The sequence below is a fragment of the Gadus morhua genome, chromosome 22 (genome assembly GCF_902167405.1).
Source record: "Gadus morhua chromosome 22, gadMor3.0, whole genome shotgun sequence".
In the NCBI taxonomy this organism is placed as follows: domain Eukaryota; kingdom Metazoa; phylum Chordata; class Actinopteri; order Gadiformes; family Gadidae; genus Gadus; species Gadus morhua.
The window spans coordinates 17,000,949-17,073,037 of record NC_044069.1 but is presented as its reverse complement, the minus strand read 5'-3'; the positions used below and the strand labels follow the sequence as shown (position 1 = coordinate 17,073,037).

General features: G+C 46.3%; 3 protein-coding genes across 9 annotated transcripts in view; 2 read left to right on the top strand and 1 right to left on the bottom strand.

Moving 5' to 3' along the window:
• Window positions 1-13,942, top strand: part of znf704 (zinc finger protein 704) — a 48,465-nt gene extending 34,523 nt beyond the window's left edge. For all 3 annotated transcript variants that reach the window (XM_030346903.1, XM_030346900.1, XM_030346901.1), the window contains 6 exons: window positions 1,177-1,454; window positions 4,525-4,625; window positions 6,775-7,150; window positions 7,691-7,819; window positions 8,257-8,348; window positions 10,045-13,942. In XM_030346903.1, the coding sequence (XP_030202763.1) occupies window positions 1,177-1,454; window positions 4,525-4,625; window positions 6,775-7,150; window positions 7,691-7,819; window positions 8,257-8,348; window positions 10,045-10,159 (1,091 nt within the window). In that variant the 3' untranslated portion in view covers window positions 10,160-13,942. The remainder of the gene's footprint in view (window positions 1-1,176; window positions 1,455-4,524; window positions 4,626-6,774; window positions 7,151-7,690; window positions 7,820-8,256; window positions 8,349-10,044) is intronic.
• Window positions 13,943-23,429: 9,487 nt separating this feature from the next.
• tpd52 (tumor protein D52) lies at window positions 23,430-40,060 on the bottom strand. 5 transcript variants are annotated; one of them, XM_030347423.1, is made up of 7 exons: window positions 39,927-40,060; window positions 30,156-30,289; window positions 29,292-29,440; window positions 27,075-27,176; window positions 26,071-26,112; window positions 25,337-25,385; window positions 23,430-25,064 (listed from the first exon to the last, which is right to left on the bottom strand). In XM_030347423.1, exons 1-7 carry the CDS (start codon window positions 39,943-39,945, stop codon window positions 24,939-24,941), a joined length of 621 nt encoding a protein of 206 aa, XP_030203283.1. In that variant the 5' UTR covers window positions 39,946-40,060; the 3' UTR covers window positions 23,430-24,938. The 5 variants fall into 5 exon arrangements, with proteins under 5 accessions (XP_030203283.1, XP_030203281.1, XP_030203284.1 ...); XM_030347421.1 differs by lacking the exon at window positions 39,927-40,060 and adding an exon at window positions 34,803-35,926; XM_030347424.1 differs by lacking the exon at window positions 26,071-26,112.
• A 1,730-nt stretch (window positions 40,061-41,790) lies between these two features.
• Window positions 41,791-62,817, top strand: zbtb10 (zinc finger and BTB domain containing 10). The gene is made up of 5 exons (XM_030347093.1): window positions 41,791-42,480; window positions 49,532-50,570; window positions 53,440-53,505; window positions 58,480-58,655; window positions 59,466-62,817. The coding sequence occupies exons 1-5, from the start codon at window positions 41,791-41,793 to the stop codon at window positions 59,751-59,753; spliced, it is 2,259 nt and encodes a 752-aa protein (XP_030202953.1). The 3' UTR covers window positions 59,754-62,817.
• The last annotated feature ends 9,272 nt before the right edge of the window (window positions 62,818-72,089 follow it).

The window sequence follows — 72,089 nt, the reverse complement described above, 5'->3', positions numbered from 1 at the left end:
CTCTGTGTGTCTCTGTCTGTGTGTGTCTGTGTGTGGGCGTCGCAGCCCACACACAGAAGAAGCGCTATATGTTCCCATTGCTTCATGCCCACATGATGCAATAATGTGTGTGGGACGTCATGCGCCGTATACTACATGCAACATGTACATGTTATCTGCTGGAAACGGCCCGCCACATGTTCCGTACAAAAATACGGATTTATTTTGAGTATGTTCCAATTGTCAACATAATCTGGATCATGCTGCGCCTCAACATGTTTATTTATATACCTGCAGCTTTGTTATATATATATGTTTTTACTGCACCAAGAAACCTGATTATTGTAGGTTTTTGAATCTGTATCATCTTCTGCTCTCGATACAAGCAACTTTGGTTTTGGCCTTTTTGTCTGGATGGAGATCAAAGCATAATGCTTGAAGGTTCAAACGGAAAGTTCACTTGTTTCTTTCAACAATTCTAACAAGAAAATTAAATGCAGTTTGAAGGCTCTCTGCAAATTCCTCCCTCAATTATTTATTCAACACAAAACGAACACACCTCACACACATTTAATTGTCTTTGTCGCTCTCATTTCTCATTATGTCTCTTTGGCGCGTGTGCCATTTGTGCAAACAAACACACACATGCACACACATACACAGACACATATCATGACAAATACAATCATACACAACAGCTCACATTCCTTTTCTCTACCTTTTAGAAAATCCATTTCTCTTTGCGTGGAGAAAGGAAACCTTTGATCCACATAGAAAACAGTACACTTTCAAAAACAACCCAATGGAATACAAGACTAGAAAGTGTCCTATTCTATTTTGTGTCACAGTCAGTGGTGTTGGCGGGTTTCCCTTTTGTGTGAAGTGTAAATAGAGCTGTCAGCCCTGAATAGTGTCTTGCTTTTCCATCAAACATGGATCAGCCTCCCAGGCCTTCAATAGCGCTGTGTTGTCTGCAAACATGAACATAGAAACTTTGTGCTTGGTCTAATAACTGTCTTTACTTTTTATTCTGTCATCTTTCACCCTTTCTTGCTCCTTCCTCCTCATTACTCCTTCTCTCCTCTCTCCTCTCCTCCACTCCTCATCTGCTCCTCTCTCCTCTATCCTTCTCCACCCTTCCCCTTTCCTCTCCCCTCTCCCCCTCCTCTGCTCCCCCCCCCCCCCCCCCTCCTCCAGAGGCCCTGGTGGGCTCCTGGAAGGACCCGGGCTCCGCGGGGCCCCTGGCCCCGTCCAGCTACAGCTCGTCGGGGGGCTACTGGAGCTGGTCGGCCCCCAGCGACCAGTCCAACCCCTCCACGCCGTCGCCGCCCCTCTCCGCCGACAGCTGCAAGCCCTTCAGGGTGCCCAGCCTGGGGAACGGCGGCGGGGGGGCCCCGGGGCCCGAGGACCCCAGTCTGGACGACCAGGACGGCAGCAGCCTGCTGTTTGACGAGCCCATCCCACGCAAGCGCAAGGTGAGAGAGAGAGAGAGAGAGAGAGAGGGAGAGGGAGAGGGAGAGGGAGAGGGGGAGAGAGAGAGGGGGAGAGAGAGAGAGAGAGAGAGAGATGGATACAGATAGATGGTTCTTTCAGGAAATTGCACTTTAAGCAGCAGCAGCAAACACCATGTTACAAATAGAATCAGAGTTTAAAACAAGTAATAAGGTGCCAAAAGTACAAAATGCTAAAAGCTAAAGATATATATGAAATAATAATATCCAAGAAGAATACTATACAAGGCGATATTTACCTGATCAAACAGTGAATAAAAAGAAAGGAAATTGGAGGAGACGTACGGCAGGGATTGGCCGCCTTCAGTTTGTTCCCCTTAGTGAGTCAGGGGGAGCTATGGGGGGCCTTTCGGAGAGATGAGTGGTTCGGAAGGACAACAGCAACTGTTTGAAGCAACAGGAAAACAAGCACGCCATGGTGTTTGGACCAAGAAAGGTTTCCACATCTTTTTGAACTGTTGTGGAGCTCCAGACCCTGTTATTCACTTATTGTGACGACCCATGCGGACGAGTCGCCTCTCTCCTCCAGTGACGGAGGCTCTGCCTGCGCTGTCCGCCGATAGAGGGGGTTGATTGATTCTACATTTGGGCAGCACGGTAACCCACGACGCACACTAACCCGTCCGTCTACAAACCACACCGCCAGCCTCGGGCTCCGTCCATCACTCCTCTCCAAGTCAGCCCCTGTCCTTACTGAAGGCTTAGTTATGCTGCCACGTTGACAAGGGGGTTGACAGACCCCTTCACGTCCTTGCGGGACCCTCCTTGTGTCCACCGCCATGGACGGACTTGTGCGTCCCGAAAATTGTAACCTTCCGCCGAGGCGACGCAGCAGCAGGGGTGATTGGTTCGCTAACTACAACCTGAGGCAGTTTCACGACTGCGTGGGAGCGTCTGCGTGGTCATCGCGTCGCCGTGGAACCCTAACTGAGCCCTGAGACTCTTCCCCCTCCTTACCTCCGTCTCGTTTTCCCTCGAGGTCCCTGCGCGTCTCGCTTCATTCTGCCCTTCGTATCCTCTTCGTTCACTCCTCTCCTCCGCCCTCCTACCTACCTTGACTCCTCTCCCCTTGCTCCCCACGTCCTCCCGTGACGCGTTTGGCCCTTCATAATTACTTTTCAGCCTGCGCTGATGTCCGCTGTGCATTGGCGCTTAATGATGTTAATACAGACGCCCGGCGGACCGACCAAACGGGGGAGGGAGGGGAGGGGAGGTAACTCTCCTTTATAGCCAGCAAGAGAATTAGGACCAACAAATGAGCTCTCTCTCTCTCTCTCTCTCTCTCTCTCTCTCTCGCTCTCTCTCGCTCTCTCTCTTGCCCTCTCTCATTTGCTCTCTCTCTCTCTTTTGCCCCCTCTCTCTCTCTCTCTCTCTCTCTCTCTCTCTCTCTCTCTCTCTCTCTCTCTCTCTCTTCTCCTGGGGAAATCGATAAAGACCCCCGCCTGGCGGGAGAGATGCATTAATTTGTGGCTTATCGCGGCTGTGTGAAGCATGGAGGAGCAGACAGAGAGGAGTGTGGGGGTGGGGGAGAGAGAGAGGAGCTAGGAGGTCGGGGAGATGGAATGGATCCAGGCAACAGGGAAGGGAGAGGAGGAGGAGGAGGGAATGAGCTGAAGGAGGGGTGGAGGGATGGTTGGGGGACAAAGCAAAGAGGAGCCTTCATGGGAAACAGGTTTTACACTTGCGGATATGAAATTACTGGCACGCACATGCACAGGTACACACACACACGCACACGCACACACACACACAGACACACAGACACACACACAGGCATAGTTACAGGCACAGGCATACACTGACACACTTGCACACAGGGACAAACACATAGAAACAAGCATGCACACACACACACACACATTCTCACACACACACACACACACACACACACACACACACACACACACAGCAGGTTTCAGATGGAAATGCTCCACAAACCCCCGTCTTGTGCGCCCGTCTTTTCTTGGTAAGACAAAGACGGGCCAGTGCTCCCCATTCAATTAATTGCACAATTCTTCTCCAAAGAGCGTAACACACACACACCCACACACACACACACAGACTTAACAATGCACGGGGGACAGAGAGATGATTGTTGTGTGTGCGCACAGGTCTGAGCAGAAGGGCTGGGGAGAGGGGGGGGCGGTGGATAAAAAAACATCCAAATTAAATAGCGAGCCTCCACAATAGCTTGACAGACAGGCTCATAACAGCAGTTTTCTAAAAGGCCCTCTGAGCCGAGGGCTTTGGAGCCGTCTTAGCACGGCCAAACCTCTGAGGAGGCCGGGACAGAATCACCCAAACAATGGCCGTCTCCTCCGCGGCCCGGAGAAACATCTAATTACAGTTGGCCGATGGAAGACACAAAAGTTGCACTCGCTGAAGACCACTGTCGAGTGAATGTATCTTGGCCCCATCCTCCTCCTCCTCCTCCTCCTCCTCCTCCTCCTCCTCTTCCTCCACCTCCTCCTCCTCCCTCGGTTCTGATGATAGATGACGAGGGAGAGAGGGATGCAACCTTCGTCAGGCTTCAACGGCTCTGAAAAATGGTTAAATGGCGGCTCGCTTTCACTGAGGGGGGAGTACTGTCGGGAGGAGGATTCTGAGAAATGACTGTTCGACACTCATTATGTTACGCGGGCTCACGAGCGAGAGTTAATAAGGGCTCCCGGTGAGTTCACTCCGAACCCCGAGGTACTTTGAGGAGTTTGACGAGGTGAATTTTAAGTGTGTTGCATTAGCGGATCAGAGGCGACATGAAACTTTTGGGTATTCTCTCAAATTGGTCTGCTCTCAAAGGGGTTTGTAGTTTCTGGTTGGTTTGAACCCGGATGGTGTGAATATGTTAAATGACCTCAAATATACTGTGAGACACAATCGGACTAGTGGCTCTAATCGCTCTACATCAAGGAATTATATATCGTTTCTCGAAACAAAATCTTTGATAAAATATCAATGATGAGCCTTGAATTCTAATGTATGAGGCATTTAAAGGAACATGGTGATGAACTCTGAACTCTGTTTTTCTTCGCAGAACTCCATGAAGGTCATGTTCAAGTGTCTCTGGAAGAACTGTGGAAAGGTGTTGAGCACTGCAGCGGGCATCCAGAGACACATACGCACTGTGCACCTGGGGTGAGAGACACACACATACACACAACAGCAACTCAGACAGACAGACAGGCAGTCAGACATAAACAGACGCACTGTCCAACTAGGTTAAGAGTTACACGCGCATGCATGCACCCACACACATACACACACACATACACACACACACACGCACACACACACATACACACTAATGCCTAGTTCCCCCCGAGCACTGCAGTGGGGTGTGGCTCGGTGCGGCTCGGAGCTGGGTCGCTCGGTTACGCTAAATCGGGCTTGCGTTTCGCGTAATGCGCACACACATACGCACTGTCCAAATGGGTTGAGAGATGCACGCACGTGCACACACACACACGTACACACAGATACTGTCCACCTTTGCTAAGAGATCAACGCACACATACACACACACACACACACACACACACACAGACCTACACACACACACAGACACATGCACATTAACAACACACACATACACACACAAACATTAACACAGACACACACACTGTCAACCTGGGGTAAGAGATGAAATTACAGACACGCACAAACACGCACACGCACACACTCAACCTGGGGGAAAAGATTAACTCACGCACACGCAGTACCCCCCCGCTGCCCCTTGCCCTCCCCATCAACCTGTCCCACTTCTAATCAGAGGCTGTCAAAACAAGGGATTAACGCAGGGAAAGATTATCGTCACGGCAACAATTGCTCTGGGCATGCGGGTGGGGCTGGAGGTTTGTGTGTGTGTGGGTGGTGTGTGTGTATATGGCCGGCTGGGGGCTGATGGGGCGACCCAAATGGATGAGTGAGCTGCACCAAGGCTATCGTAGCGCAAACGCCACGCATACTAGAGGCGCTCCCCCAGGTCTCCATGTCCGTCCAGCAGTGGTTGGATCCAAGGGGGTGTAGCACACGGGGATAACACAGCCTGGTACTATCTCATAGAGAAGGGGAGTCAGCCTGGACCCGATTGGCCGTAGACATGGACCCTCAACCCGCGCTGGTCCCGGGCCTCGGATCCCCCCGGCGTCAGGTCCTGAACCCGGTGGAGACCTGTAATTCATACTGACATTCAATTACAGCACGGCTGCTCCTCTCAGTGCACACACGCTCAGTCACACGCACGCACGCACGCACACATACACATGTTCACACACACACACACACACACACACACACACACACACACACACACACACACACACACCCCGCGGCGGTCTGATAAGCGGGCTGACAGTGATGTGGAGCAACACCGACACGAGGTGCCTTAAAAAACGGGCTTGACGTAATGGAGCAGATCCTGAGGCCCCGCCCCCTACCAAGTCCAGGTCCCCTCTGGGGCCCCTCCCCTTACCTAGACCAGGTCCTCTGAGGCCCCGCCCCCCACCTAGTCCAGGCCCTCTGAGGCCCCGCCCCCCACCTAGTCCAGTGCCGTGTTCCAATATCCATACTATCCGTACTTACTAGCCTAAGTTTGAGTAGGTAGGGCGTTCCGATTCAGATCGGGCGAATATAAGTGTACTGAAAGGACCCGGACGGTGTACTCAAAACGGTCAAATCGCGAAGTGTGTGGCGATGTACACTTTTCGTACTCAACGGCAGCCATCTTAGCTACGTAGAGGAAGAGGACCGAGCCGGGCTGAGCCAAAGTCGGCCCATTTTCCCCATAGCCTGCATTAATAGAGACATTTGGTCGTTTTTATAGCTTTTATGGCTTTTTATAGCAGCTAGGCGTAAAGAGTTCACCGTTCGAAGCGGGATGTTTATTGCGGGGGAGGAGCCGCGGAGGCAGTCGTGATCGTAATTTCCGGTTAGTGCACCGCGGAGTATTGGATTTGGAACAACACTGGCATCTGAAAATTAACGCACTTAAGAGTGCGGATAGTTTACTTTGTTTAAGTGTACTCATGGAAGCATGGATATCGGAACACAGCACAGGTCTCCTTAATCAATGTACAACAGCTTGTAGGGTCCAGGACACCCAGGATGACCCTAACCCTAACCTCCACTGCAGCCCCTCCTGTTATCCTGGGCTCCACGTTGGCCTTACTATATACCTGATTCCTATATCTGTATCTTTGATATCCCCTCCCACACGCACTGACCTTCATCCTCCCCCCCCCCCTCCCCCCCTCCTCCCCCCTCCCCCCCCTGCTCCTGTCGCCAGGCGGAACTGCGACTCGGACTGGAGCGACGGCGAGGAGGACTTCTACTACACGGAGATCAAGCTGAACACGGACGAGGGCCTGGGCGGCCCCTCCCCCGCCACGCCCTCCGTCCTCTCCCCTCCGCTGCCCCCTCACCCCCACCCTCCTCCCCTCTCCCACCTCCCCCCCGCCGCCGGCCCCGCCCAGCCCGGCGGCGGCGGCGGCGACGCCCACCGCTCCCCCGCGCAGAACAGCATCGGCATCTCCGTCGCCAAGGACAACCACGGCGGCGTCTGCAACGGCCGGCTCGGAGGGGGAGGGGGGGGCGGGGCCACGCCCCTGAGTCGCTCGGCGCCCAGCGCGCTCTACCTCATACACGCCGACCACGCCTACCAGGTGGGGGGGTGTGTGTGTGTGTGTGTGTGTGTGTGTGTGTGTTTGTGTTTCAATACTACTACTACTACCACTAATGCTACTGTTGAGGAAGATGATGATTCGAGGGATTTGTAATGCTCAGAGTTTGATGTATATCTTGAACACAAAGGCAAACAGGCGTCCTGTTATTGTTATTCTTAGTCTTTGTTCTTCTGCACCCAACGGTCATCATTTAGCCACTAACCCAACCCCACAGGAACTGAGCTAAAGTGACGCTCTTAAAACTCCTCTTTTAACTGCCCAGTCAGTCCTGCTTACCTTGTTTGTAACCGCCCCACACACACACACACACAGACACACACACACACACACACACACAGACACACACACACACACACACACACACACACACACACACACACACACACACACACACACACACGTCAGTAAGTAGTGATTTGAGTTCATCTATGTATTGAGTTGCTGGGGCCACTGAGCCTCCACTGTGGGTGATTGATCCAGAGTTGTCTGACTGGCTCCTCCCTCCCCCCCGGCCCCCAGGCCACCGCCCCGGTCTCCATCCCCTCGGCCGACAGCGGCGGTGGGGGTCCGGCCGTGGGCAGCTTCACCCCCACCAACAGCTTCAGCATCTCCTGGCAGTCCCCGCCCGTCACCTTCACCGGGAACTCGGTGAGCGCTCCGCCCGCTCAGCCCCGGGCGGGACCTTTGCATTTCTGTCCTTTACTTTGAATCAGACCCCCGTGTGTGAGTATAGCAAGGTAAAGGACTGAGTACGCCAGTGGGGACATGATATGTTGTACCCTTCAAACCGGCTCGCGCCTTAAGGAAATTAAATTAAATCTGAATATGTTTAAAAGCTTGCGCTAAATGAATAAGTAGTTGGCCTGAATAGTGAAAACGGTTTGTATAAATCTTTTAAGAGCTAAGGTACACTAAGGTAGAAGGCCTTCTTTAATCGCGAAACTGAAGTCCATAACAAATATACGGGAAGCCAAATTAATATCCAAGTTGAATGCACTACTGAACTCTTCGCTGTGCATCCTCCCAACCCGCCTCCCCTCCTCCCCCTCCTCTCTCCTGGCTCCTGGCCGCTGTTTACTCCTCAGGTGTCCCCCTGTAAGAGCCAGAGCTTCAGTGAGCAGCGGCCGCAGACCATCGCCGTGCTGTCCTCCCCGCCCAGAGCCACGACCGCCATCAGGTACTGAGGCCACGCCCCCACGCTAACCGTTAAGGCGCACCACTTGATGTTTTAGAGTATCTGGTTTAGGGCCCGACCGATATTGATTTTTGAGTGCCGATGCCGATGCCGATTATTTTCAGAGAAAAATTACGATTACGATTTAATCGGCCGATTAAAAACGAAACAAAAAAAAGCATATAAAACGTAGTTTTTGATACCTTAAATATACTTTAAACACTTTTGACGATGCAGAATGTTTGAGTGTTTTAGAATACATTTACAGTAAAAAATGAGTGCAATGTAAAATGTAAAATAAATAACTAACTCCCGATGTGCTGCGCTCGTGAGCAGTGACTAACACGTGCGTGCTGAGCAGTATGGTCTCACCGTTAGTCTACAGTGTAACAAATTAACATGGCCTGGGACCTAAAGAAAAACAGGCACAACATGCTCAAACAACACGCCTTGTGAGGTGAGCGCGCAGCTGCCTGAGCGAGCGTGCTTTCATGTTGTACGGTAAAATTCCATCTCCTCGTTTTTAATCCAGCTAAAGTTGTTAGTTAGCAAGGCGAGTAGGAGCGCAATCTGCAGGATACTAAGCGCAATATCATTTCAAAAAAAAAAAATTAAAAAAAAAAAAAACGGTTGTAATCTGCATCTTTTTGGCAGATGTTGATAATTTTCAAAAAGGCTATAATCGGCCGATTAAATCGGCAGGCCGATGAATCGGTCGGGCCCTAATCTGGTTAGCGATCCACAAGCCCCTCCTTAGCCCCCTTCGGCGCTAAAGCTAAAGTCAGGGGAGCGCACACTGCTTGCTGGGAAGAGCTTATCTTGTTAGCAAGGTGACATAGCCCCCTTCCAAATGGGCTTATGCTAAAGTCATGCTAGCTCACGCCACTTGTTTTGGTTTGACCTTGTGAGCACTGGTCCCGTGTAGCTCTGTCTATCCAGTATTCATTCAACGTAATGGGATCGCTTTGGAATATACATTTGTCTGAGTATTCTCCGGGTATTTGGTGAACAACATTGACCTTTTTGAAGGCTTCTATGAATTAATGATGAAATTCTGTTTATTACAAAAGCCTATTTTGTTAGAAAGTACCGTTTGAAATTGAGTCTTGAGACGTATTGTTTGTAATAGCCCCCTAGTTTCCATAAGCCTAGTAAGCCTTAAAAAGAAACATAGCTACTGTCATTGTTCAGTTTCCAATGTAGAGGACAAAGCCTGTGGTCCATGGTCTCACAATGGAGGAATACAACCCAGTGTTAGTGTTACTCTCTGTCGTAGTTTAGGGATTATATTTTGGATTTTACTACCTGCCTTGTTCTACCTGAACTCATTCTTGGAAAGCTAATCGGCACTCCAGTTGATATTTTTTCAAAAAACAGAAAAAAACATTGGGTTGGGTTCTTCATATGTCGCTCTGATGCTGGGCAAAATGTAAATGTGCAGCGATAGGCTTTGGTTGTCAGTCATGATGTCAATCAACATTTGCTGTGCTATTCTCTCTCTCTCCCTCCCTCTCTCCCCCCTGCCCTCCCTCCCCCCTGCCATCCTTCCCTCCCTCTCTCTCTCTCTCTCTCTCTCTCTCTCTCTCTCTCTCTCTCTCTCTCTCTCTCTCTCTCTCTCTCTCTCTCTCTCTCTCTCTCTCTCTCTCTCTCTCTCTCTCTCTCTCTCTCTCTCTCTCTCTCTCTCCCCCCTTCCCTCCAGCCGGAAGGTGCGTGGTGAGGGTAAGAAGTGCCGGAAGGTGTACGGGATGGAGAACCGAGACATGTGGTGCACAGCCTGCCGATGGAAAAAAGCCTGCCAGAGATTCACCGACTGAGGCTCCGCCGTGCCCACCACAGAACCAACTCACCCCGCCTCCACGACGCCCCCGACCCCCGGGGCTTTGGCCTCCTGGGAATGGGCTGGGGGGAAGAAGTGTGACGACCAACATTCTGCATGCTCATCATCCCTCGACATTTGTGTCAATATCTGGCTTCGCCCCCCTTAAGCTCCCGCCTACTGCTACTCTGCACCAATCCCGTGGTTGAAGAAACCAAAGGGGCAGCCGGGTCCACCAATAGCATTCCCCGTCCAGGTTGCCCCGGTGCTTTATGCCCGTCCTTCCTTCTTTCCTTCCTTCCTTTCTTCCTTCCTTCCTTCCTCCCTTCCTTCCTTCCGTCCTTCTTTCCTTCCCCGGACTTCGGGGAAAACCCACGTGCAGCTAAACAGGGGAAGAAAAAGAACCGAATTGACGCATATCTGCGGTTTTATATTGTTTTTGGAGTTTTGTGCTGTATCTTTCTATGTAACTCTCCCATCTGTTCTTCAATGGAAAGTATACAAAGTGAACTTCAGAAGTAGTTACGAAACCTTTTGGTCCATAGAACTCAAGAAGGCAAGTGAGGTCTTGGCTTGAGCTTTGTTTTGTCCGACGTGGTGGTGGTGATGGAGGAGAGGCTTCCCTCTTCTCGCCTCCACATGTCCCACTCTTTATAGTGGGCCATTTCTAACCCCCCTTTTGCAGCTTCTGTGGCCCAGCACAGGACGGTGTGGGTCACAGGATGGAGGGCCGGGGGTCAAGGTGTAGTCATAGACCCAGCCGGAGGCCACAGGACATACCATAATGAATGATCAACGCAAAAGACTCCATATACAAACACAAAATATTACATTTACAGTCAGGGAAGGCAGATGGTACAGACCGCAGCAGACTGCATGCGGACACAACCGGTACTATTTTATATCTCTCTCACTTTTCTAACTGAATTTGTTTGTCTTTTTTTTGTATCAGGAATGTGATTTTAAAAGACAGCAAAAAAAAGAATCTGCAAGAAAAACTGGTCAATACAGCACCACTCACAAATGAACCGTTTCTCACACGTCACACAAAAACAATATGTTACAACCAAAATGTACTCTCTGTTCTTGGTATCCTTTAATAAGTCTGTGTACCATGGTGTTCTATTGTTTTTTCTTTTGTTATTTCGGCTGTGTCCAATTAGTCAGCTCAACCGGAGGGGGCGGGGGGAAAGGCTCATAACCAAAAGTAAGGCACTTGCGCTGTCTGTGTGTTTGTGTTTGTGTGTGTGTGTGCGTGTGCCTGTGTGTGTGTGTGTGTGTGTGTGTGTGTGTGTGTGTGTGTGTGTGTGTGTGTGTGTGTGTGTGTGCCTGTGTGTGTGTGCCTGTGTGTGTGTGTGTGCGTGTGTGTGATGGAGCACTTCTAGAGAGTTGATAACCTCTTGTTACTCCCATCATGCCCTGGATATTGTGATCACCAAGCTAGTAGAGGAACTCAGACATTAAGGAAGCCTAACATAAAATGCACTCTGTTTTAAGAACAGTGGCTCTTTGACAAGCTCTAACTCACATTGTTAACAGACTTAAAGTGTCATGCAATGGTGAAATGGTCAAAACCAGCTTTTATCACTGGTCTCCATGTCGGCAAAAACATTTTTTCAAGGCAATCTCCATTGTGATTTCAAAATTGAGTGATCTTGACGAGCATCCACAGCACGTTCAGTACCGTAGGAATAAGCATAATGAATCATGCTGCTTCAAATATTGTCCAACCTTTCCCTGGGAATCTATGAAAAAACAGAATCATACCAAAATATGAACTGACCTTAGTGTATTTACTGACCTTAGATGATGTCCTTTTCTCCTCCGGCCTTTGATTTTGTGACATGCTCGTAATGTTGTGAAACGGTTGGAAATGTAGTATACAATACAAAGAGAAATCTTATCAACATCTGATAATGGTTATACTATATACTATACTGGTTATACATGGATTTGTTTATCCAACCTTTTCTCTCAAATTCATGATTTTTTGCACAATTTCTAGCACATCTAAATCAAAATAGGTCGCCCAAGAAGCCAACACCAGCCATTAAACTCGAGGGGCTTAGCCTCCTCAAACCATCGCTTCCCTCCTCACACCGACAACGCTTTCTGTGTTCACTGTTTATCTTTTATTTCAATAGAGATATGTCAAGCTAGTATTTTCTCAAAATCTCTTGTCTGCCACACATTGAACCGAGAACTTCTCGTACTTGAGAGTTCAGTGGAGGTTTACTCTCACAGCGGGAAATTGGAGAAACCTAAAAGTCCTCTCTTCATCCGTTATGTTGTGTTTTCTTCCATGTCGTTACTCTACTTTGAAATATTTCTGAATATTTCAAAATGATCTTGCCATTATGTGAACGTATTGTTGCTTAAGAAGATTAAGACAAATATATATATATACTTAGAGAAAGAAAAATAGTATAAAATACAACTTTGGACTTGAAGGTAAATCCGAAAAGAGGTATGTTTTTTTTCCGTTTTTTTTTTTTTAACCCTCGCATACCTACATGTATATATATATATATGTTTTGTTTAATTTTCATGTTCTCCTGAAAAGGAGATTTCCTGGCCAATTAACCCAGTTTCTATTTCCAACAGAGGAATGGTCACACACACATACACCCCTAAACACACACACACACAAACACACACACACACACACACACACACACACACACACACACACACACACAACCACATTGACATTCATGCAAAAAGACACGGATCTGAAACAATGTTTGGCCAAAACCTTAACCTTATTCCTCCCAAATCACTCCTCACCGAGCTACACAGTCCCATTAGCAATTGACTTGGCTGACAGCTCAGTGTGTGTGTGTCCATGTGCATTGTGTGTGTGCGCATCATGGAGCCCCAGGGCTGGCTGGCCGCCCCTCTCTCCCCCCCACGCAAGGCACCAGTGTTTCAGTGTGGGCCCTGCAGTCGTCGTCTCCCCGGGGATTCTCCGGCCGGTGGGATTGAACTGGTCGAGAGGCACCAGGGGGCTGTCCTAGAACGGTCTCCTGCTGCAGTCCAAACCGTTTGACCGGGGGACGTGAACATTCACCCACCATAAGCGATGTTTTGGGTGGATAATGCGGCATCCCTTTACGCTTTCGCCTCTCTGATTTCACCTTGGTTCAGTTCATTCCTTGTTGTTCCATTGCATCCAGCCGCGAGGCTCTTGTGTAACATTGCTGACGGTGCTTCATGGGTTGTGTTTATCAATGACTTGTCTTCCACCATACAGAACCTGTTGAGTCCAGTGTAAAGGCCCCGTGCCGGTAGGACAAGATATACGTATAAGGGCGTGGGTATTGTAAAAAACCAGACAGCGTATCGGTAGAATGAAGTTCTGAAATGTTTCTCTAGTCGGCTCTGTGTTTGATTTGACAACTCAAATGAATGATGAAGTGACGGTCAGCCTCAGTGGCCTCTCCCAGGTACCAGGCGGGGTCTATGCTTCTGGACAGGTGCCTGCTTCTGTATTGGTTCTGTTCCCTTTCCAATGAATCAATGACCTGAGCAATGAGGCATTTTCAAGGCTCTTTTATTTTTGTATTTTCAACCTATTCCATTTCATAATCGGCTTATAATGGTGCTTCTAAAAGTCTCTACGAAACATTGTGTTTCTGTTTTTTTTGTTTGTTTGTTTCACACAGAGTTCCACTTCTATGTCTCCCATGCGTGCTGGTGATCACACTTGCAGCATACTCCATTTTGTACCCGCTGTTACTCTGTAGAACATGAAAATAAAAACACCATACGCTTACGTCTACCCAGTGTCCAGACAACCACTTTAGTCGACCCTAAAACACAAAACTTATTTTTTTCACTTTCCTTTCACTGCAGCGATTCTTTAGCTTGATTTTTATTTTCTTGAGTTTATTTTCCAGATGAATAGCCCTCATCGTTCCTCCTCCTACTTAAATTTCAGGATTTATTGTTGGCTGCAAGAACAAAACAAAAGGCCAACATTTATATTTACACGTTCAGTTAAATATTGTTGTACCTTTTCTACTTAACTTATGTGCATGCTATGAATAAGAATGAAATATTCGAGGGGGACAAGTGAAATATCAAGCCTTCAATTATTCACATGCGGTGGATATAGCTGCAGGTGGGGGCCAACAATGAAATTAATTATGGAGGAACAGGAAAAAAAACGTTCCTGTTCTATTCAAACACAACTTGGATACCTGCCAACAGCAACTAGTCGATAACTAGAGAATAGTCAGAGCGTTAGTCATTGCCATATGCTGTAGACACTACAGCTGGCACAAACTCATCCAACCATACGTTCAAGGCATCCCCTGAATATTTTTAACTGTCAAAAAAATACATAAAGAATGAATTGATGAGGCTGGCACACCTACTGAACCATATGCTGACTATCATCCGAAGTCCCCATGAAGGCCTGACTTATTAAAGCCAGCCCACTAGGGAGGCCTTCGCTAGACTAACTCAACCCCAAACTACTCCAAACCATCGTTGTGTCTCGGGTGAGGGATGTGTCTCGGGTGAGTTTTAATACCCGTATATCGGCCCCTTTTAGGATGCTAAACCGTAGGCTCCAGATTTCTAATAAGATTAAAAATAAAAAACGTTTTTTGCTACTCAATAATAGAAGAGGTCAAATTCATCAATTGTGAGTACCGCACACGTGTGTGTGTGTGTGTGTGTGTGTGTGTGTGTGTGTGTGTGTGTGTGTGTGTGTGTGTGTGTGTGTGTGTGTGTGTGTGTGTGTGTGTGTGTGTGTGTGTGTGCATTGTGTGGCCTCACAGATAACGTCTTGCAGTGACTGCCCAAACACCAGTTGACAAGTTGACAGTTCTCATACCGCCATCTCCGCTCAGATTATTTTTCTTCTTCATATTTCATATCACCAGGGGTTGAGACTTCTGGGTATGTTCTGGCAGCACACAGTCCGAGTCTAACGCAATATAAGCTATAACCCAGAGACAATATCAGCGGATGTCACCATATTGTCATGATATGTCAGACATGTGTAAAAATTTAAAATGGGATAATAAAGGCTCCTTGTCCATCAAGATGGACTCCCGTGGCTCCGGAAGGGACTTAATAAGTTAGCCCTTCTGGTTTGGGAGGGGTGGTGATGTCTATGAGGATGGCTGGCTGCCCTTCGTCTGTGTTCACAGGACGCCTGAAGCAGGGGTCCTACGGGGGGTCCTTCTGGGTGAGCATGGCCCCCATTGGCCAACAGTGGCCCAGTTTCTTGGACCAGGCACGCATAACCTTGTGTGTTCTGCAGGATTGCAGGATAGCGTAGGTCAGCGTGGGCGGGTCGGCTCTGCGTCTCCTTCTCCCAGTGAATGTATCCCACCGTCTGTCATCGAGAAGCCTGTCATGCCTCACCCCAGTTTAACCTTGACTCCCCTCCCATACCTCCCAACACACACCCACACACCCTCGCAGCATGAGATCCAATTTCCCTACACACAGTTCACTTTAAATCATCTAGCAGACATTTTATGTAAACGTGGTTCGAGTAGACTTTCGGATATTTGAATGGCTTATCCGTCGCTTGAGAGCACTTGGGCGACTGTGAATAAAGCCCCAAAGCAGCATTGGCCAAGTTCATACTACCTAGTTGCCGATAGACATGTGGAAAGGTTTCCATGGCAACCGTGGTGACGGGCAGTTTATCCCCCCCCCCAGCCCCGGTCGTGTCCAGCAAGCATCATGATTGGACGGAATTGTACTCAATAGAATTTCAATGAATATTCAAGAGGCAGGACACACAAAAGCGATATCAAAGCGGCTTCCACACTTTTGGCCCTTGATCAGTTTATGAGGGATTTAGTTTTCCTTCCTCTTCCTTTTGACCTCGACCACGATGGAAGGTCGAGGACGAGCTCTGTGTACCCGGTAGCAGGACTGTAACATCTACCCGACGATGTGAGCGAACAGGAAGCCCTGAATGTGCCTTGGATTAGCGTTAGCATAGCGTCTTCATAGCCTTGGCCCGTAACATCACATGGATACCGATGGGTTGGTTGTGTCTAGCTGTTGTCGCTGTCTTGGCCTTGCTAGTGCTGTAAGACACACACACACACACAGACACACACACACACACACACAGACACACACACACACTCACACACACACTCACACTCACTCACACTCACACTCACACACACACACACACACACACACACACACACACACACACACACACACACACACACACAGACAGACATATACACACATACCAGGGCCAGGGGAATAGCATTTTGTCGGATTGTTAAATGTTAAGTTTGGACTACTTTTAAATGTTTCTGGAAAGCGGTTATAGAAAAGGGGTTTGTATCATCTTAAGTGGCTTTTGTACTCTCTGTAAACTTGTACACAAACTTGTCTCTAATCGCACTCTGTTTGTTGGTTCCAATCTGATAACAATACTGTGGATCTGTGATTTCCTTTGTGTTTGTTTCTCTTTGTTTTCCCAAACATTGCTCTTTTTTTTCCCTTTCCTTTTTTCAAAGGGCTTGTAGATAAGTATAGTTTGATGTTCTTTAAAAACGACTCTTTGTGGTGCAATCTTTCTAAATGTTTGGGAAATCAAGAAGAGTCTGTCTTTTCTCTGCCAACAGTTTGTAACAACCGGTCTGTGAGATGATCCATTCGGAGTACATTCCTGCTGGCTCATTTCCACAGGGGCCCTGAAAGTCACAACTTTCTGGGAGACACACCCTTCATGGAAATAAGACTATAACTATGGCTATAATGAAACTGAAGATGCGTTTCACTACTTCGAAACATGGGCGATGAAGTCCCCTAAATATGAATTATGTTAAAATGAATATGCAAAACTAAAGGGCAGACACCTTTCCACCTTTTCTGAGTAGATCTTCTCACAGTCTGCCAAACCTAGAACGTAACTACGACGACCGTGTAAACCTCAACAAGTCGACCGCTGTCGCACTTTATTTTCTAAAACTGGTGTTCCTGTGGTGTATTTTTTTATAACTGCATGTGCATGCCACTTAGGAAACAAACAGTATTTATGAAATGTATGACTTTGTATTCATGTGTTGTTTGTGCCGTGGGATCCTTGATTGAAGGATTGTAATAGGGTCTCTCTCTCCCCCTCTCTCTCTCTCTCTCTCTCTCTCTCTCTCTCTCTCTCTCTCTCTCTCTCTCTCTCTCTCTCTCTCTCTCTCTCTCTCTCTCTCACACTCTCTCTCCCTCCTGTTCTCTGTGACCGCTCGAAATGTACTCTTTATTACTTCTGGGACAACTTCTAGTTATGGCACAGATGTGCTGTAGCATCAGCTAGACCTATATCACGCTTTTAAATATAGATATATAACTATATATCTTAGATATATATAAATATATATCTAAGGGAAGGTTTAAAAGGGCTTGGGATTCCCCGTTGACCTGGTCCACTTTCTTTCAGCCACGGGTTCTCTCTCTCTCTCTCTCTCTCTCTCTCTCTCTCTCTCTCTCTCTCTCTCTCTCTCTCTCTCTACATGACAGTTAGTGGTGTGGTAGCTGGCCAGGTGCCAGTTTTATTTATGTGAAGGAGTGTCTCCCACTGCTAGTTTACTACCGGTGCTAGCAACACCAGCTGTCTACTCAAACAATCATATTTTCTACACGGCGATATTTAACCTTTGTGTAACCAGGTAAAGGTCTCATTCAGTGTTAACACCACTTTTTCAAGAGCAACCTGGTCAAGAAGCAGCAGTAATGGCCCGTTTATCGCCATGGTTTGGTTTAACACCAGAGAAATTAAAACCTTTGCATTGACGTGTGTTGAAAAACGGTGTCTTAACTTTTTAAAGCCCTAATGTTTGAAATACATTTATATATCTGTTTAAACAAAGCAAGTTACTGTTATTTGTATATAATCAACCACCTGTTCCCTTCTCTCACTTTAGTGATATACAGTATATAAGAATACAGTATATAAAACCTTTTTATACCTGTTCTGTACCCCATATCAATGTTTGTGTTATATTAAAGAGTAGACACACAAGGGTGTGAATGCCCCGTGCGGTCACATTGTGTGTGTTTGTGTGTCCAGGTGAGATGTGACCATGCTGTTGAACATATGTCTCCATGGTGAAGAGGTTGTGATGTCATGAACGCAGTGGGAGGAACCAATAGTGTCTGGCCGGGCACAGTCACATGGGCCCTGATGGGGGAAGCCTGGCCAAAGAGGGCATGGCCTTTGTGTGTGTGTGTGTGTGTGTGTGTGTGTGTGTGTGTGTGTGTGTGTGTGTGTGTGTGTGTGTGTGTGTGTGTGTGTGTGTGTGTGTGTGTGTGTGTGTGTGTGTGTGTGTGTGTGAGAGAGAGAGACAAAGATCCTGGCGAATGACCACCCGATGTACAGTCCATCTGCTCTCTGGTCACTTCACACCTCTTGTGTGTGTGTGTGTGTGTGTGTGTGTGTGTGTGTGTGTGTGTGTGTGTGTGTGTGTGTGTGTGTGTGTGTGTGTGTGTGTGTGTGTGTGTGTGTGTTGGTGTGTTGGTGTGTGTGTGTGCGTGAATTAAATCTACATGTGAGGTTGAGAAAGAGCCGCCATCTCCTTGTACGTTGATGATGAATGGTGTGAGACTCTGTCTATGTGTGTACATCCATGTGTGCATCCCTGTGTGTGTGCATGTGTGTGTCTGCGTATCCATGTCTGTGTCGTGTGTGTCTCCTGCTCCCGTTCCCTCCCTGCAGAGACAAATCAATCCATACCAGGAGGGGGGAGGGGGTGGGGGGCTACACACACACACACACACACACACACACACACACACACACACACACACACACACACACACACACACACACACACACACACACACACACACACACACACACACATCGAGGCAGAGGCTGTCCGAACCCCCAGTGCATTATAGGCCAGCATGTCCACCATACTCCATACAAATCCTTCCACATATGCTAAAGCTAACTGTATTAGCCTCCAACACTGCAACACCCCCACCCTCTGTCAGCTGAGCCCCCACAAAGACAGCAGTGACACCTCTTGAGCGTGGGTCAGGGGCTGCTGGGGTGGTGGTGGTGGAGGGGGAGCACGGTATATAAGACTAACGGCTTGGATGGTGTTGGTGGTGGTGTGTGTGGAGGTAATGGGTGATGTCAGTGGCAGCTGGATTTTGATTTGAGGCTTAAACACACATTAGTTTGTCAGTGAGGGAGCGTGTGTGTGTGTGTGTGTGTGTGTGTGTGTGTGTGTGTGTGTGTGTGTGTGTGTGTGTGTGGCACATTAAGAATCTCCAGAGAGTTCTATGGGGCTTATCCAGGCATGCCACATACCCACTGCCCGTATTGACCAAAACAAACACACAAACACACACACACACACACACACACACACACACACACACACACACACACACACACACACACACACACACACACAGAGTGCGGCTTGTTGTGGGAGTGGGAGCGCCCCTTCCATCAGATGATGCAGGCTCCTTTTGGAGCTAAGCTCAGCATCCATCAGGGGCTTTGTAGGTTCATTGGAGCAAAGGAGACGTGTGTGTGTGCGTGTGTGTGTGTGTGTGTGTGTGTGTGTGTGTGTGTGTGTGTGTGTGTGTGTGTGTGTGTGTGTGTGTGTGGGTGTGGCTGTGAATAATTGATAAGATGGGCAACATATAGATGCACATAAAAACATACACATAGATACTCATCCACACACAAACACACACACAGGTACACATACAAACACACACACACAAACACGCACACACACAGACACACACACACACACACACACCACACACACACAGATGCACATCCATACACATGCTCAAACCCTGACCTCGGTGGATAAGAATCACTGCTGTCCATAAAATCGATAGCTCTCACAATTTAATGGAGCGTTACTGTGTGTGCTGATATAGAGAGAGAGAGAGAGAGAGAGAGAGAGAGAGAGAGAGAGAGAGAGAGAGAGAGAGAGAGAGAGAGAGAGAGAGAGAGAGAGAGAGAGAGAGAGAGAGAGAGAGAGAGAGAGAGGGCCGTGTAGTGGCTTTAGTGTTCTCCCAGACACACAGATGCATAGATCTATGATATCTTACATCACTGCAAGTCATTTTGGATAACAGCATCACTGACTAAAATTAAATATGACTTTTGAACAGACCCATCGTCTGGGAAAACTTAATTATATTTATTATTCATTGTATTTTGGGGTTCTGACAGGGCGGGGAGCCCTGTCAGAACACGTGACAAGCTAGAGTCGTAGTTGTTGTTGTTGAGGCCTGTGTTTATAGGTCTGCCTATTTATCTTAAGCCTACTACCCCCTCCCCCCCCCCCAACCACCGTGTAGGCTATTAATTATAATGAAATACTATTTACGTTGGGGTTTTGAGTATTTATCGTCCTGGTAGTATTATGGGTTCATGGCGTCTACGGTGACCTGTCTCCGGAAGATTCAGGTAGGCTTTAATTTTTTTCTGTTATCTGCCATTATGTATTGGCCTATCTATTTTTCCTTGCCTCGATTTGATTGCGTGCCAGGTCATTACGACACAAAACTAATTAGGCTATCTTTAAAAAAAAAACATATCCCGCCTCATGTCTCTGCTTGCTCCCGCAGAGGTAAGACCTAAGATATTGGAGTAATGCAATGCGTGAAACCTGAATGACAGGTTATTTCAATTTGTTTAACCACGTAGGCCTATTTAAACCTGTTGCAATCGTATGCACTATGGATGGCTGTTGGCCATTTAAACCTACTTCAAATTATCTTAATAATAACCATAGCGTGAAGTCATACCCTGAGGCAATGTCATTCTTGGTGAGTGTAATAAAGACATCAACAGGACAGGTCGGGACTGCTCTTGGGCGCGCTCGTCTGGCTGGAATATATATTGCAGGTATAGAATGGGTGCTAAAACAAAATAGGTTGACAGGCATTAGGTGAGGGCAGGGAATCCTACATTATCCGTCCAGTATAATTGGCATATAACGTGTAGTGACTGAATATCAGAGATATTCATTAAATTAATGAAATTAATTGAACAAAAGCTCAAGTAAAAACGTACATTTGAACTAAATAACTATTTGTTGATCCAGAAAAAACGTCACCTCATCCAATCATTGTGACATAAACAGTTATCATAAAACTATTTCCAAGGTAACATCTTAAACCCAATTAAAGTTGTTGAACACAAGGTCTTTGATTATATTTAACATTTTATAGGATTGCTCTATAGAGTATATTAACTCATTGGTAATGTATATTTGTACAGTCGATTTGTAGGAAAGTAAAGTCTTCTTTTGTATAAACAGCTTTTCCTCACTATGCATTAAAAATCAGAAGAAATTAAATAAGGATAACTTCATATCTGAGACACTTGCAGGAAAGAAAAGTGTTAATCCTGTTAATCTAAATAGAATATCTGATGCTGTACAGATATGAGATGATCATCACACAAAACCAAAGCTGAGGCCCCATACATTATTTACAATGTGTTTATAGTCATGAAGCTAGGCCTTTATCATACCACAGTGACTGCAGATTCGGAAAGCTGTAGTCTCTTATCTATCTAGTAGTATCTACTGTAGAACTGTAGTTCGATTATTTGGCTAAATCACATTATGGATTAAAGTTCAAAGTAATCCAGTCAGACTATACTAGTATACTCCTGAAACAGTTTGTTGAGTAAATGGAAAGCAGTCAAAAGCCTGTACAGGCCCCATTGATTTAATCTCCTGGCCACATTAAAGACCACTGATCATAATAATAATACTACATGGTATTTGTAAAGGGCTCTTTTCACACTGAAATAGTCATAAGCCTTCTGTTTCTGTTTATTGTATTATTGGTATACCATCAGTGACCAATTTTTTAGTAAATACCATGTCTAGTTCTTAATCTTATGTAGGAATTAAAAAAATTGTGAGATGCTTTCATATCAAATAAAAGGATAGGGCTTCCTAGCAGATGGCAATGGGTAGAATAAATGCCACCTATTTCACCACCAGGTGTAAGTGGTGATAAGCCAATTCAAGCTTTCAAAATCGTCCCTGCCCTGTGACTAAGTGACATCACAAGTGGGAGTTTAGATAAGCCTACCAGTTGCTTCGGTCAACTGGCTAGGCTGATCACTAGGTAACACAATGGTGACTGTATGTATGTTATTTATGGCACCCATTGCACTCCTGACCAACCCTGGAAGGACGGATTCCCCACTCTGCATCCTCCTCAAGAATTCTACCTAATTCTACCTAATTAAGGGAGTTTTTTTAGGCTAGGGGGTTGTCATAAATATATGACCTGTTAAGCCCTTTGAGACTGTACCTGTGATTACGGGCTATACAAATGCAATTTAATTTAATTTAATTCTCGCCAAAGGTGTTGCCAAAAAGAACGAAATGGAGATCTTCGAGATCACCACTTTAAATAGTGCTCTTTGTTGTGCACATACATTTATATAAACGTTTTACACACGTGTGTTATTGTCATCCTGTGTGATCTCATGGGAATTGTTGCGCGTACTATAGAATAGGCTGACCCGATTCTGCAGGTCCTGCTCACAATACAATGTAAGATCCTGCATTTCTATACATTTCTGACTCGCACCAGACCTCATGGGACACATCGATTATTTTATTTAACAATGTTAAAGTTTCTAGTCAGGATAATGATATTAATGATACAACAATTGCTGAAACATGTTACAAGCAGTATTGAATGCAAAATTGGAAGATTGTTATGAAATTGTGCAATCATAATGTAGACTAGGTCTTTATGTGTTTGCATGCCCCTCAGAATTTGCCATAGGGTGCTATTAAACAGTGTACCCAATCAAGAGTTTGTCCGGTAACCAAAAAAGGACCGGACTTGGGTCCAATATGAGCTATGTTGTAAGAAAACAACTAAAAAACATGATATTCATCAATATCCAGCAATTGTCCATTTACAACTTCAGTGGTCCTTCAAATAACATACATGTTGTATGTTCGTGCGTAGAGTAGGAATTCCCCTATTGCCTATGGGAGAACTGGTAGAGAATCAAAGTAGCGGCTGATCATGTGACCATTTATCAGTAGAGTGGCTAAAAATATGGACCATATCCTCCAAATCTTGTGGGTACTAGCCTGAAGAAATTAAGCACACACACAAACACATTGACCCCGTGTGACACGTAGGCCCTCAGACACACAGGCATACATACATCCCTTTCCCTTGAATTCTGACTGTTAAAAATAATTTAAAAGCTTACTATATATTACTATATCCATACCCATACAAACAACGCATAAGCAATATTTAATTTTAACGGTTTTATTCGATTTAGTTGGCAAACAGCAAATAATCATTTGACAGCAACCTCGGCAGGGTTTGTGGTGGGGCCCCCGGTGCTGCGAACGGCCCCGTACACGGGAGGAACTCTGGGCAGGCCCTGAAACGCTGGGAAGTCAATGTCACTGATTTTGGTATACAGATCTGTGCAGGACGGACTCTCGGTGTGAAACATTTAAGTCACATCTCTGGATGACCACGAGTCGAAGTGAATGTAATCCAAATGTTCCTTTTTTCAGGGCCCCGTTTTTTTTGGTTTTTGAATGAGAAACGTGACATCAGTGGTACCTACAGCCAACCTTTTGGTGTCGTGTGTTCTGTTTTCAGCAGCGGTGAAGACTCCTCCAGTGATCGGAATGCATGCATAGTCGGTCGTGGGACTCATTTGCGCACATCATTTCGGATAATGTCCTATTATTACGATAATCAGAGTCCCAGGCGCCCACGGGCGGCGTGGCAGGGGGGGGATAGTTTCAGCACATGTGCCTGCCCAGACATGTGCTTCAGGACTTCAGAAACCACTGGAAAAGGTGACAAATACTCGCCTTGAATACTTGACAAAACAACAGGGGTCCCACTCCCAGAACCTGGATTTATCCCCTCTCACCTTTGGGAATACCACCTACAGCACCGTTCATTAGGTTTTAAAACGTGTTCACTCAATCAACAGTGAACATTTTGAGTTGTGATGTATATGATACTTCACACATAAACCGAATTTCGGTTTATGCGTTATTTGGGGAAGAAAAACACTTGCGATTTCAAAAAGACATCACTTTCATTAAACACCTTTGAGGGGGGCGGGCGTTTCATTATTTATTGGGTAGGTCCAAAGCTGCAAAGTTTTCATGGAAGAAAATAATTATTTTAACTCCTAAAATGTAGACAATTGTATCCAAAACATGAAAATGTAACAAATGCAATTCAGCCAATGTTGTGGCCATTGAACAACAATGTCATGTTGGGCTTTATGTTTCATTAGCTGGTTACTTGAGCCAATGCAGGAGTTATGTAGAGGGAAAGGGAAGAGAAAGAGAATAAAAAGAGGAAGCCATTCAGGCAACAACTCAGATCTTTATTCTCAACATATTCTGCAAAAGTGGGCGTGTGCTAGCCTTCAATCTGAAGTGTAATACATACGATTGGCTTGAGAGCGCATACCCCCCCCACCCCCCCGACAAACCTAACCCACCATCAAGCACGTGCCTTCAATCCCATGTCGGTTAAGTAACAAGCGCACGCTTCAGACAGGAAAGAAGAACATTAAGTCACCACAGAAACATGGAGGAGAGAAAAGTCACTTGTTTCCAATTACAAGCAGGGGTCTCGACACACAAAAGGACACGGGCATGGGGCCAGAACAGATTATATGAGGCGGGGGTTTGAAGGTCAGAGGTCAAGAGGCGTGGAGTGTGTGTGTGTGTGTGTGTGTGTGTTTGTGTGTGTGTGTCAGTGTGTGTGTGTGTGTGTGTGTGTCAGTGGGTGGGCGGTTCCTGGTTTGGCAGTTCGTTGGGTTGGCTGAACAAAGGCTCAGGGTCCAAACCAGCGCTGCCATCCTGGTTGTCATGGTTACTGAGGGTCCCGGACGGACTCATCTTGGTCTGAGGCCCAGAAAGGAGGGAAAAGGAGGTGAGGAAAACGTTGATAGAAATATATAGATTGGTGCACAATCTACAACGTCACCAACCAGCGGCAGACGAATAACTTTATTGATTTTATAAAAGACTATCTCATCTTCAAAGTCAAATGTAGACAGTGTGGACCGCCAGAAATTATACATTTCAACAATTAAAAAATTATAAATGAAAATATAAACACATGCTTGCGGTCATTTGTGAAGAGCATGGATTGTACACTTGATGCATAACGTTACCTTAAGAGTGCCCACTTTCTCTTCAAAAGACCTGAAGGTGGGCTTGTTCCTGTCAGAGGAAGAGAGATTTACTCTGAAGTCATTAAGCAGTACTGTCCAGTTTTATCCAAAGTGATTAACAGGCATTTTGCTCAAGGATACCAAGATGTGGTCTTGGGAAGTTGGAGTTTGAACCCAGAACTTTTGGGCTAGTGAGTGAAAATCCTGTTTTGGGAATATCTGAAAGTCACAGTCACATTCTCATTGAGTAATATGATATCCAGAGTGTAATGAGGTCCAGATCTCTGACACTGAGCATAGGTTGATTACAGTGAATCACAATGAAGGGTCTTCTAAAATGACCCGGTTCCATTCTGTTCTACCGGTGGGTGAGATATTAGTGTCCCTTCCGTACCCCTTCAGGCTTCTCTGGAAGAAGAAGCTCTTCAAGCTACCAAGCTATCACTTACACTTCCTCATTGCAAAACAAAAGCGCTTTTAGGGACATTGTATCACCAAAATAGACTGTGTTGCAATGCTCTCTATACTGCATATATCAGAATGATTGAAGGACATCTTTTGGTCCTACTACTGTTGGATATTTAGTAAAAAATAAACACACTGAATTCAAGAACATAAATAAATAAATGAACACTCAACATTTAAAAACCAAAGAACTGAAAAAACGCAAAAGATGAGAATTCTATTTAGCTGTGTAGTCTATTGCCAGCCAGCTAGCTTGTGTGTAGCCTTACCTCATCACAGGCATGCTAGCTGAATGCTGTAAAGAGCGAATACTATCCGACAGCATTAAAGACAAGAGAGAGCAGTTAGTCATAAGTCATTAGTTTGTGAGCAGTACACACACACACACACACACACACACACACACACACACACACACACACACACACACACACACACACACACACACACACACACACACACACACACACACACACACACACGCACACACACGCACAAACGACTTTGGGACCCCAACCCCCTCCCACCCCACTCTACGTTCCAGCTAATACGTGAGGGTGTGTGGGTGGGGGAGGGGGGGAGGGGTCTGATAATCTTATTTAGAGCCCCCCATAATCCCAGTGGACTGGGGGAGGAGAGAGATTAGAATCGGGAGAGGGAGAGAAGAGAGGGAGAGGGAGAGATCCACTGGAGATAGGCTTCAAGCGGAACAGTCAAGATGGTAGGACGCTGTTCAACCCCCTAGTTACTCGATCCAAGGGGTGGTTGAGTGTACTCTGTTGATTACAGCCCAGGCCTCTGGGGGGAGTTAAGATATAGTGTGTGTTATGCATGCGCTTGCACAATAAATGTGTCACGTGGAAAGCGGGGTTGTGCAACTCCTAGGGTAGGGTTTGAGCGCCAGCTGCCTTCCTCTAAAGCACTTCATCAGGACGTTCTTCTCCCATCATTCAACAGAAGGCTTACCCCTCTGATGGGCCATCTCTCTTTCAAGGGGGACTCAACATTGACCTGCTTCAGAATTGCACTCTACCCAGATTGTAGTAATCGTAAAAATGTATCAAAAATAAATATCTGTATAAGGCAGTACCATTTAATCTTAATATCAATCAGTATGAATCACACAGAGTACATAAAATAGCCTTCCTGTATTTTTATTTTTCCCTTTTCTAACGTGTCCTTCGGTTGGGCAGCGGTCAGTGGCGGACGCTAAGCCCCCGGGGGGTGGTGCGCTCTCTCTGGGCTGGGGGGTCTGGCTGCTGGAGACTCTTACTTGACGTCCTCCAGCTTGCGGCTGATGGCGGAGCCCACGGTGGAGAGGGCAGCGGAGGCCTTCAGACCGGCCAGCGAGAAGGACTCGGACGTCCGTCGGTAGCTGCGGGAGAAGGCAGAGGGGCAGGAGGTTGCTGTGGGGCTACGTGGCCGTTCATCACACGCTGAAGATACGGTGCATTATGGAGCAGATGGGGGGGGGGGGGGGGGGGGGGGGGGATTGGTGCTCAAGGAGGCGGATATTGGGGATCGAAGCCCAGTGCCCTTCAGCTTCTCCAGCCGAACGGTTGAGAAGGACAGGAAATTAATAGAGAATGTGTATGTGTGTGCGTGTGTGTGTGTGAGATTATATTGTCCACATAGGACAAAAAGATAAGAGAGATGGCCCTGGGGACCTGAAAGGCCGAACGCTGATCCTTCTTCTTCATATCCGCCAAACAATTTCTCTCTCAGGAGCCAGGTTGAATGCCAAACAAAAACCCTTTCCAGTAGAATGTCAGCCTTTAGAGGAGTAAAACCACAACAAAGCCTTCGCTGCCCTGAAGATTACATGGGCCAGGTATCTGCTGCTAAGATTACATCAGAAACGGATAATGTTCCCTACATTTTAAGTGCATGAAGAACTGAAGTGTCTTTATATAGAGATAGGTTAGCAGAACGATTGCAGGGGAGGCTATTTCACTTTGAAACAGTGTCGTTTCGGGGAGAAACTAAGTCAATGTTATTTCTTGTCATAAAATACATTTGTAGTATTATTGTCTCATGTTCTATCCGTTGGTCTATCCGTGACATCCATTGTTCTTGTGCTCACACTGTAATCAGGTCACAGTTAGTAGTAATCTATGTGCCAAGGACATCAACACTAAGGGCCCTATCTTGCATCCGGCGCAAGTGACTTAGTCACTGGCGCATGTGTCGTTGCTAGTTTACAACTGGCGCAGAGCGTTCTTTTCCCACCACCGCCACTCGCCGGTAAATTAGGGAATGATCTTGCGCCCCAAGGGGCGGTTCGGCGGAAGGAGGAGGCGTGTTCTGGCGCAAACGGTATTTTGGCCGTTTCTGAATACCATTGCGCTACTGACCAGGAAACACCTGGTTTAAAGTCAGTGGCGCGTTGTTCAGATGCTATTTTAAGGGGCGCAGGCATACATGCGCATGCGATGCATACGGATTGCTTGTGCACCTCGCGCATACACTTTGCTTCTCCCATCTACCTAGCCGCACATTCTTGGTAAATTATTTGGGAAAGAACAGCTGATGCAGCGGTAATAAGTTGTACTTTTAAATCAATGCATCTGCAAACACCGTACAGCAAACACATATTTTCTTGACAGAGACATCGTGTAGGCCTACATGCCCATAACTTTTAGGATTGATGAGTATTTGATCGTGAAAAACATTGTTTTACCACGAGTGAGTGTTAAAAAGAATGAATGAATGCGCGCGCGCGTGTGTGCTCTGTTTAAACACACGCAAACTAAACACGTAACGCATAATACAATCAATGGCAATGTCTATTACCGCGGGGACACATGTATATTAGGATAGCATACTGATAAGAAACAATGTTTATAATGTATTGCGTATATCATTAAATAGAACCACAGTTACCGCATATCATATGTTATATCATATACGTTTTCTTTGCCGAAATTTATTTGAGGACTCAGTATTTCAGAAGTTGTGGAAGAAAACCCCTTATTCCATGTGTGAATTAGGCCATATTATTTGGCAATAAACTGAGCCATTTGCAGTTTGAAATTCATGTGCATCTGTCTCATCGGAGACTGCAGACGCGCTGTCAAAATATCAACTCGTCCGATTCAAATGCGCTCATGGCTCATAAAGGGGATGGGAGCTGGCACTCTCATTGGTTTGTTGGACGTTACGCCCCAAACCACACCTACGGGTAACTAGGCTGCTTCAGACCAACCCTTTTGACACTTGCGCCGCGACGCAAGTGTCATTTATCCGCCTGTAAAATAGCGATAGCGCCGTAGAACCGCCCACAAAGCTACTTGCGCTTTGCGCTTCCCACTTGCGTTTCAGACCGTTAAAATAGGCCAATCCCATTTCTATCCCTTCCGCCTTCCCCTTACCCCTCCCCCTTGTTTTGAAGGGGTAAGGGTAAAGGGGGAGGGGTAAGGGGAAGGGGTAGGGGTAGAATTGGGATTGGGCCTAAGGCGTTGGGCCCAGTGCGACCAGTGAGGCTACGCACGCGTTGGAGGTGGTGACTTCCTGCCAGCTCCGCGAGAAGTTCTGCTTGAGCTCGTTGAGAGGCGTGATGCCCAGCTTCTTCTTGATCTCCGCCAGCTCCTTCTCTTTAGCCGTCAGGACCTGGGACAGAGTCAGGATCTCGTCCTCCACCTGGAAGCATGGGAGACATATGTTGGACGTGCCTGTGCTGAACCACGCCGGAGGAACGGTTCAAAGGTTTGTAGAGCCAGAACTCGGTACATGGTCACGCCCTTCACGACACCCTAGGCCTGATCAGCAGCTTGAACAAAGCCAACGTTGACTACCTTAGTGTCAGGGGGACAACGTACAAACCAAGGAACAGCAATGACCCTTCACATCCCGAGCATATGCATTACCATGGAGGACGACCGTAAAATGTCCGATACTGCAGACCCGCAAGAAGAATTGAGACCTGACCGCCTCAGTCCCCTCGCATCACTGCCACCCCTGACCCCTACCGCTCCTGACCCCTACCGCTACTGACCCCTACCGCTACTGACCCCTACCGCCCATGACCCCTACCACCCCTGACCCCTACCACCCCTGACCCCTACCACCCCTGACCCCTACCACTCCTGACCCCTACCGCTCATGACCCCTGACCCCTACCACCCCTGACCCCTACCACTCCTGACCCCTACCGCTACTGACCCCTGACCCCTACCACTCCTGACCCCTACCGCTACTGACCCCTGACCCCTACCGCTCCTGACCCCTACCGCTCCTGACCCCTACCGCTCATGACCCCTGACCCCTACCACTCCTACCGCTCATGACCCCTGACCCCTACCACCCCTGAACCCTACTGTTCCTGACCCCCCCCCCCCCACCCCGGGCCACCCACCTTGGCCAGCTCTCCTTGGAGCGCCTCTTGCTCCTCCGGGGACAGGCTGGGGACCAGGGCGGGGGGGGCGGGGCCCATGGAGGAGACGGCGTCCTCGCCCACCTCTGGCTGGGGGTCCGAGAGCATCTGCTGACCTGGAGGTCCACGGACCGGGGAGAGAACACAGGGACTCCATCATGGGAGCTAGACGGTGACAGAGAGGCCTAGCTGGCAGTGGGGGTATTTGGGTATAAGTAAGGCAGCAGTGGGGATGTCGATCCATATAGATAAATGCATATGCCCTGCTTATTTCATACCGTCACATTTCTACTGACTTGTATTTCACTTTAGGACCAGAGGCCCATGTGGGAGCCTCTATGCTGAATGGGAGGATGCAGGAGCAGGGAAAAGAAAGGGAAAAAGGCTGAGTTGTAGCGCTAAAGAAGACTCAGAGCTAGCAGGGATTGGGTTTGAAGTGTGCCACGAGTCCTAATAATATGCATTGTCCAAACTACACACACACACACTCAGACACACACTCAGACACACACACTCAGACACACACTCAGACACACACACACACACACACACACACACACACACACACACACACACACACACACACACACACACACACACACACACACACACACACACACACACAAGCACACACACAAACATCTTGAATGTGCAGAGCTGTAGCCCTAGGATGAAGCATGAGCATGACAACTACAGAGAACTCTCTGATGGAGAAATCCTGTGCTATGGCAGGAGAGAGACACAGAGAGAGAGACGTTTGACTCCTCGGCCTACAGGGCGGGGTCACAGAGTTAACCTAGAGGTTGATCATGTTTGCTCATAATGTTTGAACACAGGCATCCTTCAGCACACATGAAGAACTCAGCTCTGACCAGCTGTTCCAAGAGATACATGTTATTGGCTTACATTTAAAAATTGACTTACTGAAAAACAGTAAACGCCTCACCCGAGTTGAAAAGGTGCGTATGCAGAATTGGAAGCTGTTCAAAGTGACAGGCACCTCAGATATTGGGATGCATGGTATTGTCTGGCACAAAGGCGTCAAACCCAGTACCTTTTTGCTGGGAGTCGAACACCCTAGCCACTAAAACACCATCCTGCCCCCATAAGAACAAAAACAAAGCAAAACTAATACAATTAAACTACTAATGTTGATTGAAATCAAAAAGAAAAAACGATAATCCAGTTGTAAATATCTGCAAGAAAAACATCAAAGCAAGAAGCGGGACAGGTTATATGCAACTTAGTACCAAACTGAAGTTGCAAAAATTACTTTAACCATAGAAGAATCAGCTTCTACTTGGTTAGAAGAATCAGCTTCTACTGAGACACACAAACTTTAGATAATATAAATAACAAATAACACCACTCACACTTTAGATATCTACATATTTACTATGTGGAGTGAGGCACACAAGAAGACTGCCATAAGACATGTCGCTATAATTTACACCATGTGTACTAAATTTTTTTTATATTTGTAAAACATACTGGCAAATTGAGGCTTTCGACAGCTGTCCTACCCATCGAACCGGGACCAAAAATATGATTCAATAATTGCCTACAAAGATAGTTCTTTAACATTCTATTTGTAGTTCTCACAATTGAACAGCTTAAATGGATACTGAATAATAAATTATTATATTTATATTATTATAATTATATATTCATAAAAATCGTGAGGGCCAAATGACTAATCATATGTATTAACAAACAACATACAGGTTTGGACAACACGTTATTTTGCATAATTTCTAGCAACTACAACTTGTAGTCACACCTGCAAATGTAAATATTTACCCAGCAGGTTGTCTGGCAATCTTATTATCCTGTTATAGGTTCAATAACATTGAGTAACATGTGCTTTCAGCATATTGTGTGTGTTTGTAAGATCGCAAATTCAATTGTTGAGTTCTGAAACATTTCTAAAAAACGTTCCAACCAGTGGAAGTCAAATGTTTCTTTCAAGATTGTCTTTTACAATTCGATTGAGGCCGTGAGAGTGCGAAATACTTCTGCAGCATAGGCGTGCGCAATAAGAAAGAGCATCCAAATCTTTATTCTGTTAAAAACGCTTTTCTTCTATAACTTTAAACACGTTATTTATGTAAATGTACAGGGTTTCCCAGAGCTGGGAACCAGATGAATCTGTGACCTCGTGTTCATCTGCGTCTGACCCGGACCCCATTCACGCAGAGTTCCAACAAACCTGGCCTGGGTCGGGCCAACCACAACTGCTCATCTAATGTTAGCTGCTGTGTCACATGTCTGGTTGCTCTGATTGGTTGTCAGTCTATCCAATCCACGTCTGGTTGCTCTGATTGGTTATCGGTCTATCCAATTGCGTCCAGAAGCGTTTTGGTCTTCCACTGTTGATAACCACTTTTGAAATCAGAAATCCCGCAAAGTCAGGCTAGACAAAAACCCCTTTGACAAAGAGAATGTAGAAGCGATTTACTTTATTCCCTCACTCTCCACCTCATCCCTAACTCTCCACCTCAAGCTGGTGTGTAGTGAGCGTTCTGGCACCAATTGGCTGCCGTGCATCACCCAAGTGGGTGCTACATATTGGTGGTGGTTAGTGAGGTCCCCCCTTCACTGTAGGCGTCTTTGAGTGTTATTAATTATTATTACTCTTCATGTTTAACCTCTGTTTTTCTTCTATTCCTAGTCTGTTTTACATAGTTTTGAATGATGACTATATGCTCTGTAAGGTGACCTTGGGTGTCTTGAAAGGCGCCTCTAAATTAAATGTATTATTATTATTATTACTGATAACAAATTTAATTCCCTCCTTGTGAATGATGCGTTTTAGTTTATAGAACAAATGCAGTACCATTCAATTCAGAAGTACCGCGAAAATGAACTATGGAGAACCGAGTACAGAGAATAATTTTCGCCAGCGGGGGTAGCTGTGTGCGTAATCTCTGCCTGGTGTGATACGGGTTTATATAAACCTGCTACACTTATGTCCTTAAAGCCCACAAAGTCTGGAATAAGCGTTCCGCAATGAAGCAGGAAGCGAAAGGCAGACTCAGGACACGGCGGGAATAGCAATGTCAACGGCTGGAAACTGACCAGTGATCGCCCTTCAATTCAATTCAGTTACGCCCCTGGTTACGCCCCTGGTTACGCCCCTGGTTACGCCCCTCGTTATGCCCCTTGTTACGCCCGTTATGTCCCTCGTTACGTCCCTCGTTACGCCCCTGTTATGTCCCTCGTTACGTCCCTTGTTACGCCCCTGTTATGTCCCTCGTTACGTCCCTCGTTACGCCCCCGTTATGTCCCTCGTTACGTCCCTCGTTACGCCCCCGTTATGTCCCTCGTTACGTCCCTCGTTACGCCCCTCTTTATGCCCCCGTTTTGCCCCTCGTTACTACCCCGTTACGCCCCCGTTTTGCCCCTCGTTACGCCCCTGTTATGCCCCTTGTTACGCCCCTCGTTACGACCCTCTTTACGCCCCTCTTTACGCCCCTCGTTATGCCCCTTGTTACGCCCCTCGTTACGACCCTCTTTACGCCCCTCTTTACGCCCCTCGTTATGCCCCTTGCTGCGCTCCGCTTTACGTCAGGCGTTTCAGTTTTCAGATAACACAACTGGGCTGAGGATTGTACCATTCATTCCCAGCTTTATTGAGTGTATACATAAGTTTAAATATACACAGCTTTCTCTTGACGGCGTTTGGGCGAGATATGGCGACGTCTGGGTGTGGGACTAATATCACACAGTCCGTCTTCCCTCACAGGGCCACGCCCACCAAAAGGCAAGGACATACTCCAGAGAAAATCAGATCCCTTTAAAAAGTGAGCAATTAGTACAATAAGTAAATGCCTACACACATAATTATACATGGATATGATTTGTTTAAGTTTAGGTTTTTGCTGATTTGTTTATGCTTATTTACTTTACCAATTAATTAATTTTGATTGCAGCCCTTTACATGTGTTGAAATATGACAGTGTCATCATATAGTAAGTAGTGCTTGTGGTTGATAGCTGGTAGAATCACCAAATTGGACAAAGGACTTTTATATTGGTTATATTCATCTCAATGTTGCCCTATTCGAGTAGTACAATGATCAGAGTTACGTTAAGATCCGCTAGGCCACTTAATCACGGTGTGTATGCCAAAACCCCACCTAATGCCATCATTACATTCTGACTTTGTTGTGATTCAATAGTCAAATTAAATACAAGCAACGCATCCAATGTTTTGGATATTAGTGACATGGGGTAAATGATTGTATTATTGTAAAGGGAGGTATGAACAAAAGTTATATCATCATTTAAAATGATCTACGGCATACAAAATAAATAAGTAATTCACATAAAATCCCAGAACAAATGCAAAATCATATCACATTGACGCAAACACACTGAGTCTACATCAATCTTAAAACCCTTACTTCCTCCTCCTCCCATCACACACACACACACGCACACACACACACACGCACACACACACACAGACGCACACACACACACAGACGCGCACACACACACACACACACACACACACACACACAGACGCACACACACACACACACACACACACACACACACACACACACACACACACACACACACACCCACACACCCACACACACACACAGCACTCCTTGTTGAATACCTCTGGTGCGGCTGGCCGGGGAGCCGGGCGGCGTGTCTCCATACTCAGGAGACAGGTACATGTAGCTGGCGTTGACGCCCTGCTCAAAGTTGAACGGGGAGTGGTAGTCCTCCAGGGGCTCCATGTGCCCTCCGCTCCCCAGGTACAGAGACGTGCGCTGGAGAGACACGGCTGTAGCTCCTCGGACCGCTACCTACCCACCCCCGCTGCCGCTCCTTGCGCCGCAGAGAAAGCTACCGCGCTAAGTGCCCTCATGTGACAGTGCCTGAGAGCAGTCACTAGTGAGTGGTTGCATGCGTGTGCGCGCTTGTATGTGTGCGCATTTGATTGTGTTATGTGTAGGACTAGAATGTTAAGACGTTGTGTGTTTCTTAGTGAAGCCAAACGTGTCACGTGCGTTAAAAGGTGTTTCGATCGGTGTGTGTGAGCATGTCTGTGTGGGTTTCTGCAGTCCTCCGAGCCTCCTTCTGTGCGTCCGCCTACACAGCAGTAGGATACTCCATAAAAGCCCAGGCCAAGACGCATGTGAGAGTTTTCTCTCCTTTTCCGGGTGTGAATGAGTTACCTAATGCCGCCAGCTCCTGCTGTTACGCACACGCTCTCAAACACAAACACTCCAATGGTTGTAACACATACACACACACACACAAACACACACACACACATGAACCGCCTCTCCTCTCCGCTGTAATCCCAAAGGTTGGATCGGAACAATCGAGTTGCCCTTCACGGTACCAATCTGTACCAGTCCATCTCTATCGACCAGTAGCAACAGCAGTAGCAATATTCACTGTTAGCTCTACAACGTGGCAATCACCTGCTCCCAGTCACACTCCTGGGTGCATATCTCTTTTCAGTCACGCTCTCTCACTCTCCCAGCCTCTTGTCATACAATTGAATGGAGGAGGACAACAAATGAAAAGGTTCCATTAGTGAGAGCGGGTCACATGACACGTGGGTGGTGGGGTGGGTCGCAGATGAAAAGCGATGTAATCTGCAGTGTCCCAGATTACAGCAGTGGCGCTAATCCAGCGAGGCCTGTCCAGCCCAGAGCAGCAGAAATGCCTCAGTCCGATACATTGAAGAGGGAGTGAGAGTGTGTGATTGTGTGTGTGTGTGTGTGTGTGTGTGTGTGTGTGTGTGTGTGTGTGTGTGTGTGTGTGTGTGTGTGTGTGTGTGTGTGTGTGTGTGTGTGTGTGTGTTTGTGTGTAAGAGAGTGTGAGAGTGAGGATGTCTGAATGAATGAGTGAGTGAGTGAGAGAGTGAGAGAGAGAATGGGTGAGTGAGTGTGTTCAGCCAGGGCACACACATAAAAAGCACCCAATGCCTTTTTTCCATTCTGCCTGAAGTGCTCTTTGGATAATGTCCGACTAGGCTGCTGAAAAGCAAGGCTATCTGTGTGTATATGTGTGTGTGTGCTACACTGGGAAAACGCACTCACGTCCTGTTTTCTTCCATCTGTACATGAGGCAGCACCTCAAAACCGACATGTCATGATAAAGCAACTGGTGACAGTCTGGAATCTAAGATGAACTCGAATGGGAGAATAAGTAGCAGTGTTCCTGATTACCAGGGGGAGAAAAAAGGTCACCATTGAAAATGTTATTAGGGTTAGGCCTGCCGGTCCAGCCAGACCTGCTCCGTGGCACAGTAGTGCGTGGTGCTCTCCATTGTAGCGGCAGGACATAGGAAGTGACATGCACTCCCATCGCGGAGAGAACATATCAAAGCAACCAATGAGGGCACTCGAACGTAGACGTGAACTGTTATTAACACAGATCAGTCACACAGACACACACAGGTCTTTGATAGCAAGGAGGGGTGCAAGCCTGCAGTGTCCTGCAGGCGGTAGATTCAGCCTAAAGGTTTGGATTGCTTTTGCCATTGGTCTTTGCATGAATGCATTTATGGACAATAGATCTATTCCATATGAGTGGTCTATCAACCAACACAGGTGAAAAAGAAAGATGCCATTTGATTATCAAAAAGATCTATCTGACAAATTATTAATATCATGGATAGAAAAGGGGAGTTTAGGCCATTATTTCGGCACCATAAAGTCAAAATCAATTCAAAGATTCCCCTTTGAACTAATTTATTTTTGAAAATCCCAACAGATCAACCTCAGACCCCCTGGCCAATAAAGATTGCAAAATATATATATTTTGCTTGCCAATCGCAAAATCCAAGACAACCAACCCTCTCTGTCTGCACCCTATCCACCCAGACTGTAACAGGAAACAAACAAGACATGTTTTTCCCCTACTAAGTGGTTAACGAGGCACAGTATTGCATCAATTACTTCCTTATTAATGGCGCACCGCATCACATGATGGTTCTTGAAACGAGAATCATGGGACATGGGATGACCGTGTCTACCGCAGACTTGCAGAAATATTCTCCCTTCACATTCCCTGAGCATCACGGCTTTTAATGTTGAGCAGAAAGAAGAATGTTCAGGCAAAGGATGAGATGGGATCTGTAGACTCTGGACATGAAATAGCAGGAAATAACATAATGAAATACCAAAGCTGAACCTGCTACTACCTCGATTTTTCTCCACAACTTTCAAAGATGGCCTTTCTGCATCAACTTTCAGCAGATTCTCCCCCAGCCACTGTTAACTAGGCTAGGGTGTGTTTCATTGTATTGGCTGTATGACCCTGTTATTGTTAAGTGAATCTGAAATAACTCTGAAAAGATCAATAAAGAAATGCAACCAAAGTTGTCCTAAAGCCCAAGTTCTGGTCCAGGAGGTAAACAGTGAGACGGGGGCAGCATCCATTGGTAACAAAGGCCTCTGGGTTAAAACACACAACCCCCCATTCTGTCCACAGACTTGCCCAGAACGTCTGAATCACCTTTGGCCTCAGGCTGTATCCTGGCCTGCATTGGGACTTTAACTTGAACATCTTATGGTGTCATATTATATTACTATGCAATAGAATATCAACATCCATTCAGAATGTAGTCATTTGGCTGATGCTGTTATCGAACGCTTCATTACATTGTGTGACGGAGGATCAAACCATCACGTCTTCATAATACACCTCTACTTGAAATTTGTTTGTGGAATAGAAGCCATATAATGATATATAACGATGGGGGTAAATGAAAGAGCAGGAACTGGCATGACATTTATTTACATTCAGCTTCACGCTACTAATCCCATGTCCTTACAGACAACAGCACAAGTAACTTGACAACTTTGGCATTTAAAAAACACCCAATGCCCAACATCAACACCACACAAAAGTACAAATCTTCATACACTTTCACTACGCATGCCATACCTGCATGTATCCAGTTTCACATTCAACAGATGTGCTCTGGATGTTCCTCCAAGCTAAAAGCCAGGTATGGACCCATGGATCTTTCACCAGGCTCACGAGGGCCTCAGCATGTTGTTTGTGAGAAATGTGCCATCAATGCAACCTCAAAATCGAATAAGACAAACTCAGGCCATCCAGTAGCGTTGATCAGCATAATTTGATAAATCTCTGAAAATAACAGGATGACTTGTAAAGATCTGCCTGCCTCATGAGGAGCGGGCCTCGACCAAAGACTAATGAGGATGAGTGAATGAACGTGACCGCACGATGTATCACAGAAAAGGTATCAGCAAAATCTAAATGAGGTCAAATAAAACTAACAATGCCAATAATACCAATATGTTTGACTAAAGCTACGCAGACTAGTACTGCTAATGATAATATAAGGCCAAGTACTATTACTTCTGTTTGTTGACTCTAGTTTAGGACTCAAATAGCATTTGCTCAGCGCAAAGGTCTTTAAGGTAGTCTTTAGGTAACAACTGAACATGTGTTAATCTGAAAGCTGCAAGGATTTAAAACCTCTTCCTAGTAAAACATAACTGACATAGTACAATGTTGAAAGAAATATCTAGAGTGGAATGTGCCAGAAGTTGTGTTGTCTGTAGGCTCTATATTAGAAGTGGGTAACTGAAATGAATTCTTAATTAAAATAGTGATGAGAAAGGACGGTTGACACACACAGCATGCATTAGTTGTTTGTGGTCAAATGTGAACTTGATTGATATTGCTCTACAAACAAGTAATAACACAACATATCAGGTTTAACCTATTTGTCCAAACAAACTGCAAAGGTAAATGCAAAGGAAGGAAATGCTGAAAACAACTGATTATATTTCAGGAATTTAAATTGTTAATGTCACTTGTTCATTTCATGAACAACAAAAAGTTGTTGTTGTTGCAAATTAATAACTTTTGACTACTTCGTCAAATTCTCCCTCGTGTTTAACATAAAGCCTGCCTCACAGGATCGGTGCACAACTAGTTGAATGCAAGAGAAACACGCAAAAAAATGTTTTCTTGTAGACTAGAAGCCTAACTGTGGCACTAATGCTTTATAAAGCATTAGTTGATAAGGGGAAGGATTTGGGTGGGGTGGGGTGGGGGATGACAACCAGTAGAGATGGGGAGTGGGAAGCCAAGCAGGTGTAGAGGAGAATAGAGAACATATGGTAGGCTGGCGGGTGGCAAGTATATGCAAGTTCTATGGAAACTAAATCACGTTTGACTGCCATCTTGAAGTGACTGATTACACACCACATATCATTTTCGCCGAACCCATACCCAATGCTTAGCTCTCTCATGTATTCTCCCCCTTTGACTTGAAAGTTCCTCCTACTATCTATGACTATCTAAGAAAACATGAACTACAATGGGATAGCCCTAGCTAACCACGACACTCGTATTTTACCGTTAGTTAAAAGAACAATCATAGCATTTTCTTGTAACTTCTTGAAAATGACTTACTTTTAGCGGATGTAGGTTGTCGCATGCAGTTATGCTTACTCATCTGTAGTGATGAGCTATTATTTATTAATGACTATGCACTGTAACGTTGTTATTTCCGTGATACTTTAGCAAGCAATCTAATGCAAACGGATCTGTAGATATTAAAGGAATCTTTGAATGATGCCGTCGATCTCGTGAATTGACTTTGATGCTAGTACCATATGTTCGCCTAGTGAACAACAAAGTTAGCAAGCTTGCTACCTTAAAATATAATCCACTTAGCCATATGTTACATTTTTAAAGGCAGACCGCCATAGGCTTTACGCGTCGTTATATGAAATACCTTTATCAGCAATCTCCATTCTATTGGGATTTTGTTCTGCAATTGGTTAAGGTCCAGGGCTGGCAGTGTCCTTGCCCTTTAGCTGAAGCTGAGTCTGTACTCTGGTACATGCTGTCAGCCACACTCGCTTTGGGGTGGGGTTCTGCGTGACGTAGGCACGTCGGAGTGTAAACACAAGGGAGCACGTGGAAGGTTTTGGACCGTCAACAAAACTTGATCTTTTTAATTAAGAAAACAACAATGGCAGCCCTCGGTACTCAATCATGACCGATGTTTCCTTTGTTTTTCATTCAATCGAACATTGAACGAAGTTAACACTGAAGGGTTGAGAGGAATTGGGATGATCCAGAAGGATATATACTTTATGTAGACATGTATACATAGTTGTACATCAAGTAACTTAATACGATCTCCCATGTAACGCTATAATGCGCTAATTGTGGTGTACAGAGCCATTTTTATGCATTAAATTATTAAGTAACGACTATGGCCTTTTTTTAAAGACAACGTTGGCTTTTTAGAATTGTCATTTATATCCATTTGTTGATGCAAAGAGAGAGAGAGAGAGAGAGAGAGAGAGAGAGAGAGAGAGAGAGAGAGAGAGAGAGAGAGAGAGAGAGAGAGAGAGAGAGAGAGAGAGAGAGAGAGAGAGAGAGCTTTTTGGGGCTTAATTTTTTCACCTGCTTTGGCAATCTAAATATATGCTTCCCATGCCTATAAAACTTTTTTGGAATGAAATCGAAATTTAATTGAGATAGAGAGAGAGAGAGAGAGAGAGAGAGAGAGAGAGAGAGAGAGAGAAGGAGTGAAAGACTGAAAGAAGGGGGAGAGCGAGGTACTATCATGAAAGCCTGCCACCTGCTGGGATCGCATTGTGTTGTTGGAAGTCAAGGTAAGTGAGCTGCATTTGCGGAAACGTTTGACGTTTACAAACAAAAACACACACACACACACACACACACACACACACACACACACACACACACACACACACACACACACACACACACACACACATATACATTACTTAAAACATAAATACGCAAACATACATCACCACACATGTAGGCAGCGATACTTAATTAAATACATATTTTTATCTTCTATATATTTATATATATATAATTATTTATATATTATATAGAGAGCGAGGGCGAGAGCGAGAGAGAGAGAGAGAGGTAGAGATAACAACTTATTTGCAAAAAGTTTGAAATATATTCAGATTAAATGCCATTAACCTTACACCATACTAACGACGAGTAATAAACTCTGCACATTGAGTTTAATTACACCTGCTTTTACACCTTATTACGCTCCCGCTGGCCACTTGTTGTACTTTTTTCATTCACTCTGAAAGAAGCTCGTGACCAGCACGAATCGTCGTCTGTAGTTGATCCGCGGGAATAAAGGCAGTAACCCCTGTTTGCCATGAGGCTTTACACGCCGACAGGGGTTTATGGGTCGAGGACAAGCAAAACTAAAGATAAAAAGCACGCGGAAAATGGGTGCAGCCTGTAACACAAAGACCCCTTGGTGTTCGACAGCACCCCCATCTTCCTTTAACAGAGCGCGCCCCCCCTCCCCCTCCACCCCCTTTCTCTGGTCGTGGTGCATTATGGGGAAAGTCGTTGCCATTCGACCTCTGCAGGGCCTGCGCGGACGCAGCTAGAACCCTGAAATTCATTATGCCTTTAAAACCCTTATTTATTTCCGCATAACCTACACACTGTCACCGGGAGCCCGCCGCGGAGAACAACGACGACCGTCCACCTCATTCGAGATTTTAACCAATACAATTTATACATTTGAAATTTGACGGGGAGAATACAGTTGGAAGAAGTGAAGATTGCATTATATTAAGAAAATGTCCGGAGAGAGAAACCGCAGGACGCTTGCTTTCCGAGGAGGTGGATTGGCTGCAGCGGGTTCCAGCGGTAACGGTGGGGGTAAGACAAACAGCTGTGAGGCCTGGGCCTGTCAAGAACAACATTTGAACGGTAACAAGCCCGATCAAGAGGGGGACCGGGACCTGGAAGCGAAAGGACCATCGCAGGGAACAGTGGACGGCACCGGATCTGTCAGCGATAGCACTGAACCCGAGGTGGAGGAAGAAGAGGACCCGGAAGGGGGTAGCTGGGCAGCCGACGAGAGTGACGACCGCGTCGGCTCTGTGGAAGGGGAAAACGACTCGACGGAGCGAAGCAGCGGGTCCGCAGAGAACTGTCCGGGGAACAATTTAGACGGTGTGTCGGCGGGGAGCGGAGGGACGGGACCCGAGGATAACAGAGTCGAGGCAGGCTCCCGGAAATCCTGGCTAAAGATGAGACCTCAAAAGCAACTTCAGAAACATTCTCTATTTCACGCGTCGTGGTTGCAAGAGTTTCCATGGCTCAAATTTTGCCAAGAAAGGGGACTCATGTCTTGCTCTTGGTGTCACAACATTGCCACCAAGAACAGCGACGAGCTTGTGAAAGGCAGTCGGAACTATAAGCGGGCCTTGCTGCTGAGGCATCACCTGTCTTCTGAACACGGGAGGAACGACCCGACCAAGCAGGTAGCTACAGTCTTCAAGCTCGTCTATGTCTTTACCTACTATATGTCAAATCTGTGGTTACCCGATGTTCTTAACAATGCGTGTTTTGTATCCGTAGCCTTTATGTATCTAAAGCAATAACATTGGACGAGTATTGAAACTTTCGTGAATTACTTAAGACAGTCTTATTCCCAGGCTAATTGGCTAACCTTAGCCCAGCTTAACCTAGCTAACGACTGACATTAGCCTCGCGTTAGCTGGACGCTATCTGTATTACCAGAGTTGTTGGGCAGTGGCAATAGTGTCGAAAAGCCAATAGCTAAGCTATTGCCAGCTAACGTTGACCGGGTTTTGGATATCAACATACCGGAACCCTGTCCTTTGCGCTAACATGCTTTTGTCCGCGAATAAACAAATAAAAACTCGCTGTTTGACAGACCTGTCAAAGTACAACCACAGGCGAAATGTTGACACCTGCTACTGACTGACTCATCTCATGATTATTAGGGTTGCTTTACCACTTCAATCGCACGCTATACGACTTTTTATATTCATTTTTATTATAAATGGGTAAAATAAATGTCCTAATGTAAGTTATACCACAATGGCTTTACAATCATGGTTCACTGTTCAACGAACCCCTTTGTTTCTTCAGCAGCTGACTTGATTGCTAGCTTGCTAGAGGTCACACAATGGCAAGGGCTCGACCCTTAGCAGCCTTTGGGGGACCGCACCCCTAACCCACCCCCTCGTTTCTTCTTGTTCCCTAGCATGCAATCTCGCTGGCTCGCAGTCCGGTATGACCTCTGGCGCATTTCTTCCCCCTCCTATTGGGGAACTAAATTAGAGGCATTGTGCTAGAATGACTCCCCAAAATCCATAGATGGTGTCACTTGGCGTGCTGGACAAGGGGGGCAGGAGTAAATTATGTTCCCTGGAGCCTGACAGCTTGCCTGGTCCAAATACAAAAGGCTTGAATGAGTAAATTAGATGTCAGTAAGATATTTTCATGAGATCACCTTATGCTGTCCACATAAGCATACATAAATACAGCTACACCCTATATGCACAGTTCTGAAGCCTTATTAACCAATCTTGAGCTATTAACTTACACTTGTAAGGAAAGAATAGAATGTTCGACTACCGCTTAGCCCTAAAACTAGCAAATAAAACGCATCAACACAGTTGGCATTTACTTAAACTAAACATATTTGTTGAAACGTATCCTGCATTATTTTTTTCAGTGATGTTGTCATAAACCTAATATTTTATTCACTCTGCTATGCCAAATGCTACAGCAAAGATCTGTTGGTATATTATTCATTCTGTCCTGACTCTAGTTAGACACATGACCCCGCCCCACTATACACACCCTGGTTTTTATCAGAGCTGTCAGAGGAATTAAGAGCAGTACACCGTTTGACTCTAATTTGTAAGTGAAGAGGATTGTACTCCCACTTTTAGTTCTTACCCCCTCTACACGCAATCACTAATCAGAATGACTTAGAGTGAGCCTCTGACCTGTAAACATCTCTAATTGGTAAGGAGCCCAAGAGAAGAGGGTATTAGGGGCTTGGTCGTGTTTTACTCCCTAGCAACGAGGACCCCTGGCTGTAGATCTGGAGGTCAAGACAGCTCTTCTTATGGTGGAGCATGCTGGAAAGGGAGGAAAAGCCAGTGCCTCTTTATTGGAGATGATTAGATTGTGATAGTGCATGAATTTAATTTAAGGCGGTCGAGTGGGCTAAACTTTGACACCGCCCTTATGTCTTCCTTTATTCGCTTCAACGTTTGCCTTTTGTGTTGTTATACTCTGTGGTCAAAGTTCATCCAAATATGAACTCCAGTCCTGAATGTGGGATCATGCTACTTTTGTATTTTAAAGCCAAACATAAAAGGAGGAATTGGGGACACCAAGCCAATGTCTTGCGCTTTTCACCCATTCCTGACATTAGTCAGGCCCCAGCTGCATTGGTTAACAGTAACTCGATTAGGCCCAGCAGTCTGGGCACACTAGGGCAGCTGTGGTAAAGGAGGGTCTCCTTTGAGAAGGAGACTGTTGTCCTTAAGTCAGTTTTTGTTTATTTCTCCCCCTTTTTTGGTGACTACATTCTGGAAGGTTAAGAATATGGCAAAGTAGACTACGGAGATGGGTATCTGGGGTCGTAGGAGACCTTTTCTCCAATTAAATTCCCCTCGGAGGAGAAGAGGAGAGGGGATTCTATTATTTCATTATAATTATTGGTGAGTCTTGGTTAACATCACACACGGCTATTAAATGTCCGTCTCAAAGAGGTGGTAGAGGCTGTGGAGGCAGGGACCCCACCCGCCCAAGGCTGGTGTCTGTTAGATAGATGGGATGTTTATTGGGGGCCATGGGTCGCCAGGGTGTGTACGTCAGTTAGTGTGGGGGGGCCAGAGGGAGAATTCTTCTGTTTGAATCAGTCTCTGCAAGCTTGCCTCTCACTCTCTGTGGCGCACTGTGTTTCTTTCTCATTCCCTCCTTCCCTCATGTGTCTAAGCATTGTCAGGGGACCCGGGAGCCGATTCGGCAGGGCCCACCCACACCTTGGGCCGAACACACACTGCCGTATTGTTCCGGGATCTGGGGGGGAGATGGGTCTGTTGAGGGGAGAACCGAGAGAGTGGGCGAGAGAAGAGAGGGGGGGACAGAAGGATGAAGATGGCCTTGGGTGCGGGCTAGGACATGGGCGTGGACTAGGTGAATACGGGTGGGGAGGTGGGTAGATGTGTTTGTTTCTCTGTGTGTGTGTGTGTGTGTGTGTGTGTGTGTGTGCAATGCTAACCCAGTGCACATGGGTGTGGATGTGTGTAGTTAGTTTGCCCTAGGGCGGTGTATTTCGTTCAGGTCTGTTCCCGTTGTCTGTAGACTCCTCCTGTTCTCCAGGGTGCAGTCTGAAAGGGGGTTGGGGGTCCTGTGTGCTTCTAGTGCTCTTAACTTACAGGGCCACTTCACCTCCGTTTCTTTTTTATCTGTAAATCAGCGTCCATGGGCTGTTAATTTCAGAATTGGGGAGGGAGCATCCCCATTTGACCTAGATCAAAAGCATTCCTCGTTTCCAGCCTCGCTTTCATTCTTCTTTGCCCCCCCTCTCTCCTCTCCGTCTGAATTCTTCAACCCCCCCCCCCCGTTTTAAACATCTCTGGCTGGGATTAAACATGCAGGGGTTTGTCGCCATATTGTCTCTCCTGGCCCTGGTGTGTGGCGGCGGCCTGGTCTCTCAGCATCTGCCCCGCAGTTGGCCTGCCGGTGCTCTCTCTCTCCCCCTCTGCTCCCTGCCTTACACGTGGCACATCTGGACGAGGAGAACCGATGCTGATGATGGAGGCCAGAACGCAGCAAATTGATCCTGTACCAGGATGTCCTAGGCTGACTTCAGCACACTCATGCACGCACATAAAACAACCTGTCTCTGGCCAACACTCCCCTCTTAGTCTCCTAATGGACTCGGCAATATGTGATGGATTAATGCCGTTGGCTTTCCTGGTAGTTTGATAACCACCTGCAGGGCGTTCTTTTTATATTGGTAATAAATAAATAATTTGTTGTTTTTAATGTCGTCAAATAACACCGAACGTGTGTTAAGTATTAAGGGTGTAACGTTTACAATGATAGGCAAGATCTGCCCTGTTTTTGAATGTTTACGATGCGAGTGAATCGGATGTAACCTGTATCAGTCAGATAATCTATTAAAAAGTTACAAACATTTTATAGCTTTAATAGGCATCCCTTTCTAGTTTCTACCTTCCAAAATGCATCCCATGATTGATCTGTTAAAGACTGGTCAACTGCAACACAGAACATTATCTACAAATCCTCTGCACTTTCAAGCAAAGAGGCTGGCACTTCCATACTGTGTTCCAGAAGACATTTCTAAAAAGACAATTTAAAAAGGTCGCTCGGAGACGTCATGCAGTCGCCCCGGTTAGGCTTAGTTCAAAAGTTGACATGCCTTAACAGTCCCGGTTTTCTCACGCAACCATGAAGCTGGGTCTGAACGGCTGAGTGGACCATGTTTCAGCTCTGTATGGCTGGTGTCACTATAAGCAATGCCAGCAAAGTTATCCATGTTCATGCATGCTTGTTTATTGGGAAATGCTTTATACTGGGCCAACGCTGCTGTTTACAAGGACTGGTACATATTTATAACATATAAAACGTTTGATTTATTTGATACATCTTATTCAAATTGAATTACAATGAATTTATTCAAACGTAGTGATGTATGGATTCTGTTTCCTCTCGGAGCCAATGTATCGAGATGCATATCTAATCATGCCTGAAGGAGAGATTCGCATCCCTTTTAAGTATGTTTATTAACTTGTGGTAAGACATGTTTTGTTAACTTATTGCCACGCGACCATGTAGTGCATACAATCCGTCCAGAAAGAAAAACAAAAGCTACCAGGTCCGTTATCAAAACAGATCTACCAACCTCAAAACCCATTTTCCTGTACACCCATGTCCCATTATACCCATGTCCCATTACACCCATTTCCCATTATACCCAGGTCCCATTACTCGTATGTTGCCCCTTCATCCACCTCCACCTCCATTCTCGTGACTGGTGCTGAGGGCAACTGGGAGCCTGGGTGTAAAAGCAGGGGAGTGCAGAGCTCTTCACAAAAGGGCCCACAGTGAGTGGACAATGAGCCCGGGGCTGAGCGCGCCTTATGAAAGGCTGAAATGGGGTGACCCAACTCTCGCTGCCTCCTTCACGTCTCGCCTTCCATCGCTCTCTCCTCCTCAATGTGTCCTCCCTTCGTATTCTCAAGGCTCTTCTTCCCTTTCCTGTCGTAGTTCATCTTGTCGGTCGGCTCACTCTTTTTTCGTGTGTGCCAGCTATCATTTTACGACCCCATCTCTCCCACTCTTCGTTGCTGTGTTTTTCCATCACCCCCAATCACTGCTGCTCTTCAAGGCTTTCCAATTTCTACTTAAAGAGCAATTGAACCCCAAAACGTGTATTTATTTTAAACGTGGTAATGTGTCTTGTGTGATCGTCGTCGACATAGAAATCGATGCCATTTTATCAATGTTTCTGAAATAAGACCCTCAATTAGAGAACTGGAATAAAATCCCATGCCGTTAAATTTGATGCATGGGTCAGAGAGAGGTTTAGGCTTCCAGGACAGCTATATAGTATAACACTACTCCATCGCGCTATCCTCCTCTGTCTCCATCTATGGCTCTCTTACAGCCATCCCCATCTCTGCTGCTCCCCTCCCCTCGCTCTCCTCCAGCTGTGCCACATGATAACCACCCGCACGCCCCCACCCACCCCACTACTATCCTGGGCCGTCCCTGACCAGAGATACCCAGTGGAGTGGTGGGGGGGCGGGGGGGGGGGGTAGGTAGGGTGGGGACCTCAGAGAAATGGATTTAATCTGAATCACTCGAGTTGAAGCTCCAGCTGTGTGTGTGTGTGTGTGTGTGTGTGTGTGTGTGTGTGTGTGTGTGTGTGTGTGTGTGTGTGTGTGTGTGTGTGTGTGTGTGTGTGTGTGTGTGTGTGTGTGTGTGTGTGTGTGTGTGTGTGTGTGTGTGGAGATAAAGAGGGATGAAAGGAAGGGGTAAAAATGCAGGGCTCGAGCAATGTGAATTATTCTGGATTAGGACATCTGCTGCGCAATTCTAAAATGAGCCTGGGAGAGTTGTATGTCGGTCATTGAGACAGTGAGTGAGAGGATGTCAGTGAGTTTACGTGTTGGTTTTGGTCAAATCATATTGTCAAGCACTGTACCAAATTCATCTGCACGTCGGTTCTTTCGGACCAAATGTGTTGAGTTCTAATGCATCCATGCGTATTCATGTGGAACCAGTAAGTGATGTGCGTGGGGGTACACACACACACACACACACACACACACACACACACACACACACACACACACACACACACACACACACACACACACACACACACACACACACACTCCCTCTCTGTACCAGGCGGTCCCTTTGCCCTGCTGCAGGGGAATTTGGGAGGAATATGGTTGATGCAGGGAGAAAGCGTTTGTTGCCCAGTTGTCCTCCCTTTCTAGAGTCAGGTAGCTGGAACAGCCTCCTAGTTCTGATTAAGACCACCTGGCGTCTTACGCACTACTTCCAGCTAAAGTGTAAGCAAAGGAAAATCACAGGCTGAAAAATGTACTGACACACAGTCAGTATTAACTTGGACTGAAAACGCTCGGATGTATTGACTACCTTGACATGGAGGTGAGATTAAAGGAGTGGGGATGAACCCTGGTTCCTTAAACCTCTTTTCTCCTGCGTCCATCTGTCTTCTGTACCATGTGGTAGATGGGGTGGTAGGGGATGGACTTTGTTGGAGCTTATGCGATACGGTCTCCAAGGTTATGCTACACAACCAGACACTAGGGTTGTTGGCATTGTCGTTGGGAACCCTTATCCCTTCCCCAAACTTAAGCCTGTAAAACTTGTTTTACCCAAAAGGCAGGTGCACTGGTATCAGCATTTGCACACCATGGGCGTGAACCAGTGAGCAGGGGAAACAAATATCATGGGCTGGAAGACTGCGTTTGCATGTCCAGAAGAGTGTTTACATTCAAATGGTCCTGGGCCATGTTCCAACCTGTGTGATGTACAATGTTGGGCGTCTTTATCCTTTATTTTAGTTTCTGATTAAAGCTTGTCGTTTACTCTGAAAGGTAAACACTGTCATCATCTACTCCGCCCCATGTCATCCGAAACCTTATTCTAGTTCCTGTATGCTCATAATGCAAGGGTTAGCGGCGTCTCTCAAAGCAAAAGATCTGAACCGGCAAAGGCTCACCTAAAGACATCTTTTGGGCTAAATGTACCCTTCGGTTTGCTTAACAAAATTTGCAGGTTTCCCAGACATTTCATGTTTTCCAGCAACACTGAGCAATACAAATTTGTACAGAGGAAAGCAACCAGGACAACAATCCCAAAAAAGTATCAGTTGTGTGTTTATCGAAATACGCTGATGTACAATAACCGATCTCTCGAGCCCATCTGCCTGCTTAACTCTCAGCTCCACATTAACCAATCTCTCCATTTATTCCAAAGGACTCAGAAAGGACCTCCGAAAATTCCAGCCCCTGCAACATCCCCCCGGAGGAGGACTATCGCAACAAGCCCAACGAGAACTCCTACTGCTACCAGCTGCTGCAGGAGCTGGACAAGCAGCGCAGGGGCGGCGTCCTCTGTGACGTCAACATCGTGGTGTGCGGCCAGGTGTTCCGCGCGCACAAGAACATCCTGGTGGCCGGCAGCCGCTACTTCAAGACCCTCTACTGTCTGTCCAAGGGCGACGGCCAGGACCAAGGCACGGTCACGCACCTGGACGTCGCCGCCGTGCAGGGCTTCTCGGTCCTCCTCGACTTCCTCTACTCCGGGAACCTGCTGCTGACCAGCCAGAACGTCATCGAGGTGATGTCGGTGGCCAGCTACCTGCAGATGACGGAGGTGGTGCGGACGTGCCGCGCGTTCATCAAAGACGCCCTGAACATCAGCATCAAGCAGGAGGTCCCCGACGCCGTGGTGGTGGACTACAACAAGCGGCGGACGGTCACCACCGACGGCCACCCGCTGGACCGCAAGCCCAGCAACTTCTGGGCCACCAACATCCTGTCCAAGCTCTCCATCAAGGCCAGCTGCACAAGCGGCGGCGGCGGCGGCAGCAACGGCACCGGCGGCCCGGCCAAAGAGGCGTCCGAGGCGGTGAAGGAGGAGGTCAGCGACGTGGAGCTGTCGGCGGCCGGCGGCGAGGGCTGTGCCCTGGGGGCCTCCGGCGCGTCCGGGGGCTGGGGCCGCCACAACGACAGCTCCCCCTACTCTGCGGACGCCAGCGAGACGCAGGGCCACGACGGCCAGGGGCAGGTGTTCGTCTGGAACGAGCCGGCCACGGGCGGCGCTGCGGCCGCGCCCGCCGCAGCCATAAAGCGCGAGGCGGCGGGGAGCGGCCGCAGGAAAAAGCAGGCGACCACCCGGCGATTCGTGTACAACGTCCAGCCTGAGCCGGAGGAGGGCTTCGACGAGGGCATGTTCATCCAGCCCTCGGCCTCCTACCCCCGGGAGGACTTCTCCTACCTCTCGGAAAACGCAGGTATGACGCCCCTCGTCCGTCAGGTCCCTGAGTGTAGTTCTAGTAGCTCATTGAATGCATGCAAGCCTCATGCGTTCCTTTTTTTCCACGTGCATAAAGAAGACTCATGTTCATTATCATAGGTCATTCTAGTGTTTTATTGATTTATATCCGTCCACAGTGGTTTCCAGATAGCAGCATTACTCTATCCTAATGATAGGCTTCAGATGACCTTAATATCACTGCAGATCCCAACCACATAACAAATGGTTCTCATTAAACCAGAGCAAAATGTTGAAGATATGACCCTGGGCCGGGTTTGCAAACCAATTTCACCAGGCAATCAATAACACATTTATGTAAACAACAGAACAGATGAACATGGGCTCTGGGATATTAAGTGTCTTGAACAAATGGTCCATCCCCCAAAAAGTCAATATATATTAATGTTAACTAATATCAGTTATTAGTATTACCATGATCAGTATAGTAGTGAGCATTACCTAGTTAGGTGCCAATGTGTTCATAGACTCCTTATACCAGATCGGAATTAATGCACCCTCACAAAGAGGTCCATGCAGTTATTAATGCACTAATTCAACTACACAAATACACTTTGTCTATATACCTATTAATACTCCTCCTCTGCATCTATTTCATTGCAGTGCTATAGTATGAAAGTATTACATACAGTGCCTCTCATAATCTCCTCTGTTTCCACCCTCAGCTTCATGCTGCCCCCATTAAGTGTGTGTGTGTGTGTGTGTGTGTGTGTGTGTGTGTGTGTGTGTGTGTGTGTGTGTGTGTGTGTGTGTGTGTGTGTGTGTGTGTGTGTGTGTGTGTGTGTGTGTGTGTGTGTGAGGGCGAGCGAGCCTGTAATGTGACGAGAGAGAGAGACTAGCCCTATCTAATGCAGGATAATGAAGAAAGCGCAGGGGAAAACCCCCAAGCCCCCCCTGCCCCTCTTAATGCGCTTCAATGCTCTTAGTGCCTTGGACTCCTCCTGGGTCTCTGTTAATGTATGAGGGAGGTGTACAGGGGTGCTAAATCTGGCATTGCACTCTTTAGTATGTATACGTGTCTACATGTATGACTGCATGTGCGAGCCCCGGCCCGCTGTGCCTGTTTAGCTGTTGTTTAGCTTTGTGTCCGTATTAATTGATGCGTGTTCGGTTTTTTTCCATATATAGATACGGTGGACATTTCGTGTGGGTCGTTAGTCACAGTAAAAGGTTTCTGTGGGCAGGTGTTTACTGCGTTATTATAATTGTGTTTTTATATTGGAAATCCACAGCCTTGTGTGGCTTTAGCTTCCCCCGCTTTTTGCTTCAGCTTTATTCTATTTGTTGAGTGACGTTTTCTTTATAATGTTCATTGCGGACAAAAATAGTTATTTCAGGCGGATGCGTTAGCGAGTTCAGAACTTGACCTCACATACATGGACAAATATACAGTGTATACATAAATATATATCGAACTAACTAAAATTGATCTCTGAGCTTTTTTGACATATTCTGAGGTTTTTACTTTGTCTTTTCTACGTTGGGCTTACTGTTGGGCTGGTCAGTCCAGTGTGTGACTGGAAAATTAACAAACAACATACTTTCATTGTCTTTACCCCAACGTACCTAGTCCATTCTGACCCAAATCAATTTACACCAGGCTCCAAAATGGCCGTACTTTCTTTCCTACAGGGATGTTAGCCGGGTCTGTCTGGCTGCTGTTAAATTGTGGGCTCTGCTTAAAGACCAAGTGCAAGGCAAATGTTTTGGATTGTGTTTTGCAGTGAATTAGTTACTTTAATTGCATCTGCCTTTCCTCCCAATTCGATTCCCTTGTATCTATCCATTTTTGGACATGTGATCGTTTTCTGGGCTAGAAAAGAGGGAACTGGTTATGGTCCATGACGAGCGGTGGAACAGGACTGCTGTGTTCCCTGTGGGTTCTGGACCGGCGCTTCCTCAAGTTGACCCAAACGCCACGTTCATTTTTGGGCCCGCTCCAAACATGACGGTTGGATTGTTTCAATGGGCTATTTCACCCCCAAACACACTTATTGTATTATGAGGTGGGGAATTTGCATACACACGGTTGAAACAAACACACACACACACGCATGCACACAATGAACCGCGAGACCCTAATAGGTGCAAAGCTGCCAGAGGCTGCCGCGTCCCTCCCTAATCCACGCTAATGCAATGAGGCTGTCCGCACCATTCCAAATATTGACCCAGGGAGAACCGACACACACAGTGTGCGTGTTGATTCACACACACACACACACACACACACACGCACACACAGGGTGCTGACCAGCAAACACATGCGTACGCACACACATGGTGCAAACACGCACGCACGAAAACACACACACGCACACCCAGGATATAGACACACACACACACACAGGGTGCAGAAACGCACGAGGTGCTACAAAAGTGGAGTGTAAGCCGAGCCCATGTGAGGGCTTGACTCTGTCGTTCACTCATTAACCCCCTGCCCCCCCCCCGCTGCAGGAGGTCCGCTGGGAGGGCCAGGGGCCTGTTGTCTCACACAACAGTACACGCCGGCCCTGGGAACAAGCCACTTAGCATAGTGTGTGGGGGTGGTGCAGGTGGTCTAGGACAGGTTTTGTTTGTTCAACTCCCTTTGTTAACCAACAGTCTTCCATTGTGAAAAGTGTGAGAGGATGGGTTGGGGACGGGGGTTAGTTTGCGTGTGTGTGTGTGTGTGTACACAAGGTGTTTTGAGGTGTGTATGTAACCCACACCGGTTTTCCCCGCCACACACGCACACGCGCACACACACACTCCAAGGCCACACCTGCTGCTTCTTTCTCCCTTCCCCTTTCTCCTTGTGCTAATCTCTGGTCCCTCCTTCTTTTCCCCAGAGCTGGCCAATCAGATCCAGTACAGCGATCTCCAAGACTCGCAGCAGGGGGAGTCCTGGGAGAACGGTAGGTTGCTCTCTAGCCAAACATCCTCGAGCGATGCACAGCATAGCCCCGCCCCTTTCCAAGAAATACCCTATCAGGAGACTGGGAGCATGGCAGTCAGGTTTGGTTGCCATTGTTACAGTGAATCATCGATGGTATACAGTTATAGTTGATGGAAAATGGCAAATGGAATGAAATAATTGTCTAATATTCAGAGAGAGAAAATAAGAGAATTTTTTTTATTTCTAGTGCGTATCTTCCCTGCCTGTACCAGCCGGCGGAGAACTCTGCTGCAAATTGTGTTTTATCAACCGATGTTTCCTTTTTAATCTCTACATTTTATTTAATAACTAAAGATCACGTAGAATTGCCTCATTGATGTCTGTGGCTCTGGGATCCACTGACGGGCCCCGAGTCCCATTCGGTAGCTGCAGAGCAGCAAGGTTTCTGAGGACACACCGCTCCCATAGTATGAGAGTAGGCCTACTTGTAGTTATCACTGAACAAACAGGTTTGATGAAATGAAACTAGCGCTGTTCACCCGAAGTACAGTCAAACTGGTGCTGTTGGGGCTGACGGTTCGCCATAAAAGCACGAACCATCGCTACCTGTTCCACTTGTTTATCCAATGACCAACCTTTTCTTATTAGTAGGTAGATCTCTTTGGCAACGGACTAGTGGGGGAGCCACCCAGGAAAACAAGTTCCTAGGTAGAACCCGAGAACAGTTAATTACAACTAGAAAATGCATTTCCTGTAGAAAATGTGGTGAGCGCTGTAGTACAAAGTGCACTGCTGGTGCGTGCGTGCGTGCGTGTGTGTGTGTGTGTCTTTTTAAGAGAATAGCGAGCCGGTGTGTGATTAAAAATAGCCCAATAGAGCAGGATAAACAGCCCCATCTGGCAACACTGCCTGAACGTCCTCCAAAGGTAGCCCAATCCAGCGGGAAAAAACGCCCAATCTGGCAACACGGCTGAACGTCCTCACGCTCCAGCGTCAACGTAAATCAATGTGACCAACTGAAAACGAACCTGGTATGAAACAGAAACTGTTTAGCTGTCACTAAAATGGTGATTCTGAAGAAAGTTTAAATGATATTGAAGTTTAGATATTATTGAAGATACAAGTGTGTAGATTTGTTAAATGGTTCGAACGAAGATAAACGGTTGAAAATTGATGAAGTTAGGTCGTAAACAGTTGAAGTAATGGGAGGACGGCTCTGCCGTTCTCCCATTGACTCTCATGATAAAAAAAATATAGTATTTTAAAAGTAGAAAAGTATCTGAAAAGAAGCGTGCGATTCCAAGCTATTCTGACCATTTTTTTAATTGGAATGGAGTCTCTAGGTGAAAAAATAGGGAAGGAGATAGGTCCCAAAGTTTGTAGAGAATAAGGAAGAAAGAAACCTAAGAAGAACAATAGTTGAGCATGCAGCACTCACCTAAATAAATGTATTGTTACAACCAGTTAGTTAAACGCCTGTCTCGTCAGTCTATGCTAATTCTTTTACTGGACGGCAGGTATCCAAGTGCTACAGAAGTATTATAATATATATAATAATATAATTTTCTTTTATCCGAATGCAATATCAATGAGGATGATTCAGTCATACCTTGTTTGCCCTGGCCATCATCCCCTGGTACACATGAGGTTAACCTTACTGTCTACCTGCGGTTGGCAAATATGTATAGGAATTAAATTATCGAATTTGTGGCTTTATTTATAAAAAAAAATTGACAATCAAAGCATTCAATTAGTGAATTTAGATTTCAATACCTACCTCACAAATGAATATACGAATATTCGGGCTCAGCACTAGAAAGTACATATATATCCGCCTGTTTGCGGATACGGATACCATTTATAATTGGCAGTAGTATAATTATTTGTTGATTTATGAAGCTCATGCGTTTATTTTGGTAACCACTGGGTATTGGCCAGGATTGCATTTATAGACGTTTACAGGAAATGGCTCTAACAGCTCCTAGGCATGGGCTGAACAGGAACTTGGCACTCGCCGACACCTCATTCTTGATCTGGTCTTTCTGCTTTTCAGAGCGGGGTGAGCTCTGGGCTCCACTGGATCGTAACAGCTGTTTGCAACGTGCACAGCAACGATCCGCTGTAGCCGAGTAGAGGGAAAACGTAGTGTGTTGCGGCTAGTACGAGTATCCAAAACGCCAAACGAAAGTTACAAACACACACGGCAATTAAGCTGTTACTGATTCTGAAAAAAAAAAAGACTTAAAGTACGGTTGCTGGAGTCGATGGTGTGGTTTGTGAGCGTCTGTCGAGTGGAAGCTACGTGGCTGGTGGATGGGTGTGGAGGAGGGGCCTGTGCAGAGGGATTTAAGGGGGTCAGTGTCTGCTAGCCAGGCAGGATTAGGAGGCACAGGCGTGGCCGGTGGGAGGCAGGATCCAGCCGGTATAGAGGCTCCTCTGGGCTCCACTGTTCCTCACTTCTGTACCACCTTTCTCCAACGCACGCCCTAACCAACTCTTATTTAACACTGGAGAAGCTGGGATGCTAGCATGTGATCATGGCGTTGCCTTTGAAGAAAGGCCTCTTGTGTATGTCAGGGATGACCCCCACTTTTACACACACACACACACACACACACACACACACACACACACACACACACACACACACACACACACACACACACACACACACACACAGGGGAATACATGGGTGCCCTGCTTCTCATCAATTTCCTCACCCACTCTCCAACCCCCTAGCAACCTGCCCTGACGACGCTGCTGTTGTAGGTGCTGGGGCTCAAACAAAGGGCCAGGACAGGTTGTTCCCTCTCTCCAACGCTCCCCCCCATACTCTCTTGCTTCTCTTGCTCTATTTCTATCGTGTGTGTGTGTGTGTGTGTGTGAGAGAGAGATCTGTTCAGCAGCCTATAGCGGATCAATGGGTAACCAGGTTATTTGCCTGGCCAGCTGTCCCTGGCTAAATGTCAGCAGGGGCGCCCCTGGGGCGTCGTTTAGCATGGAGGCGGCGCCGAGGCCCACGTCGTCTCACCTCATTGTCACGCATGGAAATGGCTCCGTCACACCAGGCTGCCTTAGTCCTTTAAAGGGTTATCGATATGTGTGCGCGAGTCCTGATTTATGGCCGGTATTATTAGCTGGAGTGGGGTCCTAAGGCTATTGCTGTTCGGGGACACAGTACGTTGCAGGCATGCAGTCTGGTCACCTTTTGGAAGAATCTGCTGTTTTGAATCCAAAATAGGTCCCCCACATCATGGAGATTTAAAGTTAACATATTTGGGAATGAGGAGGCGTTAGGTGGGGGGGGGGGGTGTGGTGATCTAGGTTGTAAAAGTTGAATGGCGGTAAAGTAATCTGTGGGAAGACTTTCTGTTGGTCTGCTGCCCTGCAAACTATTCAATCCAATGAACACAAAGGTTTGAGTTGTTAGGCAGAGATACCTGGTGATTATCCGGTGGCTGATAAAAAGAATATATTTTCAATGCCATCGTTTGCTACAATGAATGAACTCAGGTCAAGAACTTTTGTCACTGATTTTGATTACTAATGCTGTAATGATAATGTGAACTCTGTTTAAGGCTGACATTACGAGTGCAACGTCTCAAAGTTAATTTCTTAAAATGTCTTGCTGTTTTGCACGCTATCTACCTTTTGCATCTTTACATTTTAGATTGCCTGCTGTATTTTAGATCTCCCCCTGAATCCCATTCCACTTGTTTTCTGAGTCAGCTGACTGTATTGTTTAGAAATAACAAGTACGGGAGAGTTTACAAATAATCTTTCATTAGTGAAATGTCCCTTAATGATCGAGGCTCCTGGTTAAAGACGAGATTTTTTCATTCAAACCTGTACCTCAGACCTAGCAACAATGATAGGCCTGCAAATTACTGCTTGTTCCAACATTAACAGGCAAGGTATGTGGCGTCATAAAGCTTTGGATTGGCTAGTTCCTATATTTACATTCAAGGTATGTAGCGTCATAAAGCTTTGGATTGGCTAGTTCCTATATTAGCAGTCAAGGTTTGTGGCGTCGTTAAGCCTTGGATTGGATGCCATAAAATTGATATTCCTTGCAATATGTTAAGTGGGTCATATTGCTTAAATCCAAAAATATATTTAAATAAGATATTACTATATTGCGACAGGGGAGAGAGTTAATTTATATTGTTATTAAGCCAACTTAGAAATGAACAACACGATGCATAGTGTGTTTAGTGATCAGGATGGAGACTCAGGATCCCTCTCCCTAATTCAAAAATTCTAGAATGCTAGAATTCTAAAATAAATAGTTTGAAGCAGAACTTATTCAATTCCCTGTGTACATTCTGTTTTCCAATAAATACGATAATATTGCTTATAAACAAAATATTTTATTAAGGAAAATGCATAATTGAATACATTTTCGGTGCGCCCCTAAAGTTCAATATGCACACATATTTTCCACTTGGGCGCTCCTTGGGGAAACTGGTCCATGTCAAGCCCTGCCCTGTTTGTTTGACATAAAGGCTGTGTTTATGCTGTTGACCACTCGGTTAACAGATGGATCCCTGACCTTGATCTGTACAAAGAGAGTATACACAACTTCCAAAGATATTGGAGGTGTCTTCTGTGACTGTGTCCTTCACAAGCATATGAAGACACTGTACCGGATGAATACCAACCGAAACCGCAGTCGGGTCATACTAATACATTTGAGAAACGGTCTGGAATGTCCTCTTACCAGATCGTTTTACCAGTATTTCCCTCAACACAAACACTTCCTCCAACACCTAGAGTTTATCAGTTAATAATCCAACAAGGAAGTCACAGATGTTTTTCTTTCATGCTTTCACCTCACCTCACCACTGGCAATGTTAGGAGCTGTCAAACGCAAACAATGCAACTCATCCCATCACAATGGGGAAGAAAAACAGTTGCCTTTTCAAATTAAAAGTGTTTTTGCAGCATCCTCATGCTAAGGGTTTGTGTGTCACCCCCCCCTCTCTGTTTGCAGGTGAGTCCTCGGACCTGGCCCTCAACAAGCTCAAGTGTCCTCACTGTAACTACATCGCCAAGCACCGGCGCACGCTCAAGAGGCACCTGATCATCCACTCCGGCGTGCGCTCCTTCAGCTGCGACATCTGCGGCAAGCTGTTCACACGGCGCGAGCACGTCAAGAGACATTCCCTGGTACACACGCACACACATACACTCACAGACACGGACACGCGCACACACAGACACGCGCACAGACACACACGCAGACAGACAGATACACACTCAGTCAGTCAGTCAGTCATGCTCCACGGCATTCGGCTGCCAACATGGCCCTACCTTATCGACATGTTTTTTTTATTTTTTTATCCTTTTTCAATATCTCCCTAAAAGCTACCAGACTGCTTTTTTTTCATTTATAATTTTTTTCGTTTTGGATGCCGTATGTTTTGCATGAGGAGAGAGAAGGATTTATTTGTTCCTCGTGTTAAGAAAGAGAGGGTACATGGGAGTGTCTTCGCTGCCAACCCACATCCTCCACCATATTGCATAATAAATAACCGCTGAAATCTGTGAATGTAGCAAGACATTTAGTAGAGCCATGGCCCTTGATTAAAAATGTAGTGGTGGCAGTATCCCATTATCTCATGAATGCTTAACAAGGCGTTGGGTTTATAGTTTTAGAACTTGTGAGATTGTCCCCTATATCGTTGCATTAGTGTGGTTCAACACTACCAGAATCAGCTGCAAGTAGGCTGGGTGGATTCTTGAGAGTGTTAATCATCAATATTAACCCTGTTCCACACTGTCTCACTGTGTCTCTTTTCACTCTGTTCCCTCTCTGTCTTCTTCCCCCCCAAACTCTCTACCTCATCCCCCCCCCCCAACTCTCTCTACTTCCTCCCCCCAATCTCTCTACCTCCTCCCCCCCTCTGTCTCTCTACCTCCCCCCCCCCTCTCTCTACCTCTTCTCCCCCCCACCCCCCCACCTCCCTCCCGCTACAGGTGCACAAGAAAGACAAGAAGTACAAGTGCATGGTGTGCAAGAAGATCTTCATGCTGGCGGCCAGTGTGGGCATCCGCCACGGCTCGCGGCGCTACGGCGTGTGCGTGGACTGCGCCGACTCCCACCAGGCCTCCCAGGGCGGCCTGGAGGGCCTGGACCCAATGGAGTTCGCCCGCGACGACGACGACTTTGACGGCGAGGAGGGCGAGGAGGGAGAAGAGGCGGACGACGCGGCCGACATCGACCAATCAAACTGGGGCGAGGCCGCCGCCCCCCCGGACGACTGAAGTTTGTGGTTCTTCCGACGTTTTTCTTTGTTTTAGTTTTTTGTTTTCGAAGCAAGCTTAAGAAATTAAATGAGAGTTTTAAGATAATTTTTATTTAATGTTTTAATATATATTAGAGGACGAGTAAATACAACTTAAAACTCTAGCTGGTAAACAATCAACTACTCCAAAGTGCTATCCAACCGCAAGGTTACGTAACGCGTTTATGACAAAGAAAAGGCGACTACAGAAGCTTTGGTTTAACAGAGGGTTCCTCAAAGATGTACACATTTTATAATCCTTTGAATATGTGCTCAGTAGAGTTTTTTTTAACGAGGCCCTAATACGAAAAATCAGGTTCTTTCTTGGTGATACGTGTTTTTTTTGTTTTTAGTCTTTTCCTGTTTTATCCGGGTTAGAGGGTGGGTGATAGGGTGTACATAGTGTTAAGTCATGATCGGCCAATCATTGCGAGCGAGAGAGAGAACGAGGGAAAGAAAAACTAGTTAATTATTTAATTTATGAAGAGGTTGTAATGGTCTTATTTGAAATGCTCGAATTGTGAGTCGTGTCGTCTGCTTCTGCTAGCAGAGAGGCGGTCGTCTGTGTTCTGTTCAGCATGTGCGCGCATCGCTAGCCGCGAGTGTTTAGCGCACGCCGGCGCCTGAAATAATTAGCAGACAGGAAGATTTATTAACTTTGCTATGTAGATTGACTCGTTTTAGACGCGCTAAGGTTGTCGTCAACGTCGTTGTTGTTGTTATTATTATTAATATTGTTATTTTTCTTTCTTTCTTACCTGCACAATCTTGGAACCAAATATCTGTTTTGTGACGCTAATGTATCACAGCCATATTTATGATTAATTTAAGAGGGCTGTGCTATTGTGCCAAGCAGACCGCACACCAAGATATCGCAGGAAACCTAGAACTACTGAAACACGCTTAAAAAAGAGAAGAGGATGGTGCAAGACTGTTTTTTTAAGCTGAGGGGGGGGTGGGGGTGGGGGGGGTTGGGGCGTGAGAAGAGATGCAAAAAGAAAATGAAAGTACAAGGGGAAAATGTTATTGCTAGCTTTATACAAATCACAGCGTCACAGTAACACTTTATTATATTTAAAAAAAATAAAGCATTTTGACTTTCACTTAAAGCTTGAATTTTGCCAAATGACGAAAAAAACGTTTGGTGCTGTAACGCTTTGTCGCAAAATACTGGACCTACAGGCTGTATATGATAATAATCATAACGCTTAAACTGACTCAGTTATATATATATATATATAGATCTACGTGTAATCAGCTTAAACTATAGAACACTGTTTTGCTACGGCGACTATCAGGTATGCTTTGCCATCGATTCTTTTTCTACAAAAAAAAGCTTTCATTTAATGCACACGCATACCATTTTGTAAAACCTCGGGCAGTAAGTTGTCATGGACCTAAGCGGACCGCTCTACCTGATACATGGTTGTCTATTGGGTACTGAGCTATGGTTAAAACGTTCCCCAACACTTAACGGATCGGACCAACAAGCCGTTCACAAAACCAAGTTCAAATCCTTTTTTCTTTTTTTTCGTTCGTTATGTTTATTTTTTAACTTTTTATCAATTGTTGAATTGAATTGGGCTAGAAATGTTTTTCGTTTTCTTTTTCGTTTTTGTTTAGCTCTGCCAGGCAGAAAAACACTTTGTTCCGCATAAAGTGAAGCTCTATGGCCCCTCATAGACATGCACTTAACTTTTTTGCGTTCATGAAAATCATTTGTTTTTATGTTCTTGAGTCTCTTTTGCTTTCGCTGAAGCAGGTCTGAATGGAACTATATATATTTAAATGGATATATATATACAAACTGTTGCGCTCTTCCTCCAATGCGCAACTTTAGTTTTTTTATTACACTTTTTGTTTTGTTATTTAATATTATATATATATATATAAATGTGTTGACTCCAAAATGCAATCAAGACTGTTAATTTCTATTTGTCCAACCAAAATTGTTTTTTTTTTGTAATTATTGTTGAAATGTATGAGAAAAGCCAGCTGACAACTTTTATAGCGTAGAGGACCCTTGCTTGTGTCTGTAATTGTTGAGATTTGTTTTCCTGTTTTTATGCTACAGAATCATTCACTTTACCCTCGATGCGTATATCGCTTTTTGTCCTTTCTACAGATGTGTTCTGTCTCTTTTTATTCATTAAGCACATATTTTCTAAAGAACACACAGATTGTTTGCGGGTTGAGACCTCGGATGGCCATTTATGTCTGTTTCTGCAGTGGATTATATGTGATGAAGTGCTACTGACGCACGGTGTGTGGCTTCACTCGATTGCTCTATTGAAAGATGTATTTTATTAAAGCATAGAGATCGCTTCCTCTAGTACATTGACCCCTAAAGAAATCACAGGGTGGAGTTATATAATGGATATATATAAATGAATATATATATGTATACATATAAAGAGAGATTATAAAAGCAGAAGGTATATATAAATAAGATATTTAACTAGTGTGTTTCCTCTATGGGACAGGTTCACAGTTAGCTCTCCACACCCCTGAGGTGGTTGTTCCGTGATCTTTGACCTTTCCGCTTTGTTGTCACTTGTGTGCTTGTCATACCATACCATGCCATCCGGTTATCCAAATTTTGTTTTTGTTTTTATATATAAATATATATACACACACCATCCTACTGATTTTACTGTAACGGATGAAAGCTAAGAAAAGACCCTTGATGTTATTGTTTTTAGACTTTTTATGCTGTATTTGTTAAAAGGACACAAAACACAAAATACAAACAAACACTACAGATATAAAGAGGTTTTTTTCCCGGCTGTATTTTTTTACGCTGTCGCAAAAAACAAAGGTTGTATTTTTCAATTTCTCGCGAACTTTCGCGGTGATGCAAGACCCCGGGCCACACCTCAGTCCCTTCCGAACACAAAGCAACAATTCAGGTTACTCTTTTTACGTTTTTATCAAAGGTTTTCGAAGATATGGAACTAGCCTACATTCTCCTTTTTTCTGTCTCAATTGTACTACTGTTCCTCTCTATACTACATTTTAAGAATAAAACTTTGATATTGCTTTAAGTCCCTTTTCTTTATTTATCGTAGTACAAAGTATTTCTCTATTCTCCATATTGTGTCTGTATGGTATTGAGTTACACAATGACTCCATACATATCCAAATGATAAACAATTCCAGCAAATCAGTATCAGAAAGGTGTATCGCCAGGTTAGCTTCACAAGGAGTGTGAAATGGTGTATTGGTGCTAAACATAATGGTAAATATAAAATAAATGCACACATACATATGTTAACTTAAGCGGTAGATTTCACTGTCAAGCTAAAGTACAGATCATCTTGTAAAGAATAGTCATTGTTGTCCTTGAATCATTGTTAGACAAACATACCTGTAATCATAAGCCATCTTTTGGATCCAACTCCTGATAATTCTAATTATCATAAAATATGGAGGGGGGGGGGGGGGGGGGCTGTCATGCATGCTTTTAAGAGCTGTTGACGTGTGCTGCTTTTTCCAGCATTTAATGCTGTTACGTTGCCCTCTGCTGGTAGGGAAATAACTCCGTTTTTATTTTGGGCAGAGTTGCGCTACTGTCCAGTGCCTCCAGAGAGCAGCATGGGGTTGTAATTTGTAAGGAAGAAAAAAAACGTTTAGATCCGCGGTATTTACTAGGAGCTCGTTGCCATCACACCACAATAATAACTAACACTAAACGTGGACTGCAGCCATTCATTTGAGATGAGAGGCGTCGACGAGATGTGATCACCATGGCAGCATTGTGTGGTTCGTTGTGCACGTCCAGAGGCTGAGAGAGTTTATATAATTTGACGGAAACACTGATGAGTCAATGAGGAAATGTCTAACATATCCAAGGTGTTTCTAGCATGTCGTGCTCGTTTTGTTTAGTCATCTGAACATCCGAAAATGCTGTCTTTATGTAATCAATAGTTTTTGTGCATTTTTATGTAATTGATAATCTTTCGACTCTCATAGCCGGGAAATAATACATTCAGGAGTCAGGACTGTAACTTTAGGCCGATCAAGAGAAACCGATCGGCCCCATCTGTCGGTAAATGGACTGCCGTTAGAGAGGGGGATCATTTGAATGTAGGCCCACTATGCTCACTACCACAGTAATCTGTCGCCCCACTTCCATTACGATAAATATTTATCCCTTCACGGTTTGGCGTTTCCAGGGAACTTCGCAAACTGCAAATTATTTTTAGCCGTGATGGTAAACCTTGTTTTGGTTACTTCACTTTGGATGTATTTTCAGAGTGCTGGGACAGGGTTTTCTTTCTTCAAATTTACACGGCAGCTTGTTTTTCACGCCGAGAATAGTCTGTTTGCATCTCCTCGGCCCTGTGTGCTTTCCCCCCTCTTTTGTACATAAGTGTTTGTGTACGCTGCTGTACCCGCTAACCAAAACACAGGCGGAAAACATCGTCCTTGTGGGCAACCGTACACACACTGGCCTATTCTTCACTGTGAGTGTGTGTGTGCGCTTGTTTGTGCGCATGCATGCGTGTGTGTGTGTGTGTGTGTGTGTGTTCCCTATTCACGGGTTCTTTGTGTGGGTGTCAGTCAGCGGGGTTGTCTGTGGGCAGGCCCCCATTGTGTTGAACCACTGCTCCTTATTGACACAGGGCCCCTGGCTCCACACGTTCCCATGGCCCCCCGGCCGCGGCGGATGGAAGGCTGAAACCAGAGCCCCGGACCTGGGGAGAGTTTGTTTGCTCTCCCCTGGCGCTCCCCTGGCGCTCCTGGAGCGGCTGTCAGTGGGGACATGGGCACAACGGAAGACGGCAGCCTGTGTGTGTGTGTGTGTGTGTGTGTGTGTGTGTGTGTGTGTGTGTGTGTGTGTGTGTGTGTGTGTGTGTGTGTGTGTGTGTGTGTGTGTGTGTGAGAGAGAGAGAGGGAGAGTGTGTGTGCTGGGATCTGTGTGTGTGTGTTTGAAGGGGAAAGTGTGTTTGTGTGTGTGTACACGGTGGGCTGGCTATTAAAGCACCAATAAGGAACCAGGTAATCCCGTGGTCACAGCTGCGGTTGTTGACAGCCTGGTCATGGCTAACTACCGCCGGGATCTCACATGCACACACACGTGCATGACTATAAACGTGTGCACGTGCACATCTGCTTGGTATCCAGCTGCTGTTCAGCCTGCATGTTGTTAGTGTACAACACTCGCACACAAACACTTCAAATCCTCGCACTGCTTCTCAATCACTTTGCGGTGCAAATCGACGCTACCAAACATCCCAGAGTCAGTGGGCGGGGGGGGGGGGGCTCACTCAGCACACCACCCACTCCTATCTGTTATCTCCACCCTGGCCTGCCTCTGTGCTGCACTCAGATCTGGTTCCCAGACTCAAAGTGTTCCCCAGGGCCCCAAACACGCACACACACACACCAACACACACCTGGGATTTTATTGTTGTTTAGAAATAAAAGGAGGAGTTCCCTCTAATAGGCTGGCTGGGAAAATGTCTTACCTGCATCTGGGTTTTCAAGATGTCATCCGTTGGGGTAGCGGTTTCCCTTGGGTGAGGGTCGGTGGACCTATGTTTAAAGGAAGCTTGGGTATTTTTGGGTCATTTTGGTGTATGACAAAATCTTTTGAGATTGGTCCAGTATTGAGCGAGACAACTCAGCTGTGAGCCGAAAAACTGGGCTTGAATGTCTACCTTTGGGGTCACAGCTGTCCTTCAATGTGCGGCCTCCCAAGGTGCTCGGTTTTGAATCCAAACAGAAAAATATAACTTGTTTTCTTTACCTTTTGTTCATGTCTGTTTGTTATTTTTTCCAACCAAGTCTTGCCTAAGGAGAAGTCTGGTTCTGAAATCTCATGGTTGCAGGATATTTCCCAATTGTCATTACCAACTCAACCCTCAATTGCCCAAATCTTTTAAATAACACCAAACTACGCTTTTCGTAGTCCATCACAGCAAACCCCCCGCTCTCTAGTTCCCACTGTTCACTTCCTGCAACAACGCAACTCAACCCCCGTTGAGGGAGACTTGGTCAGATACAGTAACAAACACACCGCGATCAAGAGAAATGGAAAGAAACACATTTCATGTCAAAGGCAGAAACCAGCACTTTTATCGGACGTCCATTGACTGCTGCTATTGCCCAAAATGATAACTTTGCAGACAGTTTTTTCGTGGATTACAGCTGCAGCATTCTCGCTAAATACCGGACCAATCCCATGAATATTTCTCCCAAAAATTATCGGAAAATAGGCCCCAGGTTGAAAAAATCATGAAATTGACCTTTATCTCATTGTGGGAACTTCTGAGATTAAAGGTTCTGTGTTCCAACCCAACTGCTTGTTAAGAGTCACACCATAACCTGCTTATTATTAATTGCATGAATCTCATGTATTCACTGTAAAATGCTTTGGACGATGTGTCTAATTGATAGGAGAGGAACTATTACGCAAGCTTTAGCCCCGAAACCCTGTCAGCCAGCTTGTGGTGAGCCACTTGTCTGAGGCTCTGTCACAAGTCGTGACAACCACCAAAACATCTTCCCCTTCGCACCCCGGGCAGATAGGAAGTTTTGCTTCCTTCAACACGAATGCTTTCAACACTTCATCCTTTTAACTGCAGACCGCTAGTTCCAGTTGAGCATCAAACACTGGAAAAATTGATTGGATGTCACTTGGTGGTGGAGTGTTTGTGTGTATTTTTGTAGTTAATATGGCTTGTTGTCGATTAACATTATTAGATTGATGTATGTTTCAGTTTCTCTCAGCCCCCACTTCTTAGACGCAGCTGATTAAAAATGTCTGCTAGATATCATAAATATTTGGCCTGTCAAGCCCTTTGAGACTGTAATGGTGATGGCTACACAAATAAAGTTGAATTGAATTGAATTGCTAAATGTAAATAAAATGTTTGGTCCTGTTACACAGATTCACAGAAGCAAACACAAGGCTTCCGTGTGTGGTTCATTATACCTGTTGATCCTATCTGTGTTTTGGCTTTCACTACATTTCATTGTTTTTTTAAGGCTTGAGTTTTTGTGTTTGTGTGTGTGTAAAAAAAAGGATTCCCCTTGCATGTGTGTGTTTATGAGCATCTGTCTGCGAGTGTGTGGGAGGGTGTGTGAGTGTGAGAATGTGTACCCGTATCCTCTAAGCGTGTGTCCCTAGTGTGTCTATGCATCAGGAAGTGACGAGAGGTTGTGTGTGTGCACACTATGTATTTATGTGTGCTGTGGGTGAGTGGTGTGTGTGTACGTGCAGCTGGCCTGTGCGCGCGCGCGTGTGTGTGTGTGTGTACACGTGCAGCTTGCCTGCGTGTTTGTGTTTGGGTGTGTAAGTGCGGCGTGTGTGGGTGTACGTGCTACAGGCCTGCTTGTGTGTTTGTGTGCATGTGTGTAAGTGCAGCATGCCTGCCTGCATGTGTGTGTGTGTATGCGTGCACGTGTGTGTCTCTAAGAAGGTGCTGGTTCCCACAGCTCAGATCTAATTCAGCGGTAACTCTATCTCCGTGTGAGCTCCTCCACCACTCTCCTCTCCCTCCGGAGTGTGTGTGTGTCTGAGTGTGTATACGTGTGTGTGTGTGTGTGTGTGTGTGTGTGAGAGAGACATTTCACCCTGACGACCGCCGCCCCCCCCCCCCCCCCCACTGGATCAGTTTACTGTGTCAACGCCGGGAGCCTGACGGCAGCGGCTGGCATACGCACACACACGCACACACGGACATGTGTGATACGTGTGTGTGTGTGTTTGGGGGGCGGGGGGGGGGGGGGGGGGGGGAGCAGGGCTTACCTGTCTGTCTGTGAGGAAATGGAAGCCGGAGAAAGGGACTTGTATAGCTATGGATTATATATGTCTGCTCCCGTATTTTATTGTTTGAATCATGGTTTGTTTTATAATAGTCTGTATTATTGTTGTGTATTTCTGCTTCTCATTTTGAATTCTTTGTTTTTCATTCCTTCATACGGATCCACGTATGTTCCCTTATGTTTTGTCATTACTTGTAGCCTGTAAGTATTCGTATTTTAAACGCTAAACAGAATGAAATGCAATCTGAAAATACAGTTACCATGGTAAGCCATTGGATGCTACCTAAAGTCTTCATTGGACCGACCGTGGTGCCATCCAGGTCCGAGAGCACTGTGCAATGCGTTGGCTGCTCGGACCTCGGTTCCACCTCCACCTTAAAGGTGTCCCTCACCTCAGCCATGTCCGCAGACTGTGTCTGGCGTCAGGCCGGACAGCTTCTGGGAGGCGTCTGTCAGGGACCGGACCTCTTTCTGCAAGAAGGTCCCCCCCTGTCGGCCAGCTTCTCCCGGCTCCTCCAGCCTCTCCTTGCTCAGGTGGAGGTGGTGGGGCTCACGGCAGATGATTATCTCCTGCGTGCAGGAGTTCTCTCTGTATCTCATAGACAGGGCTTCCCGTTGTCTCTCTCGTGAGCAGCTCCTGGACTAACTTGTAGTCCTGTCCATCCTGGACAAACACAGCTTCAGTCCTATAAGCATAAAAGATGAACGTCTGTTCAGGGTGTGTTCCTAGACTGCTTTTAACAACACATGTGCATGTGTTTCTTTCTTAAAGTGTTCCTTGGAGTTCTAGTTCTTTGGTTCTAGATTCCTTCAGGGTAACGCTAAAGTTGTAAAAAAACAAGTACCTTGTTTGCATGCCGGCACGGACGCATAATAAATAAATAGGTCAATATATGTATATCATATATATATATATAAATGTGTGTTTTTAAATAAAAAAAAAAAAACGATCACTGTCACTGTAAAAAACTAGCAGAGATATAGCATTGTTGAATGAGTATATTACTAAAATACATCTATATTTTTCTATATATGCATTTATATATTTCATATTAAATACAATATATGTATATATATATTTCTGGGCCACGAGACCTCCTTCTGCAAGAAGGTCCCCCCGTCGGCCGACTTCTCCTTCCCATATGTATATATATATAAATAAATACATATTTTATTCCTTCATTCATGGTATGTTTATAGACTGGAGCATACAATGCATCCTGACTACTTTACACACACACACACCCCAGTGCTGAGTGAAGTGTGTGTGTCAGCTCTAATTTCATCGTCTTGCCTGCTTTCGACAGTGGGAAGATGATTGTGTGTGTGTGTGTGTGTGTTTCGAGTGTGTGTGTGTGTGTAAGGGAAGAGGAGGGGGGGGGGGGGGGGGGGGGGGGGGGGGGGGGGGGTAATATTTGCAGCCGGGAAAACAAATCCAAACAGATGTGTAGGAGTGTGGGAGAGCTATGTGTGAGAGTGTGTCGGTGCTTGTGTGAGTAAGCGAAACAGAAAAAAACGACAAGAGGGATTGTGTGTGTGTGTGTGTGTGTGTGTGTGTGTGTGTGTGTGTGTGTGTGTGTGTGTGTGTGTGTGTGTGTGTGTGTGTGTGTGTGTGTGTGTGAAAGCAGCTGAAGTACAGGGAAGTATCTTTAAGAATGTGTATGTGTGTGTGTCTATTGCACTCCAATACTGGCGGCCATACATTTTTTTACTTTTGATGGAGACGTGTGTGTGTGTGTGTGTGCGTGTGTGTGTGCTGCCCCCCCTCTGGTGTGAATAGAATGTGGTAGACCAGGCAGCAGGAATGCTTGTTAGAGTCGGGCAGTAGGCTGAGTGTGTGTGTACATGTATGGGGGCTGTTTTTGTTTTGTTGTTGGTCTTGTAATCAGCCACCCAACACAACACACAAACAACCCCCCTTAATCCCCCCCTCACACAAACACACACACACGCACACACGCACACACACACACACACACACACACACACACACACACACACACAAACACACACACAAACACTTCACTCACAATGCCCCCGATTATCAAACCAACAACCTTTCCTCACCCCCTGACCGCCGTCACCCCACAAACACTTGCAGACTCTTAAAACAAATGTTGTTCAAAATGTGTGTATCTTCAGTCAGTTATTCAAACACAATCACCTCCTCAGGGATCGATGTAGTAACTTATATCAATATATTTCTTCTATTTGAACACTACAAATTGCATTTATTTTGTAAAATAAAACTATTTAATACAAAACTAACTATAATATCTGAATACCCTGCACTGCCGCTTCATTAGTTGTTTGGTTTGGTTCTCAACATCATGACTAACTGGTCGCATAAATCACACGACCCCTACACCGCATCGAAATGATGTCATAGGAAAGACTCAGAGCTTGTGTGCGTGTGTGTCTGTGTTTGTGGGCCTGTTTGTCTGTGTGTGTGTGTGTGTGTGTGTGTGTGTGTCTGCATCCTTTCTGTTTGTTCCAGTGTAACTGCGAGAGCTCTAGGGCACCCAACAACAATGACCAGAGCCAAGATGTCTGCGTGATTGGATTCAAGCTGACCCACCCAGCAGCACTGTCGTCCTCCCTTCGGGGGGGGGGGGGGGGGGGGGGGGGGGGTCTGTGTGTGTGTGTGTGTCTGTGTGTGTGCGCCTGTACGTCGCCAGGCTTTGTATCCCCTGAGTCCCCAGGACCCGGTGCTGGCCAATAATGTTATCCTGCCCTGCAGAACTTCCTCATGTACTGCTGCTGTGCTAGACCAGACCAGTACAGACCAGTGGAGACCAGACTGGTAGAGAACAGACCAGTGGAGACCAGACTAGTACAGACCAGTGGAGACCTGACTGGTAGAGAACAGACCAGTGGAGACCAGACCGGTAGAGACCAGACCAGTGGAGACCAGACCGGTAGAGACCAGAGTGGTAGAGAACAGACCAGTAGAGAACAGACCAGTAGAGAACAGATCAGTAGAGAACAGACCAGTGGCGACCTTCCCTTTCGAGACCAGACCAGTAGAGAGCAGACAAGAAGAGACCTTCCCTTTCGAGACCAGACCATTAGAGACCTAAGCAGTAGAGCTGGATCTACAGCCAGACTGCCAGAAGTAGGAAAGACCATGCACTTGGCTACTTGCAAAAACACACACACATGGACACACCCAAATACACGCACCCTCCACCAGCTTAAAGACACACAAACACACACACACACTCATGCACACAAATACGCGTACCCCCCACAAGCTTACACACACATACACTTACACACACACAAATAAACTCACCCGCCACCATCTTACACAAACACACATACACACACACACACACACAACACACACACATATCCACCCCCCAGACAAGCATGCACACTTACACACACACACACACACACACACACACACACACACACACACACACACACACACACACCCATGCTCCCCCAGCCACACCCACACATGCCCCTCACTCAGACCCCAACAGGTTTGGCGGGGCCTTCGAGGAGTGAGACATATTTCTGCTCCTGTCTTCTCGGTTCTCACAGTCCCAGTCATTGTTGGAATGCCAAGTCAACCCCCCCCGCCCCACCCTTGGGTGCACGGAGCCCCCTCCGCCCCCCCTGGCTGATTTAAAGCCACCCTGGCGGTCTCCCACGTCACGCTGGGGGCGACGGAGGGCCGTCAATTCAATGATGGTGATTTTCAAATCCCATCACCATCCTCACTGCTTTGCATTCAAACGAAAGCAAAAGAAAAAGCTTTCAGCGATTGATGATCGACCGGTCGACGAACATGTGCGACACTAGCGGGCAAAGATTGAAAGTTAACTCTTCAGTAGCTAATTCCTCCTGCGTTGCCGTCGTGCTCCGACTAATTAAAGGGGTGATCCAGACAGACAGGCTGAAGTCCTCTTTGTTCTGCAGGATGGGGGGGGGGGGGGGGGGGTTCACGGGACACCACCCAGCAGATTCACCCCCACCCGCCGCTCTAATCCTGCCTTCCAGACGGTCGACCCTCCCTGTCGCCCCCCCCCCCCCCCCCCCTGACCCTCTACTGCCGGCCTCCCCACCCAGCCACCCGGGCCAGACGTGGGGCCGTCGGGGCACCAGATGCACAGGCGAGGACGAGGACAGTACGGGGCCCGGGGCGGTGGAGGAGGTGGGGGTGGTGGTGGTGAGATGGTGGGTGAGGTGGGGGTGTGGTGGATGGTGGTGTGGTTGATGGTGGTGTGGTTGATGGTAGTGGTGGTGGCTGTGGTGAGGTGGGGGTGTTGGAGATAGTGATGGTTATGGAGGTGGATGTGGTGGTGGTGGTTGTGGGGTCATCGTGGTGTGATGGTGGATGTGGTGGTGGTGGTGGATGTGGGTTGGTGGTGGTGGTGTTTGTGGGGTCATGGTGGTGTGGTGGTGGATGTGGTGGTGGTGGTGGCGGTGCTGGTGATAGTGGAAATGGTGGTGGTGGGGGAGGGGCGAAGGTGGTTGTGGGGTAATCATGGAGGTGGTGGTGGTGGTGGTGGTGGTGGTGGTGATCATGGAG

What these genes read in the sequence shown, in the direction of transcription:
- tpd52 (XM_030347421.1), bottom strand. Translation starts at nt 34,926, where the DNA reads ATGGAGCCCCTGGAGGACTACCACTCCCCGTTCAACTTTGAGCAGGGC. An exon ending in GAAGTCACCACCTCCAACGC is followed by an intron (nt 27,177 to 29,291) that starts GTGCGTAGCCTC and finishes CTTCTCCCGCAG; the next exon opens with CTACCGACGGACGTCCGAGT. An exon ending in AGAAAGTGGGCACTCTTAAG is followed by an intron (nt 25,065 to 25,336) that starts GTAACGTTATGC and finishes TCTGGGCCTCAG; the next exon opens with ACCAAGATGAGTCCGTCCGG.
- zbtb10 (XM_030347093.1), top strand. Translation starts at nt 41,791, where the DNA reads ATGTCCGGAGAGAGAAACCGCAGGACGCTTGCTTTCCGAGGAGGTGGA. An exon ending in CTACCTCTCGGAAAACGCAG is followed by an intron (nt 50,571 to 53,439) that starts GTATGACGCCCC and finishes TCTTTTCCCCAG; the next exon opens with AGCTGGCCAATCAGATCCAG. An exon ending in GGGGGAGTCCTGGGAGAACG is followed by an intron (nt 53,506 to 58,479) that starts GTAGGTTGCTCT and finishes CTCTGTTTGCAG; the next exon opens with GTGAGTCCTCGGACCTGGCC.